This window comes from Macrotis lagotis, chromosome 1 (assembly GCF_037893015.1).
Source record: "Macrotis lagotis isolate mMagLag1 chromosome 1, bilby.v1.9.chrom.fasta, whole genome shotgun sequence".
NCBI classification, from domain to species: Eukaryota; Metazoa; Chordata; class Mammalia; order Peramelemorphia; family Peramelidae; genus Macrotis; species Macrotis lagotis.
Genome location: NC_133658.1, coordinates 876,553,429 through 876,624,474, shown reverse-complemented (window position 1 = coordinate 876,624,474; position 71,046 = coordinate 876,553,429). Strand labels below are relative to the sequence as shown.

At 47.2% G+C, this 71,046-nt stretch overlaps 1 protein-coding gene and 1 long non-coding RNA gene across 3 annotated transcripts; one reads left to right on the top strand and one right to left on the bottom strand.

Annotated features, from left to right (window-relative positions):
• The first annotated feature begins 11,386 nt into the window (after nucleotides 1-11,386).
• LOC141491262 (uncharacterized) lies at nucleotides 11,387-17,048 on the top strand. 2 transcript variants are annotated; one of them, XR_012469546.1, is made up of 4 exons: nucleotides 11,387-11,859; nucleotides 12,462-12,551; nucleotides 16,107-16,163; nucleotides 16,736-17,048. It is a non-coding gene; the product is annotated as an uncharacterized LOC141491262 (long non-coding RNA). The 2 variants fall into 2 exon arrangements; XR_012469544.1 differs by having other exon boundaries at nucleotides 16,104-16,163.
• Nucleotides 17,049-22,050: 5,002 nt separating this feature from the next.
• Nucleotides 22,051-60,418, bottom strand: EPHA2 (EPH receptor A2). The gene is made up of 17 exons (XM_074218344.1): nucleotides 60,330-60,418; nucleotides 52,284-52,351; nucleotides 49,267-49,936; nucleotides 38,787-38,942; nucleotides 37,672-38,004; nucleotides 37,207-37,322; nucleotides 36,101-36,254; nucleotides 35,564-35,663; nucleotides 34,799-34,854; nucleotides 34,415-34,540; nucleotides 33,294-33,479; nucleotides 32,241-32,302; nucleotides 31,903-32,112; nucleotides 30,964-31,113; nucleotides 29,788-29,981; nucleotides 28,740-28,895; nucleotides 22,051-23,208 (listed from the first exon to the last, which is right to left on the bottom strand). The coding sequence occupies exons 1-17, from the start codon at nucleotides 60,412-60,414 to the stop codon at nucleotides 23,103-23,105; spliced, it is 2,928 nt and encodes a 975-aa protein (XP_074074445.1). The 5' UTR covers nucleotides 60,415-60,418; the 3' UTR covers nucleotides 22,051-23,102.
• Between the last annotated feature and the right edge of the window lie 10,628 nt (nucleotides 60,419-71,046).

The window sequence follows — 71,046 nt, the reverse complement described above, 5'->3', positions numbered from 1 at the left end:
AGAAAAACAAAACAAAACGTGGCAAAAACTAATGCAAAGTGAAGTGAGAAGAACAAGGAGATCTTTGGGCACGGTAACAGCAATGGTGTAATAATGATCAACTGTGAAAGACTTGGCTACACTGTTTAATACAATGATCCAAGGAAATTCCAAAGGATTCATGATAATAAAAATATATTATCCACTTCCAGAGAGAGCACCAGTGAACTCCAAGTGCAGATTGAAATATAATTTTCTCACTTTATTTTTCCTGCTTTTTGAAATATGGTTAATATAGAAATATTTTCCATGATTTCTCATGTATAATTGGTATATTGCCTGCTCAAAGATTGGGGAGGGAATGGGAAGGTAGGAGAGATTTTGGAATTCAAAACTTGAAAAGAATGTTAATAAATGATAATAGGAAAAGTTAAAAATAGAATTAAAAAACCAAAAATAAGGTGATATGGGGGAAAGAATGTTGAATTATGTTAGGAAATCTGGTTTGGGCCTAATTTTCCTCTTCTGTGAAATGAGAAGAGCAGCCTGGCTTACTCTGACCTTTTATAGTTCCTTCTAACTCGAATGTCCTATATTCTAATAACCCTCCCAGACTTGACCTTATTTATTCTAAAGACCCAGTTGGGAAATATAATTTTGATGGATTACTGTTATGCTGGAGCAGTATATAGAACTCCTGACCTATGGACTAAAGAGGACCTGAGTTCAAAACTAGCCTCAGATACTTACTATGTCTGTGGTGACCTTGGGTAAGTCACTTCACCCTGTTTGCCTCAGTTTCCTCATCTAAAAAATGAGCAAGAGAAGGAAATGGCAAATCACTCTGATAGTGTGTGTGTGTGTGTGTGTGTGTGTGTTTATTTTGTTTTCCAATTACATGTGAAGATAGTTTTCAACATTCACTTTTTGTAAGATTTTGAGTTCCACATTATTCTACCTCCCTCCCTTCCCTCCCCACTCCCCTTGATAGCAAACAAGCTGATATAGTTTAAACATGCACGATCAATGACATTCTGTGTTCTAAGGGCCCTCCGAGCACTAAAATTCTGTTTTTTAAAGATTAGCTCCGTCCCTGACTTTCTGTGTTCCAAGGTGCCTTCTTGAGTTTGCATTCAGTTAGAGAGACACCTATGGCATCTCCACCCATCCCTATCCCTATTCTCAAGATCCTCCCATTCCACCACCACTACCACTCCCTCCTCTAAACCTTTACTAGACCCCAAACAACATTCCTCCCCACCCCTCTGTTGCCAGCCTCTCACCCCTCTCCCTGCCTCCCATCACCTTGGTCCACCGCAACCTTTGTCCCGGATTTCAAGAGGAAAAGGGAAGGGGGTCTGTTATCATTGATAGAGCCTTGAGTGGTTGGAAGAATCAACAATGAGTCAGAGTGGGTGGTTTCTACCCAATTCAATGACTAATCCAAAGCTTTAAAACCAGGCTTGGAGATCCTAGGTGGGGAAATCCAAAGGTTCGGTCATGTCAGAGACTTTGAACTCCCAGAACTTGTCTAGGGAGCATCTTATCTCTAACTTGAACTTGATCTTAAAGGTCACTTCTGCCTATCTTGAAGTCTGGCTCCCACAAGGGAAAGGTGGAGCAGCACACCTAGAACTTCCATTGATATTCTTTACTTGCCAAAGAAACACAGCCCCTTCGAGGTGCTGACCTGAGCCCTCCCACCTCTGGGAAATTAGTGGGTCTGGGTCTTTGTGTAATGATAATAATATTGTCCTTCATTCTCAGAGAGGATCACGACCTCAGGGAGGTGATGCCATGACTTGGATCTGAGTGAGGGGGATGTCGTGCTAAGCCACCAGCCTTACTTTCTCCTCCAGAGCCATCTGGGTCTGGTGGTCAGATATGAATCAGGATGACTTGGAGATGTCCCTGGATGTGAGGCAATTGGGGTGAAGCAACTTGCCCAAGGTCACAGTTAGTGAATATCAAGTGTCTGAGGTTGGATTTGAACTCCCATCCTCCTAACTCCAAGGCTAGTGTTCTATCCACTTTGCCACCTAGCTGCCCTAGGTCTCTGTGTATTGGTCATAAGAAAACCTGGAATTCTCCAAGTGTGGCTAGCAGTTAGGCTGAAAAAAAAATGGTCAGCCCAGGTTAGGGCACCATTTGCTGTTTGCAAGGGACCTTACAACACAGAAGGTCAGGCTGGGATTTATAGAAACATTGAATCTTGGAGCTAAGAAGGAAACTCAGCAGCCATCTAGTTTAACCCATTCTTAACCAGTATCTCCTCCACAATGGCATCCTCCCCAGGGAGTCTGTTCCACTTTAAGAGAGTTCTTATTAGGTAGTTTTCTGAGAGATGGATAGGTAGGTAGGTAGGTAGGTAGATAAATTAGATAGATAGATAGATAGATAGATAGATAGATAGATAGATAGATAGATAGATAGATAGATAGAAACTTCAATACTTTGATACTTAGATACTTAAATGGATGGATAGATACTTGGATGATAGATGCTTGAATGGATGGATCAATTGATCAACCAACTGAACAACAGATGAATGGATAAATAGATGAATAGACAGATGGACCAACAAACATAAAAATATAAATAGATACAGATATGGATAGAAAGATGGTTAGATAGACTGATGGATGGATGGATGGATGGATGGATGGATGGATGGATGGATGGATAAACAGATACATAGGATGATAGACTATTGAAAGAAAGAAATATAGACCAACAAATAGAAGACTTAGAGGAATGTATGGACAGATTGTCAGTCAAGGGGTGCACAGAACTTGGTGCCTATCTTTATGAGCTATATCACCTTGAGCTATATTTCAGGAATTTCATCTTTATGGATTTCATGTCCCTGATCTTTGAAATGGGGGTGACCATTTATGCATCTATCTATCACTTGCCAATCCCTATGTCACGCATAGGCTTGTGGGAACAAAGCCCTTAACAAACCTTACAATGCTATTGAAATGTATTATCATTTATTTTAAGATAAGTTGTCTTGTGTGTAGTATTATCAGTCTGACTATCCCTACAGAACAAAGGTCTCAATTTCTAGTTGTTAAATCACACAAAGCCACTGTCTTTCCTAGTAGGAATTGCTTCCTAGAGGAAACCACCAGGCTTAGGTGTGCACCATTCTGAGATTGCCTTATTATGCAAGGAAGCAGACTTGGGACAAAATGGAAGGATGGAGACATGGACAGCTGAAGTAGTTAGTCCCAGGGCCTTGACCTGTTCTTTTCCCTGCTATCTCACTTGTGGCCAGAGAGATGTTTTCCAAAAGTGTCTTCATTCCTCTAGATTTGTAGTGATCCTCTCCCTACCAACTTCCTACCTTTTGTGAGAAGGTTCCAGAAGGACCTAGGCTCTGCACTGGATGCCAACTCTCCCTACTCCCAATTCCTTCAACATAAAATGTAATTAATTACTTAGAGTAGTAATGAGCCCGGCTTTAGGAGCTGAGAGACCTGGATCTCTGTTAACTTTACCACTCATTGCTTCTGTGACTTTGAGAAAGCCATTGTACCTCCCTAGGCCTCAGTTTCCCCATTTCTAAAATGAATGAATAGGGTGACCTGTTGTTCAGTTATTTCAATTTTGTCAATCTTCCTGACCTCGTTTAGAGTGGTTTACCATTCCTTCTTACAAGTGAGGAAACTGAGGCAAACAGGGTGAAGTGACTTGCTCAGAATCACACTGCTAGTTAAATATCCAAGGCCAGACTGGAATTCAAGAAAATAAGTCTGCTTGACTCCAAACTTGATGTTCTATTCACTTTACCATCAAGTAACCCTAAATTGAACTAAATGATCTTTAGACTTCCTTCCAACTTTGACATTCTATGTTCAATGGACTCTCCCAGGTCTAACATTCTGTGTTCTAAGGACCTGTCTAAGAGGGTTTTCTAAGGACTCTTTTCAAATAGCCCTTTTAGCTCTGAGATTCTTTGCTCTAAGGCTGTGTTTTAAGACTCCTTCCAACTCTGACATCCTTAAGTCTAAGGACTCTCCCAGATCTGACATTCTCTAAAACCCTTCCCAACTCTGACATCCTATATTCTTTTTTTTTTTTTTAGCAAGGCAATGGGGTTAAGTGGCTTGTCCAAGGCCACACAGCTAGGTCATTATTAAGTGCCTGAGGCCAGGTTTGAACTCAGGTCCTCCTGACTCCAGGGCTGGTGCTCTATCCACTGCTCCACCTAGCTGCCCCCTATATTCTTTTTAAAAATATTTTATTAGTTTTCCAATTATATACAAGTGTTTCTACCTATCATTTTTTGTAATGTTTTGAATTTTACTTTCCCCCTCCCTTCCCCCCACCACAGAAGGCAATCTGATAATCTTTACATTGTTTCCATGATATACATTGATCGAAACTGAATGTGACATCCCATATTCTAAGGGCCCTCCCAGCTCTGACGTCTGAGGAGTCTATGGTTTCCATTTCTAGCCTCAAATTCATGGACATCATGGGACCATTCCCCCCCCCCCATCTTCCTTCATTTCTCTGGGTCTCTACCTCCCTCTATTTCTCCATCTTTGTCTCAGCTTTCACAATCATCATCCATGCCCCATTTATTCGATGGGCCCATTGGCGTCCTGGTCTTTCTCTCTCCCCCTCAGTCTCTTTCTCATGAGAGTGCTCTGTTCCTCCATCCTTCTTCCTTGGCAGGCCTTCCCTCCATGGCTCAGACTCCCTAACCAGGGTACAATCCAGTGGTTTGGATGGTCCCCTAATAATGACCTAAGTTCCCCTCTCCTTCCTCCTCTCCTTGTCCTCTTCTCCTTTCCCCCCACCTCAGACTAGCCTGAATTTCTCTTAGACTTTGACATTCCTATAAATCTGGAGCCACCTCCCCCCCCCCCATTCAAGGCAGACTATTCTTTGCAGGGTCTGGTCTGTTGGGAAGGCTTTGCTCCAACTCCAGGGAGCCTTGGGGAATGGAGAGGACCTACAGGGAACTAATGGACATATTGAGGCCCCTGGGAGCAAGCTGCCAGCCAGGCCTTCTGACTCCCAGTACTGAGGCCAGGAACAAAAAAATTGCTGCCATTTATATCATGTTTCATGTCCATTAACTCATTTATCCCTCATAGCAACCCTGTAGAGAAGGCGGTTTAAAAGTATTCAAGACAGTCCCAGGGTATTAGCTAGCAGGCTGGCCCACAGGAGCTTGGAACTCTGAGGTACCAAGAACTGTAGTTTGTCTGAAAGAAATCCTCATTAAAGAAAAAAAAGGATATGGGGTCCATGATTCCTCTTTTTAAAAATGCAAAGAGGAGAACAAAATCAGAAAGAAGCCCAGTCCAGCAGGACAGCACTGAAAACTACAAGTTGAAGTTAGCATGTTTAAAAGGAAAAGAGATCTGCAATCTCATGAACAATCCTCTTTTAATTATAAGGGGGATTATAAGGGGAAATTCCCAGATTATTTGATGTTTGGAAGGGGCACGAGAACTCAGAAAGTTAGAGCTGGGAGGGACCTTAGAACAGGGGATGTCAGAGCTGGGAGGACCTTTAGAACCCAGGATGTCAGAGCTGGGAGGGACCTTAGAACCCAGGATGTCAGAGCTGGGAGGGTCCTTAGAACCCAGGATGTCAGAGCTAGGAGGGCCCTTAGAATACAGGATGAGTAAACTGAGGTCCAGGCATGGCCACTCAATAACTTGTGTCTGGGCCAGGATCAGAACTCCTGTCTTCTTGACTTCTAGTACGTTTGTTCATTCCTGCCCTCCATGCTCAGACTCAATGATAGCCGGCTCAGGAACCCCTCCTCCCTGACTCCCGTGGGCTTCCTCCTGCCCCTGCCTCCATTTTATTCTGGTGCCCGTGCTCCCTGTCCCTGTTCCAAGCCCCAGCTCTATGTGGACTCCAGAGAAGTCCCAGTAGCCGATCTCAGCAAGGGGGCAGTGGGGGCTGGAGCCTGGGGAATGGACCCCCCCCCCCCGAGATTTAGGAGGGGGACAGGGGCAGGCCATCTGCCTTCTAATTTAGATTCCTGGGTTTATGGCAGGAAGCTGAATGTGGAGGCCAACGCTGTAATTAGCCCAACTACAGAGGCTGTGGGGAAGTAAAGCCTCATGGCTCTTTGGGGGAGGAGAGCTTGCTGGCCAGGGAAGGGGCATGCTATAATCTCTGGGGAATGTAGGGCCCTCGTGCCTGGGCCTCCCCTCCCCCCACCAGGCACTGTCCCTGCTTTCAACCAACACAAGAGCCAGCGGTCCTGCCCACGTCACATCGCCCACTGGGCTGCCCTCTGCCCTTCTATCCCCCACAGTGACGGGAACACAAAGGGTGCCCCCTGATGCCCTTGTGCAAGACTGGGGGGATTCCCAGGGTGGGGGAGGGAACCCCCAGAGGTGATGCCTCCTACACCATTGCCCCACCCTGCCCACTTGGCCCCCCTTCTCCTTCCCACTGAACCCTGAGAAGCCGACAGGGAGACCGGCAGTGATTTTTCTCTCTCCTCCCTTCACTCAGCGAGGCTTACCTAAGCTTCCACCATGGGCCAGGCTCCCAGGTTAACCTGGAACCTCAATGTTCACCTCCATCGGATGAGAGGGTCAAGCTAGGGGGACCTCTAAGGTGTGGCCCAGTCTGGTTACATCCCCTCCCCCTACATTCCTGAGGTGGCTGTCCAGGGAACCTTGGCCAGCAGCCCGTGGCCACAAAGGGCAGGGCCAGCCCACAGGTCAAGGCCAGGTCAGTCAGACTGGGCCCGAAGCATCCCTTGTGCCGCTACCAGCCCAGCCCTGGGGAGTTCTAGATCAGAGTGAGCATATCTAGAGGGGCAAGGACTCTAAGGGCATCTGTCCAACCTGAGCCTTATGGATACAGTCAGAAGATCCAGGTCAAATCCTGGCTGCACCATTTCCTACCCATATAACCTTGGACAGACCCTCTCCCTCCCTGAGCCTTAGTTTCTTCATCTGTTCAACTAACATCTTGGGTCCCTCCCAGGCCCAGCATCTCCTATCCTTCTGAAGCCCCACCTGAGCCAGGAATGTCTTCTATAATCTAGCCCTCAATTAAAAACCTCCAGTACTGAGAACTCTCAGCCTGCTCTGGCAGAACAAACCACATTTAGGGAGGCAGACCATCGAGACAAACCCCAAGACCTCCAGCTCCCTTTGCCGCAGCAGATGAATCACACAGCCAGGTTCTGGGCATTCCAGCCATCCCTTATTCCCCATTAACATGCTCCAGGGCACAGAGAGGGCAGAGACTCCAGACCCATCCAAGTATCCCCCCTCTTACTCCTCCATCCCAAGTTAAAGATTATAGACCATTCCTAGGATTCTTCCTCATCAGAATTTCTGTTCTATTTTATCATCTCTTCCCCTAAGAGATGGGAGATTCCATTCTCCTTCTTCCCATCCCCACTGCTGAGGAAATGGAAGATTCCAGGGCCATCACCCCTTCTCCACTACCATCCCTTGCAGATTCCAGTACTTCTTCCCCATGTCTCTCCAGAGATGGAAGATTCCAGTCTTTTCCTATTTTCCACAGTGTCTTAGTCCCTTCAATTGGCCACCATATCATTAATTCTTGGAATAGGGGATCATGGTTCCTCTCTCTAGGTGACCCCTACCAATCCCAACCCTCCATTGCTCAGGGTATGTGTCCTCACCTGGCATGTCTTGCTCTTTTCCTCCTTATCAGGCTTAGAAGGAAGACTCTGATATTGGGGCTGGGGCGGGGGGAGTCTCAGGGCAATGGCAAGATGTGGAGCTCAGTAAGAAAGGTTTCTAAATCTCAGAGTGGAAGGAATCTTTGGTACCATCTAGTCCACCCTCCCCATTTTATAGATGGTCCTGACCCTTGGGCCATGACCAAGACAGGAGAGGGGAAGGGCTGGTGGAAGCTGACCATGCCATCCCTGACATCCTCTCCTGGCTCCCCACATCTGGGATTGGGGGCTTTAGATGAGTGGTATCAAGAGGCCAATTGGAATTAGAGGAAGTAGGCCCCATCTCTGCCTGCCAATGCCACTGGCCTTCCTCCCCCCAAAAGGCAGGACTTTGGTATGAATTTCACTTTCCCTGGCAGGGTGCCTGGCCCCATTGGGGGAGCCTGGGCAGGAGAGGCGGGGGGCTGCTCAATTACGGATATAACAAAGCTTCTTTTCTCCCATACTCTGGAATGCAGGCACCCTCCTCCTGCCCACTCCTCAATCTACCCCCAACCAATCTGATCCTATCTGCTCCCCTGGGGGTATAAGGACCTATTATTAACCCACTGGGGCCCAGGCTAGGTTCAGCCTGATGCCATAGAGGCCTGGTACCCCTGCAATACTAATCTTGTAAGAGTTAACTGTGCCCTCCCTGCCCCCACCTCACAGTCTTATACCTGCTTCTTGGCAGTTCTTACCCCCCCACACACACATTACTTATCCACACCCCCACACACATAAACACACACCCCTCAAAACCCCTTATTATAGTCACCACCAGCCAGCTCAGCATCCTCCCTGCTGGGGGAGAATCTTGAAGTTCAAGAAAGCTGAGACATCCTTTACTACTGATCAGAAAATGGGTCCAGAGAGGAAAAGTTACTTTCCCAAGACACACAGCATATTAATAGACTCATAGGCTTTGAGAGGGAACTCAGAGACCATCCAATCCGACCCCCCTCATTTTATAGTTAAGAAAACTAAGGCTGGAGACTTTAAATGACTCCCCCAAGGGCACATAGGTAGCGAGCATCAAAGGCAGGATTTGAATCTGCTTCCTTTGACTTTATGCTCTTCCATGCCACCAGTCATAAGTGGACCTGGTTTCAAACCTCTATATGGAGGTATCTAGGTGGCAAAGTAGATAAACTGCTGGCCTTGGAGTCAGGAGGACCTGAATTCAAATTCGACCTCTGGTATTTACTAGCTAGTGTGACTCTGGTCCAGTCATTTAACCCTGATTGTCTTTAAAAAAAAAAAAAGAACTGTATATATATATATATATATATATATATATATATATATATATATATATAGAGAGAGAGAGAGAGAGAGAGAGAGAGAGAGAGAGAGAGAGAGAGAGAGTGTTTTATCCTCTGGAAGAGAGAAACAGAATTTAGATCAGTTTTCCTAGAGGGGTAATAATGACCTATTGAAGCTATTTATCTCCTCATCAAATATTACAAATCCCCTCAAAACAACACCATCCCATATCCAGACTCTCAGATCCTGACCCTGTCCCAGTAAACAATCAGAAAACATTTTTGCCTGTTATGCTCTAAGGGAAGAAACCAAGAAACATTTTAGGCATCGTGGAAGGAATTCTGCCTTGAAAGCCAGACCTCGGCTCTTAGTTCTAGCACTAGAGGGATTTTAAACCAGTTTCCTGTCCTCTCTTGCCTCAGTTTCCCCTCCTGAAGAATCACTTTCCATTCTAAGGCTCTTGCAGCTTTTATCTGATTTTCTGTCTCCTTCTTCCCCCACCTTTTCATTCTCATTTTGATTCTTTAAAGCCAAGCACCCCTCCACCCTAATTCAGGCCTTGAGGGTTTCAACTCATCCCTACTAGGGTCCCTAGCCAGTGGAAGGTCCTATCCCCAATGTCCCAGTCTACACTAAGGCAGTGTCTTGGCTGCAAACCCAGAGGAGGGAGGAAGGGAAGGAAGAGGGGAAAGAGAGAGCGTGTAAAGGGAACAGCTTGTAATTCTGATGTTTAGATAGGGAGCTGAGTATTTGGGCTTGGAGATGCTCTGTGTTGTCATAACTCCCCAGGGAGCAGCCAGGAATCTGAGGGCCCCAGGAGTTGGGCAAAGGAGACACTGGGGAAGGTTATTATCTTCTCATCAGGCGGGGGAAGGGATGGAGAATTCCAGAAGGGACACAGTGGTCAGTCAGCAATGTAGATAGAGGAAATGGAGGCCTGGGAGATGGAAGGAGAAAGGGCAGACACTATGTCCCCAGAGGACCAAGTCCAATGGGGAAAATTGGGCAGAGGACCTCAGGGAGCCCTCCCATAACCCATCTCCCGTTTCATTTGTGGAAGAAGACTCAATGGATAGGTACAGAACTTCCAATCTGATGAGGAAGAGACAGTCCCTTCCCTCAGAGCCCCTGCCCTGAGAAAGTTCTAGAAGAGGCAGACTCTTCCCCCTTGCCCTCAGTAAGGTCTCTGTCCTACAACTGGAGGAGCAAAGGATATGAAAACATCAACAAATCTTTAGTATCCCAATGCTCTCATGGGCAAGTTAGAATAGGTGAGGTCTAGGAAGTGACTGGTCCAAGGAGATGGAGGAAACGGTGCCAGCCGTCTGGAGAGGAATCAGACAGTCTCTGCCACATTATAACATACGGTTAGTCGGTTCCTAGCCAGTCCACTGGGCAGCAGAGAGCAGTAGGGGAAAATCAGGACCAAGAACAAGTGCTTATGGGCCAAATAATGATCAAATAATTCACTGGATTCTTACAACAACCCTAGGAGGTGAGGTCATTATCATCCAGGTTTTACATTTGAGGAAAGTGAGGCAGACCAAGGTTAAGTGACTTTACTCAGGGTCAGAGCTAGGAAGTGTCCAAGGCTGAATTTGAACTCAGGTTCTCTGTCCTCTGTATCACCTAGCTGCTTATGGTCTATTGGACTCATTTCAAATGAGCTTGCTGAAGGCATGGCACAGGGTTCTGATGCTTGTTCTGTTAGTAACTCTGAACAAGTCGACTCTAGACCTCAGCTTTCCTCATCAACAAAATAAGGAGAACTGGATGAGTTCTTCAGAGGTCCCTTCCAGCTCTGACATCCCGTGTGCTAAGTTCCATCCCTGCTCTGACATTCTGTGTTCTAAGGGTCCTCCCAGCTCTGACTTCTTTGTTCTCAAGGCTCTGCCATCTCTGACATTCTACGAGTCCATGGGGTTTCCCTTTCTCTGGGACCTAGACATTATCTGCCCCACCAGTCCTGCCCAGGAAAGGCAAAGGGGAAAAATGAACAGGACCTGGGGTTCCTCACCAGTAAGCTGGGGGGTGGGGTAGGTTGGTTCCAAGGAAACCTCCTGGGCTGCTATTGCCTCCGGTTTACCCCACTTTCTAGAAAGCTCCCCCCATCTGTGCCCCCTCCCCACCCTGCCAATTACAATAGCCCAGCCTGGCATCCTCCCTTGGGGGGAGCTTTTACTCAGGCCCACCTTGCTTAGACAGCAGCTCTCTTCTTGGGAAAAAAGGCAGGTGTCTTGGGGTCCCAGGCTGGCTGCTGGGGCTGCTTATCCCAGAAGACACCGCAGCCAGCTCAGGGACAGAGGGGACCGGGTGGTGGGCAGGGGCCCCTCATTGTGCCTTTCTCCACCCTGACTGGCTGTTTATGACATCACCGCAGGGGGCATGGTGACGTCATGGGGGCTGCCCATTGTGGCTGCCCAGGAGGAGGCAGGAGGCCCAGCTGCCCCTCAGCCCGGAGCCAGGGGCCCTCCTCCCCACCCCCACCCCAATCCTATTAACAGCCCGCCTCGGAGACAAAGGGACCCAAGGGCTGGGGACAAAGGGGAAGGAGGTTTATGTTTTAACAGTGTCTGCCCTGAGTCACTGGCAGAGAGGAGGGGCGGGGGGCCAGAGGGGAGAGGCCGAGGGACAGCTCCAAGGTCCTGCATTCCTGAGCCCCAGTCACTCGGCAGATCCTTTTTATGAGCAAGCCATCAGGGGCTCAGTGACACGCCCATGCCGATGGGGGAGGGGGTGGGGAGCAGGGACAGAGCTTGGGACCTGGCAGGCTGAGCCCCTGCCCTGCCTCCACCTTCGGGTTCCCAGAAGGAAGCCTCTATCGGATGCATTGGAGCTCTGTTAGCAGCTTGCAGAATCAGAGACTGTCAGAACTGGGGGCTCATTAGAACAGAGAGGAGCAGGGCTGGGAAAGGGCTTAAACACAAAAGGTCAGAGCTGGGAGGGCTCTTAGAACCCAGGATGTCAGAGCTGGGAGGGGTCTTAGAACCCAGGATGTCAGAGCTTGGAGGACCCTTAGAACCCAGGATGTCAGAGCTGGGAGGGTCCTTAGAACCCAGGATGTCAGAGCTGGGAGGGTCCTTAGAACCCAGGATGTCAGAGGTGGGAGGGGTCTTAAGTATGTAGACTGCTACTACTTCAGTTTATAATATGGGATATATCACTAGGTACGAGCATATAAACAAGGGTCTGAGAAAAGGACCCTCCAAGGGAGGATGCCAGACTGGGCTATTGTAATTGGTGGGGTGGGGTGGGAGAATGGGGAGAGGGCACAGATGGGGGGAGCTTTCTAGAAAGCCAATGGATTCAGCTTCTTCCTACCCCCACCCCCCAACTTATCCAGCTGCTTTCTTTGTGAGGAACTCCAGGCCCTGTTGGTTTTTCCCTTTGCCTTTCCTGGGCAGGACTGGTGGGGCAGGCCATGCCGAGGTCCCAGAGAAAGGGAAACCCCATGGACTCGCGTAGAATGGCAGAGATGGCAGAGCCTTGTTGGAGAAGACCTTAGAGACCAATCAACCCTTTCATTTCACAGATGAGCAAAGTGAAAGCCAGAGAGACAGAACTCTGTGACAAATCCAGGCAGAGAAGGAAGCAGCACCCCGGGGTTCTCACTTTCCACCAAGTAAGAATGCTCTTTCCATTGCTCAGACCTGTCCTGGGAAAGCTCGGCTCTGCCATCCCACCTCCCTGGCCCACCCCTCGCACCGCACCCTCCTTCCAGTCACTTGATCTCCTGAATCTCCAAAGAGCCTGCTCCCACAAATCTAAACAAATGAGCCGGGCCCATCAACCTCGGGAGACCTCAGCCTCAATTCCCGGGCTGACTGATTCCCTCTGACAGCTTGGCCCCGCGGCTCCTCCCCCAGCGCCCCCCACACTTGCAATCAGCCCTTCCGAGGAGCCAGATCAATTTCCTTGTCTGCCTGCGCTCCAGGGGCCCCCAACCCCCCATATTCCCGACCCACTCCCAGAGCTGGAGATAAGGCTTGGATTTTCGCTGTAGCTGCAGACGGAGGAGCCCAGGCCTCCCTGAAAAGGGATGAGGGTGGGGAAACCTGAGAGCAGAACAACAGCTCCTCTTAGGCTGCTGGAGCCCCGGGGTTCCCAGAAAATTCACCCAGACTTGTGCTGACAGTGATCAGCTCAGATGGCCTGGTGGCAGAGCTCCACCAGGGAGGAGAAGCCCACTGCTAGGGTCTGGGGAGGACAGAGCCAGGAAGAGGCTGCCCGGCCCGGGCTTAGGGTGGAGAGGACTCCCACCTGCGGCTTAAGGTGGACCTCCTCCACTGCCCGTCTAGAACGTTGGAGCTGGAAGGAACTCTGCAACTTAGGCCTGGAGGAATACCAGAGCTGAGGCCGTCAGAGCTGGGAGACCCTTAGAGAGGAGAGTAGGAAGGGAGATGGGAGAAGAGGACCCCGGGTTGGGAAGAACCTTGGGAGGCATGAGGCACAGCTGGAGGGCATCTGGGCCAAGTGGAAGGAAAGAAGGGAGGGAGGCAGTAGAGAAGGAAGAACAGAAAAAGGATGGAAGGAAGCATGAACAACACAACTGCTGTTGCTGCCCCAGCCGCCGCTGCTGCTGCTGCTACTATGACTACCACTGCTACTGCTACTGCTACTGCCACTGCTGCTACTTACTAATGCTACTACTACCACCACTACTACTTCTGCTGCTACTGCTGCTACTGTTGCTATTGCTACTACTACTACTACTACTACTACTGCTGCTGCTGCTGCTGCTATTGCTACTACTACTACTACTACTACTACTACTTCTGCTACTACTACTGTTACTGTTGCTATTGCTACTACTACTACTGCTGCTGTTGCTACTGTTGCTATTGCTACTACTACTACCACTACTACTGCTACTGCTGGTACTACTACACTACTGCTACTACTACTACTACTGCTGCTGCTGCTACTGTTGCTATTGCTACTACTACTACTACTACTACTACTGCTACCGCTACTACTACTACTGCTGCTGCTACTGCTGCTACTGTTGCTATTGCTACTACTACTACTACCACTACTACTGCTACTGCTACTGCTGCTACTACTACACTACTGCTACTACTACTGCTGCTGCTGCTGCTACTGTTGCTATTGCTACTACTACTACCACTACTACTGCTACTGCTACTACTACTACTACTACTACTGCTGCTGCTGCTGCTGCTACTACTACTGCTGCTGCTGCTACTGTTGCTATTGCTACTACTACTACTACCACTACTACTGCTACTGCTGGTACTACTGCTACTGCTACTAGTACTGCTCCTACTGCTACTACTACTACTGCTGCTGCTACTACTACTACTACTACTACTACTACTACTACTACTACTGCTGCTGCTGCTGCCGCTGCTGCTTCTGCTGCTAGTGCTAGGCTGCTGCTGCTCCTGTCCCTGCTGCGACCATTAGTGCTGTTGCTACTGCTATTACTACTACTGCTAGCACTGCTGCTAGTACTACCAGTATTACTATTGCTACCACTTCAGCTTATAATATGGGATATATCGCTAGGTACAAGCACATGAACAAAAGTCACTAAAAGGATTCTCAATAATTTCTGAGACCCAACAGTCTATTCAAAGGTGCCCTCCAGCTCTGCCTCATCTGTCGTAAGGCTATTTCTCATCTACCTCCCTGCTCTCCCATTCTGTGTTCCAAGGGTCCTCTCAGCTCTCATAGCCTAAGCTCTAGAGGCCCCTCTAGTTCTAAGTTGTGGAATTCCTTCCAGTAAAGGTAAAATTGATAAACCTTGGCAACAGCTTGGCTAAGGGCAGGGTAAGAGAGAGTGAGAAGTCTAGGAGAGTGAAGAGAAGAAAAAAGCATAGAATAGAAGAAGAAAAGAGAAAAGGTGAGAGGAGAGAACAGGAGTTGACAGGAGAGGAGAGGAAGATGGGACAGGATAGGACAGGAGAGGAGGGCATCAGGACAGAGACCTTGTGATACGAATAATTAGTGAGCATAACTGGAAGGAAAAAATCTGGCAAAGGAGGCAGAGAAGGATTGATCTGATAATCAGGAGAACAGGAGAGAAAAATGTCTTGAAAACTTGGAAGAGAATATCAAGGAGGAGACGTTGATTAACAGTGTCAAAGGCTGCAAAGAGACCAAGAAGGGTGAGGACTGAGAAAAAGTCAGTGGCAACTAAGATCACTGGTAATTTTGGGGAGAGCAGGTCAAGTTGATCACTGAGGTTGGAAGCCAAGCTGCAGAGAATAAAGAAGAAAATGCACAGGAAGGAAGTGGAAGTGGCCATTATAGACAACCTTCTCAAGGAGCTACACCACAAAAGGGTGGAAATCTATGGAAAGATATTTAATGGGGAATGAATGGATGGAGTGAGTTATTTGAGGATGGAGAGGCTTGGGAATGCATGTTGGTGATAGGGAAGCAGCCAATAGGGAGAGACTGAAGACAAGGGATAGAGAGGAAATGGGGGGGGGAGTGTAATCTGCTGGAGGAAATTGGATGAAATGGGGTCATCTGTTCATGTAATGGGGTTTGCCTTCTGATGTAGAATTTTATTTTTAATTTAATTAAGGCCAAATTCATGAAAGGTTCTCATTACCATTATAGCTTTACAGAATACACAGCTAGAATGTTGTTATTTGACCTTTCTGGAAGGGAACTGAGTACAGTACAAAGTTGTGAAAACAAGAATCCTTAGATCATCAAATATCAAAACTTCTATGATCTCGGGCATCATCTAATTTCAACTGTTCCCATTTGGCAGATGAGGAAACTGAGGCACAGAAAATTGAAAAACCTTTTACAGGTCATATAGTTGATTAGTGCCCTCTTTGAATAAACCACACTACAAGAGCAATCCTTTTACTAGATTTCTCAGTTGGAGAATCCAGGACCTGTGTTCCAATAAGCCCTCTGCCCAGAGATAGGCTTGGGTGCCCTGGTCCCAATTCCAGACTAACGCAGGGTGTGGATATCATATTCATTTAAGGTATCACTTAACTTCTCTTCAGTCCCCACTCCCTCCATTGATTCAGATTCACCAATTAATTAAAAAAAAAAGAATAATAACATAGTGCCTAATGGAATTGTATTTTAATTGCCAGATCAGGTCCAGAACCGCTGGAGGAGGGAGGGAAGAAGGGAGGGAGTATGGTAGGAGAACCAGGTTAATTAGCACCTTGGTCTATAGCAGAAACTTTCATCTGAGCCCATCAAAGACCTATTGTAGCCCTGAAGCAGAGAGAGAGAGGTAAGCAAAGGGTGGGGAGGAGGGGAGGGGGAGGGGGAGGCTCTGCTCCATTTTGCTAATGAAGAAACCAAACTAAGAATTCTGTTCACCCTGGGTCCAGGAACCCATGTCTCCCACAGGGACCTTCCTGCCCTGCTTTATTGCCATAGCAAGGATTCTCATTCTGCCTAGGGAGGGGAGAAACCTCACTGGATGGGTAGGTGGGTGGGTGGGTTGGGAACCTTCTCTGCCCCCAGGACTGTTTCAGTTGCCTTTGATCTAATGTACATGAATCTGTCTCTGTTGCCCTTAATTCTTGGGGTGTCCCCACCTACCCAGTTCAACACACTCATGTCCAGGGTCCAGTGGGAAAAACCTCTAGATTTGGAGACCAAGGTCTGGGTAGAATGCCAGCTCTGCTACATTCTACTTATGTGATCTTGGATAGGCTCCCTCAGTTTCCTTCTGTGTAAAAGGAAGGGAGTAAGGTCCTTTCCTTTTAAATCTGTTCCCCTGGAGTCCAGTTCTAAGATCATAACTGTAGAACTGAAAGGGACCAATCACTAAGCATTTATTAATCACATATATGTTAGGTACAGTTAAGTGTTGAAGATGCAAAGAAAAAGCAAACTCGGATCCTGCCCTCAAGGGACATGCGCTTCAGTGGAAAGATGTAACATGGACATTAACAAATAGTCTACAAAATGCTTATGGAGGGGAAATTGCTAGGAGTCAGTCATTTACTTAAAGCAACTCCTTCATCTTACAACTAAGGGGACTAAGGCAGAGTGACTTACCTAAGGTCACCCACACAATAAATGGAGTAATTTGAATTAATTTGTAGAACATAAGTCTTTTCTTTTGGGGTCTCAGTTTCCCCCTCTGAAAAAGAGAATGTTAGACCAGATCCCTCTGTGCTTTGAGGATGGTGACTTGAAGAGTATGTCAGAAGAGGGGTCCATCCCTGAGTGGCTCCCCCAATTCTCTACCCCAGCAGCCCTGGTTGCTGTTTGTCTCTGGGACCCGTCACATCATCAGAAGTCACTACAGGAACATGCTCCAGTCCTGGCCTCCTGATGCCCTCTTGGCCCAGATTCCTGTGGGAAGCTAAGCTGGTTGTACGAGTGGTCTGGATTAATCCCCAGACCCGGGTGGACCAGCCGGCAGATAGGAGACACAAGCTGTCAACCCGGAAGGTCTTCTAGAGTCCAGCTTAGCCAACAGGACCTGCCCTCCCACTAACGGGAGAGGGCCAGCAGAGCAGGTTTGGAAGCTGTGCCCAGGCTCCCAGCTCCACCCAGCTTTACCTCGTGTACACTTTGTTTGACGCCTAATTGGGCTGCCAGCCAAAGCCTGGTTCTGCCAAGCTTGCCCAGTCACACCCTGCCTCTCCAGTCCTGTTGCCGTGACAGGCAAGCGACTGGGCTACAGAGGAAAGAGTCCCTGGTCTGGGAATCAGATTGTCTCCAGCAGGACCCTCCAGTTACTGGGCTATGTTGTCGTAATCAAGTTACTCTGTGCCTCAGTTTCCCCAGGTAAAATGGGGATAGCCCTGCCTCAGAGTTTTAGTAAAGCACTAGGTAGAGTATGATGGAGATTTGAACTGTCATTGCTTTTAACAACCTAAACCCTGATCCTGTGAAAAGGGAGGAGGGCAAGGGAGGCTGGACTAGGAAGCAGCTTAGTTCCCCTCCAGTTACTAACAATTTATAACTCATAAGACCCTGGATCTAGAATTGAAAAGGGTCCTCCCCTAGGATTCTGAGTCCAATTTCTTCATTTTACACATGAGGAAACTTTTTGCTTTTTTTGTCCACTTTATGGTCATAAAATCTAATCCTAAGTAAAGGACCCCGTCCACTCCCTTCCCTCTTTTTACTCAGAAAGTTTAGCTTGTCATAGCCTACTCAACATCCCATTAAATATATCTCTTGGTCTCAGGATCACAGGCCCAGGACCTCACTCAACAAAGCAAAGTGGATGATTCCAGCTTCCTTGGGTAATGTCTCCAAACTGGGCCACACCAGGTCTCAGGAGCCCCATCCCAGGACAGTTGAGTCATTGCTGTTCCCTCACTCCTAGGAAGAGGCCAACAATGCACTTTGGGCGAGATAAGATGCAAAAAGAAGAATATGACCTTGACAAGAGCCCTAGGTCCAATCCTGATCCCTTCCCTGGGACTCAGTTTATTCATCTGTCAAATGAGAGGATTGAAATAGATGGTCTGGGGACAGGTAGGTGACAGAGGACAGTAGGGGATAGAGCACCGGCCCTGGAGTCAGGAGGACCTGAGTTCAAATCCAACCTTAGACACTTAATAATCACCTACCTATGTGACCTTAGGCAAGTCACTTAACCCTGTTGCCTTGCAAAAAAAACTTCAAAAAATGGTCTCTAAGACCCCTTCCATCTCTGACTGTGATGGTTTGACCTTCATTTTCAAAGAAGTCCATGATATCAAGAAGGTGATGCCATGATAGGCAAGTGAATTGGATTTGAGTGAGGGGTGTTGTACTAGGTCACCAGCCTCACTTTTTCCTCCTCTGGCCTTCAGTGGCCAGATATGAATCAGGATGACTAGAGATGGGCCTGGACATGAGGCAAGCAGGGTTAAATGACTTGCCCAAGATCACACAGCTAGTAAGAGCCATGTATCTAAGATTGAATTTGAACTCCTATCCTCCTGACTCCGAGTGCTCTAATCTAACTACTCACTCACTACCTGGGTGATATTGAGCCGATCATTCAGCTTCTCTGGCTTCTGGATGGTGGAGCTGGGATCTACATTCTTGACGTTCAGTCTTCAGTCCAACGATGAGGATGAGAAGGGATGCCATTCCTCACTCAGCTGCCTCTCTCTACAACACACCAGACTAGTGTTTGGTCATTCTGCCTCAGTTTATAGACCTCCAGGAAAAGAGAATCCCCGACTCCCAAGCTATAGTTCCTTTTCTTAGATTCCCCCGGGTTGGAACCTCTGTAGCTTCTACCCAGTTCTCCTGGTTCTGTCCTGGTTCTAGATAAAGACTAGCAGGTGGAATCCCTCTCCCCACAGGACAACTCTTCAGATACTTGATCCTCCCCTAGACCCCACTCTGGACCCTCTGCCAGTCCCCCTTAGTCTTCTCAACATCCCTGGCTGCTTGAAGAAGTCCTTATATGGCTGCAGAGAAGATGCCTGTTTCCTGTTCTGACTTATGATGGCATCATCCTTCTCCTCCCTGGTTCCTAGAACCAGGAACTGTGGTTATAGCATAGAGATGGTGGATTACCTTGGGATTCAAAGTCTATGTACCTGCAATACAGTACAGTGACTTTCAAAATGCTATTAGTCAGTCAGTCAATAACCATTTGTGGCAGACCCCTCCCAGGGGAACACAAAGAACCGTCAAAGGTCCCCTAGCTTTCAAGGTGTTCCCAGGTGAATGAGGGAGACATATAACTAAGCAGACGGCTAAACTATCTGGGGGAAAAAAAACATCTATAGTCAGGCTAAAAGGCAGCTAGAGCGGTAGATAGAGGAACATCAGCCCTGGAATCAGGAGGACCTGAGTTCCTTCTCTGAGGACTGGTTGTGTGACTCTGGGCAAATCACTTAACCCTTGCCTTCTAAAAAAAAAAAACAAAAAATCCCCCCAAACAAACCAAAAAATAGGCTAAATTGTAAATAATCCAGAGAAAGAAGCACTAGACCAACAATGAGGATGGGGAAGATTTCCTGAAAAGGGGGATTTTAGCTGGGATCTGAAGGAAGCCGAGGATGCTTGGACCTCAGAGGCCATCCAATCCCCCTTCTTTGGGGTAACAATGTCAGAATTTGAACTCAGGTCCTCTGACTCCACTTTTGTTTCCACTGTCCTATCACTACTGCTTCTTATTCTAAAACACTTTCCTTACAACACCCTAGAGAAGAAGGTAGTATTAGGGATTCACTTTTTTCTATTTTCTTTTTTAATTGTTTTCCCCTTCAATTACATATAAAGACAATTTTTAACATTCATTTAAAAATTTTTTTATTCCAAATTTTCTTCCTCCTTTCCTCCCTTCCCTCCCTCTCTTCCTGGAGATGGTAAGTAATTTGACATAGTAAGCATTTACTTCTTACAGGGAAGGAAACTGAGGCTTAGAGAAGGGTGAGGTGTCCAATGCTCCATAAGAGGCCCCTGTGTGGGTGGTGATGGGAACCCTGGAGATGGGATCAAACATAGCCTGTTAAGAAACAACTCCAGGCAGAAAGGAAAAGATCCCCATGAAAAATCCCACATGGGATGGGGCGGGAGGAGGCGTCCTGCCCGCCTGGGGCTCTCTCTTTACCTGTGTTAGCAGCAATGAGATCATAGCAACACCCATTTCTAGAGCCCATTCCAGTGTTTACAAAGCACCGTGCTCACAACCATCTAGCAAGGGGGTGGGTAAACAAGAATTATTGCCCCATTTTACACCTAGGGTAAACTGAGCTCCAACAGCAGATGGAACACAAAACAAGTAATGCTTTGGGAAAAAAAAGAAAATGGGAATTGGAAATGAAGAACAAGGACTCCTATGACCATAGGATCATAGAGTTAGAGTTGGCAAAGTCCTGGGAAGCTCTCTATAGTTCATCCCTATCTCTCATCTTACAAATGAAGAAACCAGCACTCAAAGAGTGTCCCACAAGTAATTAATGATGAAGCTGACACTTGAACCTAGAATTCCTAAATCTAAATTTGTCCTTAACCAAGTTGAATTAATTTCCTTGAATTTAGGAGGTTGGGTTGGAGAATTTTCATGCTATCAAAATTTCTTGAACTGAAAGGAAATGGAAGCTGGGAACTTGTCTGGTCCTCCTTGGCTTAGTTGGGAACACAAATGCTGCAAAGGGCAGGTCTCCTAGCTCATATCAACACCTCTGGTCTATAGAAATAACCCTTTTTTTTTAGGCAATTAGGTTAAGTGACTTGCCCAGGGTCACACAGCTAAAGGTGGAATTGAACTGGAAACTTCTAGACTTCAGCACTGATGCTCTAATCAAAAACTTCTTCATTAGAATCCCTGCCTTGAGTCTCTCCTTCTTACAATTTACTCTTCACTCACTAAATTAGTAAGCCTAAAACACTGGGATACTTCTGTCACTTTTTTCCTAAGGAAATTCCAGTGGTTCTCTTCCATTGGAGAGGATAAAATGCAAATAAAATGCAAACTCCTATATCTGACTTTCAAAACCTCTGACAATCTGGTTCCCATCTACATTTCCAGGCAGACAACTCTCCTCCATGCACTGTATGATCCAGGTAAACTGGCTCACTTGATGTTTTCTTGCATACGTGATTTCCCACCTCCATGCCTTTGCCCAGGCTGTCTCTACAATTGGAATATACCCCCTTCTCCTTGCCACTTCTTAAAAACACTATGTTTCCTCTTACAGGCCTATTTTGATCTTCCAAATTGCCTCACCAGGAAACTATCTGGTATATAAATAATTGTATTGAACTTCTCTGTCTCTTATTCCCTTCCCCTCCCTCCAAATAAAATGTTAGCCTCTTGAGGACAGACTTTGTTTTTATCTTTGTATTTCTAGCACCAGAAAACGTAGGTGCTTGATAAACTCCTATCAAATGAATGAATAACTGAATCTAGCACCCCCCCCATTGTATAGATAGAGAAGCTGAGACCCAGAGGGGTACAACTGGCTTATTTAGGTAACAAGGGGCAGATCAGGGATTTAAATCCAGACCATCTGACTCCAAATTCATTAGTTCTCCTGAATCTGTGGCTTCCCTTGTCATACTTAGGAGACCCATTTCCAAAATACTGATTCCCAGAGAACAAAGGCACACCACAGGCATATTTGGAAACCAATTACAATTTTATTTTGATGTAGAAATAATTAATTTCTAATAAATATAAAAAATAATAAATTAATATCACAAAAAAAATAACCCACAAAACACCAAACTTTGCTAGATTAACACTGACAGACTAGTGACCATCATGGAGGGAAGTGAGGCAGGAGGCCGGAATAAATGGAGAGGAAGGAAAAGGAAGACCATCCCTCGGAAGTTCATAGCATATGACAGTGCAGGCTGGCCAGTTGGTTTCCTCCCAGACTCAGGAATGTCAGATACAGGACCCCTCCCAATCCCCCACTGTCTCACCCCCAGCAGGGTCCCAGACAAACACACTCTACAAAGTACAAAATATATAAAATAAAAACACAATCCAGTGAAACCTTCCAGGCCCCAGTCAAACACTACATTGGACTGGAGGATGAGGGGGATGTGGGAAGGGATGGTCCAAATTTCAGAAAATGGTGGAAAAAGAGGAAGTGGGGTGCCCAGCTCCTAGGTTGTCTTGCCCATCCGTCTGTGGTCTGGTCTCCTTGGTGGTGTTGGGTTTTTCATTTTTGAGTTCAGTTCACTCTTATATTCACTCTTATAAAGAGTGAATAGGGATGGGGTACCCTTTTCCCATGGGTATGGTCTAATCCCAGATCACCCCTCCCCACTGCCCTGTGGGAAACAAAGCCCACAGAGCAATTTTAGAAATGCCACAAGAGTCAAGGGATTTACTTTTTCCCTTGGAAGGCACAGTTAAGTGCTTGATGCCCATCAGGGGAATGGTCCTTTCTCAGAGAAGTTGAAGCAGGCTGAAGAAAAGTCTCCAGTAGGCTATCAGGCCAGTAGTAATCTGGCCACCTCCAAGCCCTATACACAGATGCATCCCAGGACAGCATCAATAAGGGACTTCAAAGATCTAGTGAAGAGAGCACCTTGGAGCAAGATAAGAATGATGCTGAGGCCAGGAGGATGGTGATGGCCTCTCCTTCCTTAGCAGCCAGTTTTCCTCCAGGAGGGAGGAGGCCATGGTTTGTTTGAATTCTAAAGTTTCTTCAAGTATTTCCTATTTGTTCTACCTGCTGTGGAGGAGGATGGACCTATCCTCCCTGGACCCATCCTCTCTTCCCACAGCAGGTGGTTCTGCTCAGATGGGGATCCCCACGGCGTTCACTTGCTCCTTAAGACTCAGGAGGCTGTAGGCAATGCGCTTCTGGTGGCCAGGCAGGCGTACCCCGATCCTTTTGATGTCGCTGTTCGGGAGGGAGGGAGAGAGGGAGAGTTAGGGACTGGAGGGAGGGAAGGAGGGCAGGAAGGTTTGGAAGAGAAGGAGAGGCAGGAATTGGAAGGCAGGATGAGGATTTGGGGAGCTGTGGGAGGGAGGTAGAGGTTGGAAGCAAAGGGAGGGAGAGAGGTGGAAGAAGGGACCTGTGGGAGGGAGAGATGGAGTGTTATGGCACCACAGAGAACCACAAACCATTAGAACCCACAATGTCAGAACTGGAAGAGATCTTAGAAGAGAGATTCAAAGCTGGAAAGAATCTTAAAATAAAAAATATTTCAAGGTGAAAGGGAACTTAGAACATAGGATGTCAGAGCCAGGAGGGACCTTAGATCATAGTAGAATAGCAGACCTCAGGATGAGGGGAGGAGGACCTCAAAAGAGAGAATGTCAAAACTCAGAGTAACCTTACAACTTAGAATGTTAAATATGGAAGGAACCTGAGAAGTGGAAAGATAAATCTTGAAGAGATTTTAGAACTTATTGGAACTGGGAAGGGACCTTAGAATTTAGAATGCCATAGAAGTAAGGAATCTTAGAACACAGAAAGCTAAATCTTAAAAATTAGAATGTTGGAACTGGGTGGAACCCTTAGAACTTCAGTTGTTGGAGCTCATACAACATTAGAATTTAGAATGTCATTACTGTAAAGAACCTTAGAACATAGTAAGTCAGAGCTTGAAGAGATCTTAAACATAAAATGTCAACATTGGAAGGTCCTTATTTCTATTTAAAAAAATAGAAGTTTGAAACTAGAAGGGTTCAGGGAACACAGAATAGGAGATTAAAGGGGCCTTAGAATAGAAAATGTCAGAAATAGAAGGGAACTTTGAATAGTAAGTATATTTATTATTCTGTGGGTTGGAAAACTGAGCCTTGGAGAAGGGAGATGTTTGGGATCCTTCATGGACTGCAAACACTGATTTTTGATGGCTCTTTCTACTGTATATCAAACCTGGAGAAACTTGAGGGTGGCAGGGGTGGAAGGAAAATTATCTCAATGTCTCCTTGTGTGACTGGAATGTCTAGTAGCCTAAAGTAGGGGATGCCTATGATCGGGAACCCAAGGGAGTTGCCTAAGCCCCTCTATACATAGATGTCACCACTCAAGGTGTGGTTTTCCAGAATGAGTCTTACGTGTCCCCAACTTGCCCTCACCCTATCCAGTGATCTCAGAGCACTTAACAGGAACGACCAACCTTCCCAGTTTCTCCCCGGGGCATTTCCTTCTACCCACTATACAGGGAAATAGAGGGCATAGAGAAAAGATCTCCCCAATTTGATCACAAAAGATACCCCAGGCTCCCAGAGATACTCATGTCTCAGTCTGGAGAACCTTTCAGTCAAGGTATCCATAAATGATCAGCTATAACTCCTCCTCTTTCCAAAAGGGTCTTGGCCTTCTTCCAGTTCTCCCTTTCCTTATTCTTGCTTCCCCCTCCTCCCCATGTACAAACCTGCCCATGCTCCCCCAAAGCCCCAGAGAGGATTTTTTTATTATGGCCTTTGTTACTCTCCCCGCCGCCATCTTCACCCACCAGACCCAAACAGATGAAAACACCCAAGTTTTTATGGGTCCAGTCTCTGGATCGTTAAAAGAGCTAATTATATGGCATTTGCTTCTATTTGCATCTCTTAAGACCTGATTTTCCCACAGGCTTTGGGAGCTTCCAGAGAGGTGTGCTGAGCAGGGAAAGACAGTTCCAGACCTCTAACAGAAAGGTCTAGGGATAAGGATGACCTGGCTCACAGGAGACTTATCCCCGGACAACCAATTTCCTCCTAGAAGCCCCAGAAAACAGGTTGCTCTTTTCTCAGATGCAACTATGGCTTTTAGAAAGAAATATATACAGTGTTCTTCACAGAACTTAGATCTGGAAGAGTCCCAAGAGATGAGGAAACTGGGATAAAGTGACTTTCCCAAGGTCACACATCAGAGGTGGGATTTGAACTCAGGTCCTCTGTCTCCAGAGTCAAGATACCATGTTGACTAATTTCAGGGAGGGAAACCTGCTTTGTCCAAATAGAGTAAATCTCCTGGTGACTAGAACAGTGATTTCTGCATTATAGTAGGAGCTTAATAAATATTTATCTAATCAAATTGATCATCCTGTTGATGAAATTATAGGATCATAATCTTAGATCTGGAAGTGAATGAAAGAACATCTAATTCAACACCCAAAGTGATGGGTCGGATAAAATCTATGTGGCTTTGGTCATATAATTCCTCCTTTCCAAAAGGCCTCCTCTTCAGCACAGTGAGGGAACTGGATACCATGGACTTTAGACTTTCTCCATGTTCGGCTATTCTACCCATCTCTGACATCCTGTTCTCTAAGGACCCTCCTAGCTTTGACATCCTAAGTTCCAAGACCCCTCCCAGCTCTGATATTCTGTGTTCTAAGGACCCTCCCAGCTCTGACATTCTGGGTTCTAAGCTCTCTCAGCTCTGGCATGTTGTGTTCTAAGAGCCCTCCTAATTCTGGCATTCTGTGTCTTAAGTCATATTTTAGCTTTGCTTTCTATGAGAAGACTGTGTGGAGGAGACTAGCAATTAGATCCAGATGCTCCTTCCTATGTGCACTCCCTCCCCCATCACCTTCACTATCCTTAGCACCTCAATGCCATTCCCATATTTGAAAGCTACACCTGACTCTTGTCCCCATCTTTTTCCAGAGAGAAAGGTGTGGTTAGGCCTACGACTCAATGCAGCTTCAATTCTAGGAGTCCATCCATCCCTAAGCCCTGTCTGGTACTTCCCAATCTAAACCTACTCCTGCCTCAGTTTCCCTCTCCAGAATCTAGAGAAGTTTCTGCCTTGCCTTGGCTTGTTAATAAAGTAGTCTGTGATCAAAAATAAGGAATCAGAAGAGAATGAGTCATGAGGCTCAGGGCTTGTTCAGGACCCAGGACAAACAGTAGAGGGAAGAGAACTTAGAATAATTTCTTGTATTTTTATCTAATACTTTAAAATGATCCCAAACTCAACAAACCAAGAGATGACAGCTCATGGGAAATCAATTAGCAGGGGATCCCAGAGCTATTTTCAGGATTCTTCCTGGAGGGTACATTTCCTGTAAACCTTTTTCTGCTGACCCCTTAGGACAGGAATTGTTTCTATTTTTCCCCAGGGGTGGGGAGGTGGGGGGTAAAATAGGGTAGTTTCTCTCCCTCTCATAAACAGGATTTGAAGCAGACAAAAAAGAAGGAAGGTATATAGAGATGAGGTTTCAGAGTAACCTTCGAACAGAAAATGTCAGAGCTGGGAAGGGCCTTGGGGAAAAAGAATAGTAGAGCTGGGAAGGTCTTAGAAAAGAGAATATCAGAGCTGGGAAAGCCTCTAGAAGAGAATGTCAGAGCTGGGAAGGGCCTTAAAGAAAATAACAGGGCTGGGGGTCTTAGATGCCATCTAGTCTAAATCTCTTATGACAAGAACTGAGACACAGAGAGAGTAGAGATGCCCTCTGCAGAAGCAACAAATAATATAATTCCCAGTTCTACCTCTTCTAAAGCTCTCTCTCTTCTCTTTGATCTAATTAATTTTCTGCAATCTCCCAAGCTCCCCATCTCTCCCTGCAAACCCCTGCCCTTACCCCAAGCTGTTTCCCACCACAGGCAATCCCTTGGGGAGGGAGAGATGAGACCGGCATAGGGTCCACTTCTAGCTGCCTGGCCAATAGGATGTCTTAAGTGGCTTTCCTGGGTCTCCCCAGGGAAAACTCTGGACCAGCTCAGATCTAGGATCCAAGGCTCTAACTCTCTCCTCTGACCTTCTTAACTGGTTCCCAAATCCCTCATGAGGCCTGTTTTCCAGGCAAGGGGCCGATTCTCATGAAGAACTCTAACCTTTCAGAAATTGGGCTGTTTAAATAGTCATTTATTTTTAGAGGCACAAAAGGCCTCTCCGGGTGATTTCCCCCTCTTCTGGGGGGAATTCTCCCTTTACCGGGGCCCACCCTTCAAAGGAAGCTGGCCCCCGGGGGGGAAGGAGTCTATGCATGGTCGTCTTGCCAAGGGCCTGGCCATGCCATGCCGGGAAAGGTCCCCAGTCCCAAACCAGAGAGAAGGATGCAACTCTTCCAAGAGGTTCTGTCAAAGATCCAAACCCTGAAGCTGTCAGGAACCTGGCCAGGGGTTGGGAAGCTTACAGGGAGAGGGAACAGAGAATTTAATTTAGAAATGGGAATAGGCAGAAAGTAAAAGAGAGATACACAGATTCAGAAAGTCAGTGATATGGATAGGTGAAACAGAGAGAAATAGAGTCAGAGACAAAGACAGAGAGGTAGAGACAGAGAGACAGAAAGACTGGGAAAGAGATGGAGACAGGGAGGAGCAGAGAGAGAGCGAGAGGGAGAGCTAGAGAGAGAGAGAGGAGAGAGGCAGAGATACACAGACAGACATACAGAGAGAGAGGGAGAAAAAGAGAGGAAAGGTGGAGAGAAAAAGAGAGGAGAAAGAGGGAGGAGGGAAAGAAGGAGGGAGAAAGTGAGAGGGAGGAGTAGAGAGAGAGCGAGAGGGAGAGCGAGAGAGAGAGAGAGAGAATCTTCATTGTCTAAGTATAGGTTGTCATTTTAGCTCAGAATTAAAGGGACACAATGTAAGATTTACAGTTCAAAGATTTTAAGAATCATCTAGTCCAACCTGTTCCCCTTTTATAGATGAGGAAATCAAGGTCCGGAGAGGACAAGTCGTTAGCCTAAGGGCACACAGGTAATAAACATCAGGGGTAGGATTTGAACCCAGGGTCTTAGGATTCCACTCTAACACGATGATAGACAGTGTGCCCAACAGATGTGGCCTTCCTCCTCCTCTCTGATACCTCTGAGAGGGCAGGGACAGGGACAGAAATGGGGGAGAAGGGAGGCTTTGTGCAAGAAGGCAGGGAGGGGCCCAGGGATGGGGAGCAGGCATTAAGCCCAGCCTCAAACAACTCAGAAACCAGATGAAGCCGGTTTCCCCAGTCACTGCCTCTGCCCATGGCCCTGCTCCAAGGCTCCTTTCCCTGAACCACTTCCCCTGTGGGCTTGGGCAGCCTCCGAGACGGAGACAGGAGAAGCCGAGTGGATGGAAAGAAGCTGGACCTGGAGCAAGGGCATCTGGATCTCAGCTCCATGATGAATTAGCCCCGTGACTTTGGGCAAATTGCTTCCCCTCTTGGCCCCCACAGTTTTCTCCTCTGTAAATTAATAAAGTTCTAATGTTTCTTTATGATGAACATCCTATATTCTAAGAATCCTCCTGGGTTCTAAGGGCCCCTCCAGTTCTGACATTCTGGATTCTAAGGGCCCCCACAACTCTGACATTTTGTGTTCTGAGGGCCCTCCCAGCTCTGACATTATATGATTCTGGAGGCTTCTGTGGTAGGGCCAGGTAATTGGGACCTCAAATCTCACTGCTCCCCACTGGGTCTCCCATCATTCTGGACCTCCAGCAGTGAAAGCCTGGGCCGAGATCCCAGCAGGCAAGATAGGCTGAGGAATGGGCTGTGGGGAGGGCACTCACTCGTTGGTCATCTGCACCACCTTCTCGATGGCATTGTAGCCCGATGACATGAAGTGCTCTGTGTACTGGTGCATCTTGATGGACTCGAGCCACTCGGACACCGTGCGGAAGGGAATGCCCTCAGAGCCACTTGTGCTGGGCAGACGGATGGACACCCTGGAACAAAACAAAAACTCTGTCTGAGAGCCATGGTGAGAGCTGGGTCCTAGGGTGGGGGTGAGGGTAGAGGAGTCCAATGGCTATGGAAGAGGTAGCATCTGTATTTGCTAAAATGGGAAGATCCTTGGTCTAGGAAACAACTCCTCTGGTCATTGCTGTGCTAGTCCCTTTGTGGTCACTATTACCCTCTGGGTATTGTGTCTTCCCATAGAATGTAAGCCCTGAGAGGACAGCAACTGTCTCTGTCTCTCCAGCAAATGTTTATTGATTGATTGGCTGGGATTCAGAAGACATTTCTAATCCAAGTTTCAATATTAACCTGCTGAATGGGTAAGTTCATTCTTCTTTCTGGGCCTCAGAGGTCTCATATGAGAAGAGAGGGACACAGCTTAAGTGGTCTGTAAGGTACCCTGGCAATCTATGGTCCTGTGTTTTCAGCCCACTCCCTCCTCTCCCCTCCCAGACTCATTCCTATGGCTGGCATTGGTCTGTTCAGTCAGCTTGGTCTCCAGGGGGAATCCTCCTACCCTGTGAAGGAAGCCTGCTTCAGCTACCAGAGCCAACAGGGATGCCTGCCTTGGGTTCTGTCATGCCAGAGGCTCCCTGCCATTGCCCCCCCCCCCGGGAGCTTCTACCCTCCTTGGCCTAAGCCACTCTTGGCACAGCCTTTGAGAATGCTCTGATACTACTTCTTCCTACCTCCCTAGAAGCTAAGGAGGAAGAAAGTGCCCCAGAATAAGGGCTGGCTCCTGCCACCTGCTAAGCATGGGCACAAGCCACTCCTGGAAGCTTCCGTGCCCTCCCAGGCAGTTGGCCAGCTATGCCTGGAGTGGGTTTCTGGAGGGGGCCATGAGCCATGGGATTCCTCAGGATCTCCCTAGAGGCTTACCTGGGGTCAAAGTCTGCCAGGGTCTTGAGAGACTCAGGGGCCCGGATGAGTTTGTCCAGGATGCTGACAATGTCAGGGAACTTGGGTCTTCTTGCCCGCTCCTGCAGCCAACACTGCATCATGAGCTGGTAGATGGCCGAGGGGCAATCCATCGGAGCTGGCAGCCGGAATCCCTCATTGATGGCTTTCATCACCTACACGTGGGGTGGGGAAGGAAGGGAAGAGAGAGTGAGGGGTTTTAGGGCTTTGTGGGAAATGAGCAAGACCAAATGGGGGGATCCAATCTTAGGGCCTGGGTGCAAATTCTGACTCTGGCAAGCACTACCTGTATGATGTTGGGCAAGTCATTTAATCAATCTGGACCTCAGCTTCCTTGACTAAAAATGAGAGGGTCGGTTCCTTCTAGTAGTATAGTGTAGGTATGGGTATGAGCTTAAGCCGGCACAAAGACTTTTGGGACACTTTGTATATGGATTTATATTAAGCACCCATTGCATGAAGATCTGTCCTCGGCCTCTGGCTCCATTCCTCAGCACAGGGGAAATGAGGGTTAAAAAAGTGATCCAGTTTCTCTCTTTAAGGAGCAGCTGTGACCTATGTTTCCCCCCCCCCCCAAAGTAATTATTAAGTGCCTATTGTATGCAAAACTCCATTCATTATCTTTAGGGATACAAAAGGGATGAGCAGATATGAAGAGGTCTTGTGGATTTAATTTGCCTAGACTTGAAAAAGATAAAATGAGATAAAATAGATGAAATACGACCAAAAAAGAAGGCTGGAGGCAGATAATGAGGGGCCTTGACTAACACCTGAGGAGTTTTTATCTCAGAGGTAACAGGGAGCTGCTGAAGATTGCCTTTGACCTCTTGCTGAGGTTGGGAGGCTGAGACATGCAGATGTCTCTAAGAAGGGATCCAGGTACGGTGGAAAGAATCTTTGCCTATCACCCTAGAAGATGGGTTTAAATCTGACTCTATTATTTCCTGCCTCTGACACTTTGGACAAAAACCCTTTCGTTTGATAGGCCTCAGTTTCCTCATATGGAAAATGAAGAGACTGAACTATATAAGCCATAACATCTCTCAGATCTACATAAATTCTATCACTTGCCCACAGACCCTTGGTAGTTGAGTCAGAATGCATGCCAGCCACTAGTCCAGGTGTCCAGAAACCTACCTCATGATTGGACAGCTCCCAATAGGGCCGCTCTCCATAGCTCATCACCTCCCACATGACGATGCCATAGCTCCACACATCACTGGCAGAGGTGAACTTGCGGTAGGAGATGGCCTCGGGTGCTGTCCATCGGATGGGGATCTTCCCACCCTGCAGAGCACAAACACAAGGACTGTTAGTAGCCAGGTTCAGGAACTCAGGTGGCCAAGTGCTCCAGCCTCAAGCTATTAGAGGTCTTCCTCAAGGAGGAAGGGACTCGATTCCCTTTTTGATTTATTTCTCAATATTTGCTTGGCCCAATTCTACCTCACCTGAATATGAATGAAGAAGATTAAGCTGTGTCACACTAAATACGTCTCCTTTCTTCTAGGTTTCAGATTTTGAAATAAATGGCTTGGGTGTGGTACCTCGAAGGTTCCTATTCCAGCTTTGACATTCTGTTCTAAGGCCTTTCTCAGTGACAGTTCATGTTCTCTTCTAAGGTCTCTTTGAGCTCTGATATTCTGTGTTCTAAGGACTCTGCCAATTCTGACATTTTGTGTTCTAGGAGCCCTCCTAGCCTTGTGTTCTCAGGTCCCTCCCACCTCTGACATCCCAACATATAAGTTCCCTTTTACCTCTAATGTCTTATGACTGTACAGTCAGGAGGCAGGAGATAGGGGTCCTGGTTCTTGACATTTTATATAATCAGAACATTATTTAACACTTCCCCCATGCCTCAGTTTCTCCATGTGGTACACTTCCCTCCCAGGGATGATGTAAGCATTAATAGATGTGGACGTTCTTTGAAAACCCACACTTTGTAAAAACCAGTTGCCCTATGGTCTGGCCGGCAGTTTCCTCAGCTTTCTGTAACAAGGTAGGTCCATTAGTCTACCAGGTTCTACCCAGACCCAGTTCCTTCCCACCCAGTGCCCCGGCACTCCCAAGCTCACTCACACTGGTTGTATAGGTGGCCTCGGGATCATCCTCCAGGACTCGGGAGAGCCCAAAGTCGGACACCTTGCACACCAACTGGCTGTTGACGAGGATATTGCGAGCGGCCAGGTCCCGGTGGACGTAGTTCATGCTCGCTAGGTATTTCATGCCTGAGGCGATCCCCCGGAGCATGCCCACCAGTTGGATCACACAGAACTCACCATCCTTCTCCTAGAGTTCCCAGAGGCAGAGGGTCAGTAAGTGAGAAGGCAAGCAGACCACCCTAAGCCCTGTCTGACCATGCTGTGCCTGGGATGTCCAGTCCTCCCTTCACCTCAGTATGGACCCCAAGGACTCACCCGAAGGAATTTGTCCAGGGCGCCATTCTCCATGTACTCTGTTATGATCATCATGGGCTTATCTGTGGGTAAAGAAGGAGAATTATTGTGGGGGGGGGGGGGGAACTCATCTAGGTAGCAAAGAAGACAGAACTGTTGGACCTTGAGTCAAATCCAGCTTTAGATACATATTAACTGTGTGACTCTGGGCAAGTCATTAACCCCTACATGCCTCAGTTTCCTCATCTGTAAAATAAATGGGTTTGGATTTTTGGCTTCTAAATTCACTCAGACAGTATTTTATATTATTTATTCACTGTTCATTAGTTTCTTTTGCTTTATCTTTCTAATTTATTTTTAATTATATAAATATTTTATTTGTTTTCCAATCACATGTGTTTCTACAATCTTTTTTGCAGTTTTGAATTTTACAACTTCCCCTCCCCCCACAGAAAGCAATATGATATAGTCTTTTCATTTTCTTCTATTTGGTCAATATACTTCAACATCAGATTTGTGATTGCACATTCATATGTGTGTCCTCCATATGTGTTCTGCTAGATTCTACACTCATGAGGGCTCCAAGTGTCTTATATTTATTTACCTTTGTATTTTCTCCAAGAAATGTTACTGAATGAAAAACAGTTTGGAGTACAGGGGAAAAAAATCTACTGCCTTTCGAGTTGGAGGAGCTGGATATGAATTCCTTCCTGTTTATTTAATCTCTGTGCAATCTTTTGTTTTTAATTTTCTATTTTTTAGGTTTTTGCAAGGCAATGGGGTTAAGTGGCTTGCCCAAGGCCACACAGCCAGATAATTAGTAAGTGTCTGAGGCCGGATTTGAACCCTGGACTCCAGGGGAGGTGCTCTATCTACTGCACCACCTAGCCGCCCCTCCCTGTGCAATCTAAGTAAGCCTCTTGCCCTCCCAGGATCTCCATTTGTGCTGATTTTGTCTAAGGAGATCCCTAAGGTCTCTCTCAGCTCTCAGTCCTCCACACTCTTGTAAGTGAATCCAGGCTCCTTCTTCAGCATCCCTACCCCCTACCCGCAATGATGGAAGGAGCTACTTACATTTGGAGACCACTCCCTCCAGGTGGATAATGTTGTGATGGTTAAACTGGCCCATGATGCTGGCCTCACTCAGGAAGTCCACTCGCTGCTTCTCTGTGTAACCCGCCTTGAGGGTCTTAATGGCCACAGGTACCTCCTTCTTTCCTGAAGCCTTTAGCGACCCCTTAAAAACTTCTCCAAACTCACCTGTCAGGAACAAAGGGAGGAGAGAAGGTTGACCAACTGCAGCCCTATCCTGGGTTCTGTCCAGGACAGAGACTGCAGGGTGGCAACTGGGACTCTGGTTCCACCATGTTCTGGTTCACCCACCATGTTCTACCTCTCACCACCATAATTCAGCCAGATGGAGAAGGGGTCCAAACCCTGGACCTGGTGTCAGGAAAGCTGAATTCATATTCCATTTCATGTATTTACTAGCTGTGAAACTTTGGACAAGTCACTTAACAGCTTTCTGCCTCAGTTTCCTCATCTATAAATTGAGGATAAAAATATATCTACCTTATAGGGTTATAGCTGCTGTTGTTGTTATTATTCTTATTATTATCCCTGGGAGAATGGATGGCAGAGTAGAAAAAGTCCTGAGTTCAAGTCCTATCTCTGTCATTTACTGATTGGGTGACTTCTATAAACCTCAGTTTACTTATCTATAAAATTGAAAGAATAACCTAGATGATTTCCTAGGTCCCTCTTAACTCAAAATGCTATTATTAAGATAAAAACATGTTACAGAGGAAAGAACATTGCATCTGTAGTCAGAGGAACTAGGTTCAATCCCCAGCTTCATTATTGGTGAGCTGTGTGACCTTGAGCAAGTCATATGACATCTCTGATCATATAGCAAATCAAAAGAATGACTTAGATGACCTCTAAGGCTCTTTCCACTTCTAGATTTATGATCCTCTGAATTTATGAAAATCCTTTCTCATCTCATCTCATTTTCTGTTCTAAAGACCTCTCTTACTTTGACATTCTGTGTTCTAAGGGTCTTCCCAGCTCAGACATCCTGTGTTCTAAGGACCCTCCCAGCTCTGACATTCTATGCTTCCACCATTGAGGTTCTCTGATTCTAGGCTGAGAGAGAGAAAATGTGAAATAGGGCAGAAGGGAGGAGCATCTCTCACCTGCACCAATCACTTTTTGCCGAGTGACACAGGATGGATGGATCTCCGTGGTGAATTTCAGCACGGCCTGGTTGGGGTCCTCGTAGGTGTGGGGATCCACATAGGTTTTCAGGGGTTTCAGTTGTTCTGAGAAAGTAAGAAGAGGTGAGGGGGCCATTATGCTTGGGCACTTGAGCAAGGCTAGGAGAAGATAGAAAAGACACAAGTTTCTCTGACTTGATTCAGTGTTTCTTCCACACTGAGGGTCATTCTTATTGGCTAGAATGGCGGTGGAGGTGGAGGTGGAGATGGGGATGGGGATGGAGGAGGGGAAAGTTGGGCAGAAGAGACCAGAGTTGGAATCAGAGCAGGCTTTGGAAAGAAGAGTAGAACTAGAGGCCTTACCTGATTTGGAGAAGTAAACGTCCTCAGGTGACTGTCGGGCTCTTAGGCTCCTCCTCCTGAAATTGCAGTATTGATCAAGGATGAGCAGGGCATGGCCTGGCCTAGGGGGCCTGGCTCCATGTCCCACACTTCTCTTGGGAGGAGCAGAAGGATGGGGAAATTCTCCAGAGGAACTGTCACGTGCCCATTTGGATACTCATCACCTTCACTCCTTAAGACCCTCTCTTCCCCATGAAGTGGCCATAATTACAAGTAGGAACAGCTTTTGGCATGGTCTACCTCACTCCAGGCCAGAGGCTAGTTTGGGGAGGCCCTTAAGGTCACCTTACTCTGGACACCTCAGGCTTACTGAGGAGGGAAGGAAGTGTCCAAGGTTGGCCAGAGGAGCAAGGGGAGGTGAGAAGGGGGTCTGATTTCCTCCCTTAGAAGATCAGAGTAGAGGGACCGGAGAAGTCATTAGTTATTAATTTTTTCATTTTACAGATGGAGAGGGTTAAGAGACTTCCCCAAGAATCACACAGCCTGGATTGGGATTTGAATCTAGGTCTTACTGAGCTTAGAGCTCAGTGTTCCATCCATTATATCCCATTGCCTCCTTCCTGAACTGTGTGGTCCTGCAAAAAACAATTTATACCTCTAAATCTTCATTTCCAAATAGATATGATAACCTTGACTACCCCTGCCCTCCTGCCCATGCTAGAAAGCTCTTTACAAACTAGTATTATTGGAAAGCCAGTGTTATTCATTTATAATTGTTATTATTACCTTCGGTGGATGAAAAGTCCGGCTAAGGCCAAGGCCAGGAGCAGGAGTAAACCACCCAATATCCCACCAATGACTGCCATGTTGCCTGAACTTTCGGTAGCTATAGAACAAGGAGGGAAGAAAACAATCCAGAGTGAGGAGGGAAGGAAGGGGGTTCTTAGGAATCTTACTGGTCTTCCTCATCAACCCTGGGCACGTTGATAGATACCATAGCCCTAAAGGTTAGCCATGCCCCTCCTCCAAGGAAGCCTCATGCTTCAGGAAGAGCTCAAAGCACCACTCAAGTGGGCTCTCCCCTTCTCATTTCCATTTTCTTCAGAAGTTTCTAAGTTCCTAAAATCCATTGAGACCCCAGAATCAGTCAATGTTAGGTTGCCAGGGTCTCAGTTTAGTCAATTTAAGCAGACATTATCATCTTTTAAGTGCTGTGAGATCCTTTTTAAGCGTCAAGGTCCTAACCATCCACTTTGAAGGCAGCCTCTATCCTGATATCCAGAAACCTCCTCCCACAAACACCATTCAGGGCTCCCAACTCACAGAGGGTCTGGAACTCATGGACTCTGCTGCCTGCACCCTGGCCCTCTTGTGTTAGGGCCTGGACCTGGACCAGGTAGGTGGTACCTGGCATGAGGTCATCCAGGGTTATGGAGAAGTCCTCAGTGCGGCGAACATTGTAGCTGTTGGTGTCTTTCTACAGGGGGAAAGAAAAGGGTGGCAAGTATTAGCTATGCCAGCAGAAGGCACAGATCTGATCTGTTGGCAGCCAGATATCCCCCAACAGAAGTCATTCAGTGCAAAGAATATGGAGAAATGCCATGTACCCCACTTAAAAAAAACCATCTTCCCCTATAGCAGAAGCCCAGATGCTTAGTTTCACTGCCTCCTTTGTCTTTAGACAGAGGGTGAGGGACCTGGATCAGGAGATGAGCCCTGGTCACATCTGCTGCTGGGGAGGCTGATAAGTAGGAGTTTAGTTACATAGATGACCTCTTAGAGTCGGATTCCCAGAAAGGCAGAGTGGGGGGAGGAGGAGTAGAGTGATTGAACTCAGTCTGGGTTCAAATCTCTGTTGACTATTTACCACTTATGATAGGGGCCTTCTCTCTCTGGACGTCAGATTTGTCCTCCAAAGAGTTAGACAACTGGACTAGATAATGGTAAAGGTTATTCCAGCCCTGACATTCTATGTGCTAAGAGACCTTCTAGCTAGGACCTTCCATGTTCTACTACCCCTCCCAGTTCTGACATTTTGTGTTTTAACCCTTCCAACGCTAACATTCTTGTGTTCTAAGAGATCTTCCAATTAGGACATTCTGCATTCTATCGTCCCTTCCAGCTCTGACATTCTATGTTCTAAGAGACCTTCCAGTTAGGACATTTTTCGTTCTATTGTCCCTCTCAGCTTTGACATTCTGTTCTAAGGGACTTTCCAGCTAGGACATTCTTTTTTCTATTGTCCCTCCCAGCCCTGACATTCTATATTCTGAGACCTAACCAGGACATTTCATGTTCTACTGCCCCTCCCAGCCCTGACATTCTGTGTTCTGTGGCACTCCAAACATTCATGCCATGAGGCTCAGAGGGCTCTGCCCTCCCCTTCCTCTAGGAAAACCAAGAGGAAGATAGCCCAGAGCTCTAATTACCTTCTTGTGGTAGGTGACCTCGTATTTCCAGACCCGGCTCTGCTGCCTCAGAGGTATCGTCCAAGACACACTCAGGGAGGTGGTGCTGCGACTGTCTAGCTTCACCTTGGGGGGTTCTGTGGGACACACAAGGGATAGAGTCCTGAGCCTGAGTCTTGAGGTGATGGCGGTGGGGAAGGCAGAACAAGCCCAAATAGTAAATCTAGATAATGATGCCTCCAATTTCAGGCTTCTCTATCAGACTTCTCCTCCCCCCACTATAACTCAGTATCCTCTTCTCTACATCACCCTCTCCCTGCCTCATGATTCAGGTCTCTCCATAGCTATGCCCACCTTCTACTTGGCCCCCTTGCCCTCCTGCCCATGCTAGAAGCCAATTTGCTCCAAGATAAGTTGCACCCCTATGTATAAGTTGTACTCTTTGCCAGTCCCTGTATAAGGGCTGCCCAGTACTGGGGATCTTACCAGTCTGGTTGATGCTGACGCTGGCTGTGCGGAAGCTGCGGCTGGTCACGAGACCTGAGACACCATTGCGGGCCTCCACAGCGAAGGTATAGTTAATGTGGGGTTCCAGGTCACTGACAATCAGACTGTTGCCAGACAGCCCGTAGGGGGGTTGGGAGTAGCGCACCGTGGACTCACAGGGCTGGCACTCTCCAGTCTCCGGCCAGCACTGCTCACATGTGACAGTGTAGGTGATATCTTCCCGACCTCCCGTGTCCTGGGGGGGCTTCCATCGAAGTTCCACCTTGGCCCCCAAGCCAATGACAGTGAGGTGGTAAGGGGCCGATGGAGGACCTGAGCACAAAGGAAGGACAATCTTTGATTGAGTTCCAGACCAGAAGGTTGAAGATGGTGGGTCCCAGAGAAACAGACCCAGAGGGTTGCTGCCGAGCCAGGATGAATCTTGGGTTCTAGCACTGGCACAATCTCCCTCTCTTTCATGGGACCATCTGTGCCCAGTGTCCACCCAGCTCACATGGAAAAGTCACTAGATTTGGAGTCAAGAGAGCTAGATTAGGATCCTGATTCTACTACTACCTATGTGACCTTGGGTAAGAACATAGGAGGTTAGAGTTGGAAGGACCCTTAGAACACAGGCTGCCAGAGCTGGCAGGGCCATAAGAGCAGAGAATATCAGAGCTGGCAGGGCCCTTAGATACAGGATGTGAGAGCTAGGAGGGCCCTTAAAACAGGGAAGGTGAGAGTTGAAAGGGACCTAGAACTTACAATATCAGTACTTGGGAATGTCAGAGCGGGGAGGGTTATTATAATATAAAACAGAAGAAATGTAAGGGCCCTTAGAATAGAGACTAACAGCTTTGTGAGGGACTGAAAGCCATAGGATGCCAAAGCTGGGAGGGTCAGTAGAAGACAGAATGTCAGAACTGGGAGGACCCTTAGAATAGAGAATATCAGAACTGGAAGAGCCCTTAGAATACAAAATATCAGAATTGGAAGGGGCCTTAGAACATAGAGTGTCAGAACTGGGAGGGCCCTTAGAAGTCATTAGAACATCCTCCCCAGTCCATGGTTCAGACTCCTCTACCTCCCTCTCCCCAAAGGTGCTGGTAACTTACGGGTACAGGGCATGGATGAAGGGTCCTCTGGAGCCCGGAAAAAGCCCTCTTCACACTCACAGATGGTGGCAGCCTCAGGAGAAGGCACGGTGTTCAAGGGGCACGGGCTACAGGAGCTGTCTGAGGCATCTGACTTGAAGGAGCCAGGAAGGCAGGCTGAAGGAGAAAGCCAACGGCCAGGTTAGAGCTCAGAGACCTCTCTGGGGCTCTCAGGCCCTCCCAACCTCACAGAACAGTTGCTAAGTCTCAAAGATGTTTCCTTCATTCTTTCTGGTCCACCAGTATTCTTTGTCCTAAGGCAGTGTACTGAGGTAGACTAAGTGCTAAACCTGGAGAAGTCCAGGAACTGAGGAAAATCTGGGTTCAAATCCTCCCTTAGACACTATACTTGCCTAGTGAGATCCTGGGTAAGTCACTTCTCCTCCTATTTCCTCAATTGTAAAATGGGGATAATAATAACACCTCCTCAGAATCGATGCAGGGATAAAAATGAAGCAAGATTTGTTTAAAATTTCTTAACAGAGGGACTGGCATATGGTAGGCACTACATAAATGCATGATCCCTCCCTCCCTATCTTGTACCAGGATGGTTAGAACTACCTCCTAACTGGTTTTCCAGACTCCAGTTTCTCCACCCTTGATATCTCCCATAAGATGCTAGAATAATCCACATACACCATATTCTTTGCTGGCATCTGAACAGGGACTCAGGAGTCTTCACGGATGACAAGACCAAACCCCTTGGCCTGTCATTCAAGCCCCTTCTCAGACAGGCCCAAATCCATCCACTGAGCATCATCTCACAGAGCTTCCTAGACTGGTCTTTTTACCATTCCCCTTCCCCCTAACCCCAACCCAGAACCCAGAATATTAGCATTGCTGGGCTGGAACAGAGAGGTTGAAGTGTTTTATTCAAGGTGACAGAGATGACAGTTGGGAGAGTCAATGCTCAGACATCCTACTCCAGGTCATTCCACAAAGACCCGGAGAGCTGGAATGAAGCCACTGGCTGACTGTCAAGACCTGGCTAAATCTCGGCCTCCCAATGACACCAAGGGTCCTCTTCCTTCACTCTCTGACCCCATGGGAGCCTTCCTTCCCAAGACACCTTAGAAGGAACACTGACTTTGGAGTCAGAGCCCCTGGGCTAAATAGGTGGGTGACTTAACCCCTGTGGGCCTCAGTTTCCTTCTCTGTAAATGAATTACAGTAGATGATCTCTAATGATCCTTCTAGCCTTGAGTCACAGGGTTGGCCTGCCAGTCTGGAGGCCATCCAGCTGTTTCCCTGGAAAGGAAATGGGACCAATCACATTTCCCTCCTGAGGAATCCACTTCCCAGGGACCTGGGTTAGCCTTTCTAACCAGGGCAAGGAAGTGACTCTTCCTTCCCTCTTCATGGAGGTCCCTTCCTGGAATTCGGAGCAGTCTGCTTTTCTGCACCTGTTTTTTTTTTTTGTCTCTAATATTATCCCACCTACAGCACCGCCTACTACCCCATACAACCCCTTGCCAAACACAGAATCCTTTAGTCTCAAAGGCAAACAGCTGCCTAAACACACCACCCAAATGAACTTCTGCCCTGGTGGGGTTGGGGGGAGGGATACTTCTTCCAGCAAGCCTTTTTCACTCCATAGGACTCAGTTTAGTCATCTACAAGATGGGGGAGAGGAGTTGGCACGAGATGAGGTCTTAGTCTTCCAGCTCTCAGTTCTATAATCTCATAATTCTTCTGAAAAGGCCACTTTCCCCACAGGCATTTCTCCAAACTTGCTCCCTAGTACCACCCTCTGAGCTCCATTTTTCTCTTAAAACCATGGGGCATGGGGCAGCTAGGTGGCATAGTGGATAAGAGGACGGGTCCTGGAGTCAGGAGGACCTGAGTTTAAATCCACCCTCAGATACTTATAATTATGTAGCTGTGTGACAAGTCACTTAAGCCCATTGTCTTAAACAAATTTAAAAAAAAATTTAAAACCATGGGGCAGTCTGGGAAATATACTCCCTTCCGCCACTTGTGTATCTCCAGTGTACCTCAAATAACCACAGCAACAGACTGTTGACCAAAGTCAAACTGCTGGTTCGTGGCAGAGCTGAGACCAGCTCCTTCCCAACCTCTCTCCCTCCCCCTGCACCATCCTCCTCCCCTCTTTCTTCTCATTTTTTCCCCTTTCATCCTTCCTCTTCTCCCTCTCTGTCTCCATTTCTCAGTCTCTGCCTCTCCCTCTCTTTTTCTTTCTCTCCCTCTACATCTCTCCTTCCTTCCCTTTCCCTTTATATATAGCATCCCAGTCTTTCTCATTTGCAGATTTACAGATTCCTTCCCAGAACCACGTTTCTAAATGCATAAAATAAAATCCATAGGATTACAAAGGAAACCAATTATGCCAGAGTATACTTGTTAAAATATAGGGGGGGGGGAGCCCAAGTTCACAAAGCCCAGGGTAAGGAGCCCTGATCTCAGATAAGAGGAAGATGAAGATAACAGATAACCATCCTATACAATATGGTTTAGTTATACCTATAACGCACAATATTACACCCACTGGAAAGGTGCAATAAGGAGGATACTCCTTGCCCCAAGGAGAGAGATGAGGAAGGAGGATTCAGAAGGAGGTTTCAGGGAAGGTTGAGGTGAAGGGTTCGAGGAGTACAATGGAGCCAGTGCTTTTGACTCAGGGGCTCAAGGCTACAGGCTGGTTCCTGAAGGGATAAGTGGCTTCTTCTTCTTCTCCAAGGGAATGGTTATCAGGCTGACACCCTCCCAGAGATGGGGCTCAAGCCACATTTCCTTTCTTACTACCTGTTTGTCTCTTATTGCCCAAGGACAGTCTCATGTCTGCTCACCCACTCTACTCCCCTGTCCGAAGCCTTGGGAGACCCCAAAGGAAGGCCAGGGTGTGAGGGAACCCAAAGTGTCCTAGGGCTAAGGAATCTACATGCAACTTTCTGAGATGATGCCCTGCTTCTTCAGGTCAGGGACAAGGCCAGGAAGAGGCTGGCAGCCCTTTGGGGCATTCAAAGGCAGAGTGCTATCCAGGCCCCAGCTGTTTCTCCATCCCAACTGCTTTCTCATGGACTGGTCATCTGGCCCTCCCACCCCCATCTCCTCAGAGGGCAGGATTATCAGTGATTGGAGTTGAGAATGACTCATCCCTGCAAGTAATGCCATGTGCCTAATGCCCCCCCAAAGGGAAGGAAGGATAGTTGGAAAGAAGAAAGGGAGTAAAGAAGGAAGGGAAGGAAGAGAGAGGAAGGGAGGAAGGAAGGAAGGAAGGGAGGGAGGGAGGGAGAGAGGGAGGAAGGAAGGAAAGAAGAAAAGGAAGAAGACAAAAATAAAACAAGATTGAGAGAGAGAGAGAAAGCTCAACTTTGGGTGCAAGAGAAATCAAATCTCAAACTGACTAATGACTTGAATTAGGCAATGAGACCCGAGGAGGTCTGATAAACACAGATTTAAGATCAGATAAATTCCCCTTTTTCTTCCAAGCACTCAGGAACTAGAGACATGTCCCAATTCCTGGTGTCCAGTAGAGGAGAGGGCAGAACAGGAGGGTGATGAACCTGAGAAAGCAGCCTTAGGACAGCTGAGCTTTTCATGGGCTCAGCGTTCCCAACTTCTGGCTCTCTGGTTGGCAAAGAGGGGAAGCCAATATCCCACAGCAGGCTGGATGGCTTCCTGCTGAAAATATTTGCACAGTTTGAAAAAATACCAGAGTCCAGCTCCAATTCCCTCCCTCCCCAGCCCTGCTCCCCTCCTTCTAGCCCTGCTCCCTTTCTCCCTCTGCCCTGATCCATGCCTTTTGCAAAAAAGGAGAGGAGGTTTCGAGAACAAAGAGTTCCCAATTCCCTAGCCCCAAAGACCCGAAGGGTGACCTAGCCACTGCCCTACAGTAGGGAACGAAAGAATTGGGAGAGATTTCCTCTGAGGATGTGCTACTAAATATCGAGAAGGGAAGGTAAACAGGGCTTGTGTTCCCTTGCCAACAATGCCCAGGCTCTGGTCCCTTGTAAAACTCTCCTATTCCGTCCCTCACTACTTGCCAACCCTCCCTTAGAGGTGAGAACTTGAGGATGGCTAGGAAGAGGGATTAAGGAGTAGGGGGTGGGGAAGCTCCAAACCTTGGGACAGTGGGTGCCTATCTCCATGTTGCCATCGTTCTCCAGGCCCTTGAGACTAGGTTGCACCTTTTTTATCCCCCCCCCCAATAATACTCCTAAAGGACTGACGTGCAGAGATTCTTAGAACCCCGTGGGATTAGTCAGCCAGTGAACTGATACCTCCCTCCGCAAGCCCCCCTTTTCCAGCCAAGCCTCCATATCTCTGTGGTTGTATCTGATTCTCTGTGACCCCACTTGGGATTTTCTCAGCAGAGACTCTAGAATGTTTGCCATTTCTTTCTCCAACACATTTTTAAAGATGAGGAAATTGAGACAGAGTTAAGTGACTTGTCCAGAGTCACATAGCTAGAAAGTACCTGAGACCAGATTTGAACTCAGGAAGATGTCTTTCTGACTCCAGGCCTTACCTAGCTGCCCTCCACATCTCGCACATTTATGATTTTGCTAAACTGGGCAAAACCTCTCTGTTCCTATGGAACCAGCAGCATGGGACCTCATCTTTCCCACATATTTATTTGTTGTTCAGTCATGTCTAACTCCTTGTGATCCCATGGACCAATTATCCTGCAATTGCTATTGTGCATGAATACCAAGAGATGTCTGGCTGAAAATGGCTGTTCTTGGAGAGAGGAACAACTACTCTGACATATACTACATGGAGACCTCCATCTTTCAAGGTCCCGGCGAGCTCTCGAAAATTAGAGGCCATAAAGTACATTGCTCTTGATAGTCATCTTTGAGGGGAATTTTCAAACTGGGAGCTGACCAGTCATGAAATTATCCATGACACCCAGCCAGCACCTGCCCCTCACCCTTCTGTCTTGGTGTCTTATATCCCTTACTAGACTATAAGCCCTATAAGATCAAGGGCTATGCTAAGCATTTTACATTATCTCATTTGATCCTCACCACAATCCTGAGTTAGGGGTTATGATTATCTTCTTACAAATGAGAAAACTGAGGCAGTACTTGATAGTTGAACGAATGAATGAATAAATGAATAGGACATTAGGGCATAGTGACAGGAACTCTGGATTTTCAAGCAGGCCCAGGTTCGAATGCTGACTCTGCTTCCAAACATTTATGAGTTTAGACAAATCACTTTCTCGGGGCCTTTATTTCCCCTTCTGTAAAATGAGAGGGTTAGACTAAATGATTTCTAAGGTGCTTTCCAGGTCTAACATCTTATGGCCCTAGAATGAGTGAATTGAACCAAACCTTCAAGGCTCCCAATGGAAAGGTCTGACTTTGAACGGTCTACAAGGGCTGGACTCTCAGTCCTTTCCCAGGATGTTGGGTGATGGTCCTTCACCCCCCTGAGCAGAAAGGCGTAGGTCTAGCACATTGACAAAGATGGCAGCCCTGGGCTAGGCTGGGGAGGAAAATTAGGGCACGACTGCACCTGGCCTTGCACCCTGGTTTTTCCAGTTTGTCAGATGCCCGCCCCCAAGGTGGCACCACTGGGTGACTCAGGGGCAGACACCCTCCTGACTGATGCAAGGCTCAGGGACCCCTCCCATCCTGAGGCCACTTCCCAGTCCAGTGGTGGGCTGTTGAGGTCACAGGGTCAAAGGTTGGAGTAGCAGTTCACCTCTCAATGCCCCCCCCCAGCCCAGGGGAAGCACTAGACCATTAGGACTGTCCTTGCCTTGCCAAGCCTGGCTCCCAGCCGAGGAAGAGGGACGCCAGGGACTGGACTTTGTCCTGCCCATGGATGGCAACAAGCTAGTGACCTTAGAGTCACTGACCTGACAAATCAGGGACAGGCCAGTAACTGGAGTCATGCAATGCTAAAGAATTCCCCCCTGCCTCTATTTTCCCCTTGCTCTAGGCTCTCACTCCATTGGAATTGTTTTGGGGGTGTCACCTACTATAGAACTGGAGTTTATATTTGTGGCTTCTGTAGTAAGAGGGCCTAGGAAGAGCCCTTTACACACACCCCAGGAATTTTCTCTCTCTAGTGCATTCTTTGACCGACCAAAGTGAGATAAGGAAACTGCCCTACATCTGGGCCTCCACCTCCACCTCCGCCTCCACCTCCATTTTGCTTTCCCTGGCTGGTTTTATCTCCTGTTTGCTTTCTCTCCTCGCCTTCCTTCCGCTGGGCTCTGAGGACTCATTATCTCTAGGTCATAAAGGGAGGGGTGAGACAGGAACCCAAGCCCAGACATGGCCACCAATGGCCCTATTTGCCAACAGCACATGCTCCTTGGCCTTCTACAATGGTCTAACATGATAGAGAAGTCCCAAGTCAGCACCCTGGAAGGGTAGGCGGGAGCCCTGGGACCATTCTTTAGTCAGTCCTTTATTAAACTATATGAAAGACTCTGAGAGAGATAAAAGGGGGACAAATGCTCCCCAAAGTTACTTCAAGGAACTTAAATTTCACAAAATAAAATTGCTGGCAAGGACCATATTTAGGGGCTTAAGGGCTTTCAGTGACCTTGAGAAGGTCTGGTTATGTCTGGTGAACAAGTAACTTTGGGAAAGCAGTTGCCAACTCTACCAAGTCAAGATAGTTCTTAATGATTTGCCTACACAAGGGCATGAGCCAAGAATGCTTATTTTGAGGACAGATGGGAGGGGGAGGCAATTGGGTTCAAGTGATTTGCCCAGGGTCACAAAGCTAGTAAATGTCCAAGGATGGACTTGAACTTGGGTCCTCCTGACTCCAGGGTCAGGGCTCTATTCCCTGTACCACCTGACAGCCCCTACCCAAGAACTCGGAATGTTAAATTAACTTGCTCAAGATCAAGAGGTTCAAAGTAACTGCTGGGGTAGCAACCGAGGTGTCCTGACTCCCAGAGGGTTTAAGATTTGGATATAGCCTGAGAAATGGTAAAAAAACAATGACTATAGGCCCTCAACTTTGAAATGAAAATTTTAGGTGAAAGGATTTCCAAGGCCCCTAGGACCCTCCCAGCTCTGACGTCCTGGGTTCTAAGGACCCTCCTAGTTCTGACATTCTATGTTCTAAGGCGCTCCCCAGTCTGACATTCTGTGTTCTAAGAACCCTCCCAGGCCTGACATTCTGAGACCATGTAAAAACAAAAATATCTGTTTCCCAGTCAAGACTAATAAGGGCAGCCCTGGTTTAACTGAAATTTTCATGAGTATCCTTCTAAGGCAGACATAAAGATGGGGCTCCAACGTCCTCCCATGCAGAGGTACCCCTGTAACTCTGGGACCCTTGAGGAGTCTTGGCCCCCACTCCCATAAGACCTGGGTCCAACAGCTGCCAGGCTCTGCCCTCTGAGGATGGTGCTGCCTGCCACCTGTTCACCTGGCCCAGGATGCTCCCACCTCCCAGAGTGGCGCCATTATGGCCCCTAGTCGGCCAGCCTTTGCTGATGCCAGCACAGGAAGCAAAGACAGACAGAGCAGCCCCCAGGGGAGAAATAAAGAGACCAGGTAGAGTTTCTCCAGTATCTCCCTTCTCTTCAGTTCCCCCAACCATCAAACAAAGCCATGGGATAGAAGACTGGGGGTAGGGGTGGTTGGGGGTGGGGGGGAGTAGGTTGTCATTCCTAACATAGCTGGGAGCTCTCTGGGGAAGCCGCCTGCCCACTGTGCCATGGAGCACCTGGGGAGGGGCACAGCCAGCACCAAGCTCTCTGGTCAGCCCTCCCAATTAACCCTTTCTTGGCAGGCCCAGGTTTCTAAGAAATCCTAGGCAAACTTTTCACCGCATTCATCCCGAAGCAGGAGAAGCTTTTCCTACCAGTGTGGATAAAAGAATTACTGAAATGAGGTCAGGTTCTCACCAACCCCCCCTTTCCACTGAGTCAAGGACTTAGACATGAAAGGGCATTAGAGACCATCTAGGCAATCTTTACAAATAAGGAAACTGAGGCACCAAAAAAGGAATGTGCTTTGTCCAAGGACACAGAGATAAGATCCAAGGTTCTCTCCACTCTACTGCACTAAGCTTTTTGGTCTCCATCAATCCAATCAATCTGGATCATAGATTCAGATAGGGAAGGGATCTTAGAAACCACCTGGTCTGTACTCCCACATTAAACAGATGAGAAAACTGAAACCAGATTAGCCCATGGCTTGGGAGTAAGCACCTTCCTCATAGTAGGGGAAGGGATCACGAGTGGGGAGGGGGAGGCAAAGAGGGGAAGGGACTTGGCAGCAAAGTAGAACTATAGCCGAACAGGAAAGGAAAGAGGGCTGGACCCCATTCACAGCTTCCTCTGCTACTTCCTCAAGGAGGGAGGGAGGTTTCCCTGGCCATAGCCAGGCAGCCCATCAGCCCATCAGCTAAAGGTTCCCAGCCTCATTTCCTTCAGCCAGTCTTTTACCCCTCCCCCATATATCCTGCCCCCTCCAATCTCCCCCTTTCACCCATTCCTTACTTTCCAGGATCTGCCCTCCATGGGCCTGGTAAGAAGAACCAGAGGTTCTTCTGGAAGGGAGGAAGTTTGGGGGGGGGGGGGGTTAGGGCAGTGGAAAGAACACTGGGGTGGGAGCCAGGAAACACCTGGTTCCCAGTCTTAGCTCTGCCCCTTTATTACCTGTAAGATCTAGAGCAAATCACTTCCCCTGTGGCCCGGGAGCCTCATTCTGTCAAATGAAGGGTGCTGGAGATGAACTCCAAGGCCACTTATGGCAAGAGGGAAGGGACAGCCCTGGGGTGGGGGAAAGGGGAGAGGAGGCATGACCTGGGTGGGGAGGGCCCACCAAGGCAATCACTGGGCTGTAAGAGGATGATGGCAAACCAGCAGCCAGCATTGGCCAAGGGCACCCAAGGCTCAATCAAAGTCCTTTTCAATTCCCCTCAGCACCTCCCGCCTACACAGAGAGAGAGAGAGAGAGAGAGAGAGAGAGAGAGAGAGAGAGAGAGAGAGAGAGAGCAGGGAAAGCACAATCATTATTTGGAAACCCTGCCAGCATCCTTGACCTGCTAGGTCCCTTTCTTCAGAGGATGGGGGGGCAGAGAAGAGAGAGACAGAGGGACAGAGAGAGATATAGAGAGACAGAGAGATAAGAGACAGAGAGACAGAGAGAGGAGAACCTTCCCTGTTTGAGTCTCGTGACCCCACTACCAGCCCTTCCCGAGGACCCCAGTGCTTATCTCAGCGCCTGAAACACCAGTCTGTGGAAAGTTTTCACCCCCCACCTCCAACCCCTCACATTCCTCTCCGAGGATGTCATTGTGGGGAGCGGCCAGCCTGCCTGGCCCCACTTCCCACCACCCCTTCCCTCCCTCCCATCCTCGGGAACCATTGTCTCAGGCTAGAGGGTGTCCATGGGCTGGCCTCTTGGGTAGGGAGTGTGTGTGTGTGTGTGTGTGTGTGTGTGTGTGTGTGTGTGTGGACAGACTAACTCCTAAAGAGATGCCAGCCAACTAAGAGCCACAGGGAGGGGTGTCAGAGGCAGGACTAAATCAATGAATGGAGCTGGGGTCAGTGACCACAGGATTAGAGCTGGGAGGGTCCTGAGAACACAGAATGTCAGAGCTGTAAGGGAGCTTAGAAAACAGAATGTCAGAGCTGGGAGGGTCCTTAGAACAGAGAACGTCACAGCTAGGAGACAGCTTAGAACCCAGAATGTCAGAGCTGGGAGGAAGCTCAGAACACAAAATGGAAGAATTGGTGAGGGACCCTAAACCTACAGAACATTAGAACTTGGAATATTAGAATAGGGAGAGACCTAGAGATGGCAGAATCATAAAATTTAGAAGTGGCAGAACCTTGAGGCTTGGGGGATAGAGCACTAATCCTGGAGCCAGGATAGATCTACCACTAGCTATGTAACCCTGGGCAAGTCATTTAACCTGTGTTTACTTTCCTCACTGGGGAAAGAAATAGCAAGCCACTCTTGTATCTGCCAAGAAAATCCCAAAGGGTCTGGTCTACAGGGTCATAAAGACTCAGATGTGACTCAAACAAGGGCCTTTAGGCTCATCCAACACCTTCATTTTACCAGCAAGGAAAGAGAAACTATTGGACATACCTGCAGTCATATAACTAGCATTTATTAAGTGCCCACTGTTTGTCAAATACAAAAAAATGTGGGGAGTATTGAGGACCCAACAAGCCTGTCTCTGGCTATCCTTCAATTTTCTGCTGTTTTGCTTGGAAAGACCCAGGGGAGTAATGGAAAACACCATGCATGAGGTAGTCAAGAGGACCTTTGGTCTTGGCTCTAATACATATTGACCACTTGGGTCTCAGTTTTTTCATCTGCAAAATAGGAAGACTCTCTTCCCCACTTTCATGACAGGGGTGGAGACTCAATTACATAAGGCATTTTTAAATAGTGAAGGACTGCCAATACTAAGGCAAAGGACTCATCATTATCCAGAGTATTTGGGAAAGGGGGCAAAGGTGGGGATAGGGGTTGCCACTCACCACGACAAGATTCTTCTTCCTTCTCATAGCCTGCCTCACACATGCACTGCCCAATAGGCACCAGCCACTCCCCGTCGACGTTACAGTGCATCATGGGCTCCTCACCACCCGGTGACACAGATGCATGGTCCACACAGGTTCCAGCCACCTTGGCAAGGTTGGCTGAATCAGAGCTGGCAATGGTCTCTGGGAAGTGGGCCAGGTTCTGGTGCATCTCAGGGCATTTCTTATAATAGATGCGTACAGAGAGGAGTGCCACGCAGGCCCCAATGTCCTGGAAGGCCAGGTAGAAACCTTTCTGCGTCAAGGGCCCCACCGAGCGCTCCTCCACATTGAGCTTCACGTTGCGAGTCTCGAAGTCACTGCTGACCGTGATTTCATCGGGGGCGATGGTGTCGATCTTCTTGAACTGGCGCTTCTGGAAGTTGGTGCCGTAATCCACATCGGACTCAGCATAGTAGAGGTTGAAGGTTTCCTTGCAGGAGCTGGCCCCACCAGGGAAGCTATTACAGTCTCGCACAGTAAACTTGAGCTCAATGAAGACCTTCTCTGCTTCACTGCGGTATATCCAGTTGGTGCGCAGCCAGTTATCCTGGTCCCCTGATACTACATTACACACAGAATATATGTAGATGGGCTGGTCTTCCATAATACTCTGCATCAAGTCCCACTGTGAGGAAGTCAAAAAGAGAGGATGTCAACATTGGACTGGCCTGTAGAACATTGGATGGGAGTGTTCTATCAGAGATGGAGGACACTTAGAGTAGGGGACATCAAAGCTGGGAGGGCTCCTAGAACACAGAATGTCAGAGCCGGGAGGGCCCTTAGAACACAGAATGTCAGAACGGGGAGGATCTTTAGAACACTGAATGTCAGAGCCAGGAGGGCCCCCTAGAACACAGAATGTCAAAACTGCCATTATTACTCCCATTTTACAGCTAAGGAAACTGAAGTCAAGCAATTTGCCCATGGTCAAACAGCTTACAAATAGCCGAAGCTGGATTTTAACTTAGCTCTTCCCCAGTTTAGGACCAGCTCTCTAATATTATTAGATCATACTATCTCTTAAAGTTAAAAAAGCACATGAAGAGTAGAAAGAAACCCAGACTGGAATCCTCGACCTGGCTCTGCTACCAACTGGTTGTGTAACCTTAGGGCTGCTGTCTATGCTCTCTGGGTCTCAGGTTCCTCCTCTGTACAGTGAGGGTTTAGGTGAGATGGCTTTCATGGTGACCACTAGTTCCAGTCTGGTGATCCTCCAATATAGGAAGCCCATGTGCCCATGATGAATCCATGTTTGGGGAGAAGGTGGTAGGACCCATGGGGAGGTGGGTAAATGGGGACACAAAATGAATCATATGTCATTGAGGATGAGGGGAACAGGAAAAGAAGCAATTGACTTGCCCAAGTCCCAGGTTGTTTCATTTATCCTTTTACTCCTACCACTGCTCTGGCCTCACCATCCCTTAGGTTGGGCAAGCTTGATGCTATCTAGCATCTAGAAAATATAGAGATTTTCATTCTATTGACAGCTCTGACATTGAGTTAGTAACTTGCAGGGGAATTCCATCACTAACCTCCTCTAGGACTCAGTTTCCCCAACAGTATAATGACAGAATTGAATTAGATGAGCCCAGAGATCCTTTCTGACTCTATCATTAATATCATAACTGGAAGAGATCATAAATCTCAGAATTCAGAATTCCTCTGGGAGATCCTTTGGTTGAAGGATCTGGATTTTACGAGTATTTAAAAAAAAAAACCCCTCAGTGCTTTACAAGTGAAGAAACTACAGACAACAAAGAAGAAGGGACTTGGCCCCTCCAACTCACTCATACAGTGAACTAATGATCAATAGGAGACTAAGCCCTGGTATCCCAATTCCCAAACTAGGATTGAATGAACAGAGGAAAAAATGGATGGGAAAAGACTTATTTATATAACATGTAGGCACTTTTCAAATATTATCAAATCACTTAATCTTCACAACAAATCTTGGGGGGAGTGTTATCCCCATTTTACAGTTGAGGAAACTGAGGCAGAAGGCAGTTAAGTGACTTGCCTGGGATCACATAGCTATTTAAGTGTCTGAGGGAGGATTTGAATTAAGGTCTTCTGGCTCTGGGTCTGGAGTTCTACTCACTTCACTACCTTGCTGCCTCCTTTGAAATTAGAAGGGACAGGGGGCAGCTAGGTGGCGCAGTGGACAGAGTACCGGCCTTGGAGTCAGGACTACCTGAGTTCAAATCCTCCCTCAGACACTTGATAATTACCTAGCCGTGTGGCCTTGGGCAAGCCACTTAACCCCATTGCCTTGAAAAAAATCTAAAAAGAAAAATTAGAAGGGACATCTATCACTGGCTGGTGAGGGAATGGGGAGGGGATGTTGAGGAATCAGTCATGATCTGAAGGGATGGATCACCTTTTTGTTGCCCAAAGATACAGGGAGAGCAAAAGAGATAAAGATAGAGAAGGAACACCCAGCAGGAAGGACCAAGGTCTCCCCTGCCCAACACACATGTGTGTCTGGAGGAGAGATCAGAGAGATTAGGGCTGCAAAGGTTTGTCTACCCCACTCCCAAGGAGCTCCTTTGGCTGAAAGGGAAATCTTTTAATTTCTTCCTTCCCTGGGAAAGGAGGATCAGAGACTTCAAGATCCAGTCCCAGGCTTTAGCGTATCAGGAAGATAATCTCTACCTCCAAAGGCAGCCCAGGGGAAATCACAGATTTAGATCTAGAAGAAACTTTTGAGGTCATCTAGTCCAACAATCCTCATTTTACTTATAGGGAGAAACTGAAGCTCAGTGATGGGTAATGACTAACTCAAGGTCATACAGGTTAGAATTAGGCAGAATTAAGATTTGAAACCAGGACCCCTAACTCCAAATCCAAAGCTCTTCCAGCTACACCCAGCTCAAGCTTCTCTTTCCCCTTCATGGGTTAGGCCTAAGGGTATACCCCCCAATCCTCACCCCTTGACCCCCACCTTCCCTTCTCTTCCAGGCCAGAAAACTTACACCTTTGTTGTAGGGGTGTGTCAGCCAACCTAATTCTCCTTTAGCAGCAGCAAAATCCAATAGTACCTCTGAAAGAGAAGGCAGAGACGATGGCAGGGTGAGCTCCAGGCTCTGAGGGTGCCCACTGAATCCTCCCCACCCCCATCCCTGAACCCTGTTGTGCCTCAGGGATTCCCAACCCTCTGGATTCACATCCCTGGAAGGGTCTTCCCTCACAAAGTGGTCATAGGATCAGATTTAGAGCTGGCAGGGGTAGGGGTATAAGAGCTCATCTATGGGACTTTTACTGTATCACGAATTCCTATAAGTAAAATAATCAATATTACAAAAGAAACCACTAAAATAGAAATAAAGATATAATTTTTCCCCCAGCCAAGTTGGAAATCCTCTGCAATTTGACTAAGGACCCCAGATTAAGAGCTGGTCTAGAAAGAACCAAGCTAGATTCTGAGCCAGATTCAGAGGCTCTTTAGAACAACCCTCTCATTTTACAGATGAGGAAACTGAGGTCAAGTGAGCTCAAATGTTTATCCCAAGGTCAGAGTCACTAAGCTTTAGAAGAGTCAAATTTCAAACTCAGGTTCTTTTGATCTGAAATTTAGTGCTCTTTTCCCTCTCTCACACGGTTGGGTTGTGGGTGGGGAAGAGCTTCCTGGATAGGAAAAGAGATGAGGCTCTAGGACCACAAAGCCCTCCCCTTCCCCCAGCAGGCCGGAGTTTCTAAGCCAACCTGAAGTCAAATCCAGGCCCAGCCAATGTAGGGAGAGTGGCCCAGCAGGGGAGCAGCAGCTGGATGGGGTGGGGGTGGGGGGCTGGGGCATGTTAAGTGATACCACAGACCTCCTCAGCAGGAGTCCCCAAACTGGGCCCCTCAGCCTAGTCACAAACACATGGACCGATGTCCGAGAAGGATGCCCAGGTTCAGACCCCATTGTTTGATGCATCCACCTGAAGCATCCAATACCCCAAGCCTCAGCGCCCATACACACCCAGGACATGGATGCATTCTCCAAGTTTGGAATACATGTGTGTAACGTCAAACCATGAGCACAGGAACCCCTAGGAGTAGGGGCAGACGGTGGGGGGTACCCAGGAGGAGAAAACTCTTAACAGGTGGGAACAATTCCAAGGCTCGGTAGGACTGTGGCTGGGGGTGGGGGTACGAGAAGGAGAGTCTTGGAAACCGATCCTCTCACCGCAGAGAAACCACAAAGCCCACAGAGCAGGAGAGATCAAGCCAAAAGTCCGGATGCTCTCCCCCCCCACCCCCCCAGAGACCCCCCCCTCCAATCCCCCAAATAGATACAGCTGGCTAGGGCCCCTTGGGCAGAGGCTTTAAACAGCCGTCTCCCAACTCCTGCCTCTACCCTGGCTCCTGTTGCCCCTTACCACCAATATCTGGGGGATTGAAAGGGACCAGGCCTCGGAAAGCAATTAGAGAGGGAAGAAAGTCCCCCTGCATGCCATTCCTCTGCTCACAAACCTTCAGGGAGGCTCCCTACACCTCTGCCTGGCATTCAAGGGCCTCCACAGTTCATCTCCAAGCCCTCTTTATCCCCTAACCTTCCCTTTTAATCACTTCAGGCTCAAGAGAATTGGACTTCTCACCCTGCCCCATGCACAAAACACCCTGCATCTCCTGCCTCCAACTTGTGGAATTCCCCACAAAGCCCGCCACCTCCTCGGGAAGCCTCTCCTGACCCTCAGGTTGGCAAGGCCCTTCTGAAGAAGTCATCTAGCTCCCTCTTCCCTCTCCCAGCTGATTTACCCTTCTACTAGACTATGTGAACCACAGAGAGCAACACCGAGGGACCTCAGTACGGTAACATTTGATATTCCCTCCCGCACCCCACCCACATCTCCCCAGGGAGCTAGGTGGCTCAGTGGATGGATGGGGTGCTGAACTCAAGAATGTCTGAATTCAATCCAGTCTCAGACATTTACCAGCTGGGTGACCCTGGGTAAGTCATTTAACCATTTTTTGCCTTAATCCATTGGAGATGGAAATGGCAAAGCCCTCCAGTATCCTTGCCAGGAAAACCCCAAGAGCAGCAATAGTGTGATATGGTCCATGAGGTCACAAAGACTCAGATACAAATGAACAAGAAAAATAATTTGGGGGGGAGGCGGCTAGGTGGCATAGTGGATAGAACACTGGCCCTGGAGTCAGGAGGACCTGAGTTCAAATTTGGCCTCAGACACCTAATAATTACCCACCTGTGTGACCTTGGGCAAGTCACTTAACCCCATTGCCTTGCCAAAAAAACAAACAAAAATAATCATAATAATTTTTTTTTCCCCAGAGAGGCAGCCTAGGAGAAAGGAAGACCTTAAGACAGGAAAACCTGGGTTCCAGACTCATTTGAGATACATACTGGTGGTGAAACCATGAGTGAGTCCCTTTACTTCTCAATGGAAGGAAGGAAGGAAGGAAGGAAGGAAGGAAGGAAGGAAGGAAGGAAGGAAGGGAGGGAGAGAGGAAGGGAGGGAGGGAGAGAGGAAGGAAGGAAGGGAGAGAGGAAGGAAGGGAAGGAAAGAGAGAAGGAAGGGAAAGAAAGAAGGTAGGAGGGAAGAAAGAAGAAAGGAACAGAAAAATGAAAGAAGGGCTTTTACTATGTACAAGTGAACAGTTGTTTGAATAATAAAAAAAAAGTTCCCAAACTTAAAACCCCAATTCTCCTAGTGCCTGGAAGGTAAGCAAACTGTAAACATAGTAGGTGTTTAATGCATATTTATTGAATAGAATTAGCTCGAGCTATCTTTGGGTGACCTAGGCTGCCCAGGGAAGTGACTAAACCCTAGGGCTATGATGATACCAAGATGGGTGGGGATAGGGGGGAGGATTAGAGGAAGGGAGAGTCTAAAAGCTAGGAATGGGGGGGTGGGGAGAGGTTACACTCTGCTCCGGAAGGAAGCAACAACTAAGAGGGTGCAGTGGCCTCAAGGGTCATCTCAGAGGCCAAGCCCTGGTCAAGCCTGACCATCTCTCCTCATCAAACCCCATAGCTATCTTGGCTCTCTGCCCAAATGAGATGCCACACCCACATTGCCCCACATTGCCAGTACCCAGGTCACCCCTACACAGACACACTCTCTCTCTCTCTCTCTCTCTCTCACCTACCACCCAGTAAAGCCCCAAGAAATTACAGCCCCAGGGGCCCCATCAGATGACAAGGAGTTTGGGTGGGAGGGAAGGGGAGAGCAAGAAAGGGGAGGAGGTGATTACCATCCCTAAAGGAAGCAAAGCTTTGGGATTAAATAGGAAGGTTTCAAGGGAGGCCCTGCAAACGGCCAAGTTGGCCCCATTCAGTAAGCCAGGGGAGGGCCATGATCAAGGGTTTCATTTCCCTCAGGGCTTAGGGAGCAGAGAAGGCCCAGGTGCAGAGGGGGTAGGACCCTCCCAACCCGCCGGCTGTAGGGGCCCAGGATGGGAGATGAAAATCCTAAAAACTGACATTTCTAGAAGTTAGGGTTTACTAGGTGCGCTCCAGACTTATCTCATTTCATCTTCAGTATCTCCATGAGATTCAGGTGCTATTATTCCTCCGGTTTCACAGATGAAGAAACAGAGGCAGAGAGAGATGGGGGCTAGGATTGGGAAGGACTCAGAAAGCACAAGACACAATTCCTAACTTTGAAAGATGAGGGAAATGAGGTTTAATCTGACTGGATAACTGATCAAAATCATCCACCAAATAAGTATGAGAGATAGTAATTGGAGCCAAGACTTGCAATTTCAAAAACCCTCCTTTAGCAATGGAAAGCCCTCCTAGCATGGGCAAGAGGGGGAATCAGTCATTAAGCATTTGTTATTAACTAGCATTGGCATCACACTTTAGGGTTTGCAAAGCATTTTTACCTGTTATCTCACCAACAATCCTGAGAAATGGATGCTACAAGTGAGAAAACTGAGGCTGAGAGAGATTTGGGGTTTTTTCCCAGGGTCACAGGCACCAGAAAGTTCCTGATGTGAGATTGTTGTTGGGGTTTTTTTTTAGGTTTTTTTTTTTTTTGCAAGGCAATTGGGGTTAAGTGGCTTGCCCAAGGCCACACATCTAGGTAATTATTAAGTGTCTGAGACCGGATTTGAACCCAGGTACTCCTGATTCCAGGGCCAGTGATCTATCCACTGCACCACCTAGCCGCCCCCCCCATATGAGATTTGAACTCAGGTTTTGCTGCCATGAAGTCCAGAGCTCTAGCCATAGGCCACACAAGGCTAAATTATAGTGATAGAAAGAAAAGTTGAGACAATAGCCTCCTGGATCAACACTGTTATTAGTAAATCACCGTATGACCCGGGGCCAGTCACTCTCTCATTGTTCCTCAGTTTCCTTTTTTTTTTTGCAAAATGGCTCTATGTCTTCTAATGCTGTCATCTCAGTTGGGGTAGGAATGAAAGCCCTAGTTATCAGAGTCCCAGAGTCCTGAGGAGGAGAAGGGGCAGGGGGAGGGTATCCTGGCTCTTCTTGGCACAGTGGCCAGCCAGAGGAAGGATACCGGTTGCTTAGATCTGAAAGAGGAAATCCGACGTGGCTCAGGCCCCAGGTCCGAGGCTGCAATGTCCGGCCTACCAGCAGAGGGAGAGAGATAGGGGAGGTGGGGAAGTGTATGGGGGGAGGGAAGGGGGGGGCCTGCCAGGGGAGGATGATGAGAGGATTTGTTCAGACATGTTAAAGCGTGGAAAATCACCACCCCCTCCCTCGGAAATAGAATGTTCTGGCATGAGAGGAAGGAATTCAGCATTTCTATGCCCCCCCCAGAGATGAGATTTGGGGGGGAAGAAAGGGATCTCCCCCCTGCAACCCCTGATTCCCCACCCCCATCTTCTAGCTAGAAGTTAGGTGTTTCAATTCCTTCTTATGGGTAGGGGAAGTTTCAAAAGCAGCCAGGGACCCAAGGGATAAAGTTAATGAGTTGGTGCAAGGGAAAGAGCCCTGGCTCTACAAGTCAGATCGATAGGTTCAAAGTTCTCATCCAAGAACTTGATCCAAGAACGACCTTGGACCAGTCATTTCTCTGGACCTGTTTTCTTTATAGTAAAATGGGGGAGGGGAGGGCCAGATTCAGGCTGGATGACTTCTGAGGTCCTTTCCAACATTAAATCTTATCAATTGGAGAAAGGAGGAGCCAAGTTCCCTCAAAGGGAACTCTCCAGCCTTGAGAATCAGCTTTCTTGAATAACTCCCCAATCCCAGAAGCCAGAGCTCTCAGGGTTCCAATTTAAATGGTATCTCCTCAAAAAATCAGGGGAAGGGGGAAGGGTACTTCCGTTTGTTGGAAATTCCCTGGAAAGGCTTTTAAGGCCTGCCTCAGCCTCTCCCTCTTAGAGCTTAGAGCTAGGCTTGGCTACCTGTTTTTCACAGGCTCATCACTAGACATCCACGCCAAGGAAAGGGGTTTCATTGAACGAGGACTCCCAGGAACTGGCCTCACAAACAGGATCATCATTATAGAGCTGGAACCTTCCAAGTCATCCCTTCTTTTTTCACAGGGGAGAAAAAATGCCTAGGATTGGAGTTCATCTTCTCAGTGCTTTCTCTTTTTAAAACTTTGCTTTCTGGATGACTTTTCCCTTTTATCCCATACTTTTGGAAAGCTAATGAGATAAAGGTCATGCATTCTAGTCTCTAGAGTGACTTCCCTCTCTTAGGTCTCTGTAATGAGTCACCTCTTTCTGAGATTACCTTCTGGTTCTTACATTCTGTTGTAAGGGCACTTGAATTCCAGAGAGAAGACAAATAAGAGAGAATCTCTCAATCAGGAAACACCACTCATTAAACAGTTACTATAACAGAAACCAAGAAAAGGGGAAATCAAGACACCAGTGTAGCTGTGGTTTTAATGGCATCCATCAGGGGAGAGGATGCTGAAGTCCTGGGGCCATAGAGACTGGGTGCTGTAATCTGGAAACCTACATCTGCCGGTGATTGTGCCCCAGGGGCTCTCCAGGCAGAACCCTTCCCTGTCCCCAGCCCACTACTGTGGCTTAGATGAGAAGAATCCCATCCCTCTCCGTGCCCACCCTTCAGCCTCCCCTTGAAGAGTTGAAATCTGGAGAGTGGTTGAGTCATCAGTTCATCCTGAAATACCTTTCTCTCCCAGCCCCCCACCAAGTTGGGTCAGCAGGAAAGGGGAGGGGGGAGACCAGGGAGATTTTCCAGCTGTCTTTCCTCTCCAACCACAGACTATGGGGAAGGGCATACTTGAGCCAACTTAGTCACAGGGAGGGGAGGCATGGGGGGAGCGGTCTCATCCTTTGCCCACCCACTTGTGGGGGGGCCCCCAATTCATTCCCACATACCCTCTCCCAAAGAACTCCTGGGTCCAAGGAATTCCAGGGATTGGAAGAAGAGAGATCGCCCCATAAAGGCCAATGTCTCCTCACCAGTTCTAGAACTGTTTCCTTTCTAGATCTTTTCCTCCCAAAGAGGGATTTTAAAACCTCAGCAGTGTCGACTAATGAAAATCAGTCTACCAGTCAACAAAGTTAAATTGACAGCCAGTTATTATATTTTAAGACACCAAGCTCACCTAGATGGCAATGAAAGCTGAAGGGAGATGGGGTTCTCCTCTTTCACCTTCAGTGAATCTGGGAGCCCCACCTTTTCTCAGCCCTAGGACCAGCTCCCTCCCTGCTTATCTATTTTTTCCCCCATTTTATCTGTGGTTCTACCACTTAATATAGTATCTGATTATACACTAAGCATTTAATAATTGCTGATTCTCTGGAACCACTGTCTTTCTCCCTCAATTATCAGGGGAAAAAATCCTCTTGCAACTTCTCAGTCATTCACTGTGGATGGAAACAGAGCCGGAGTGGAAAGGGGTGCAGCCCCCAGATTGGGAGACAGGACAAAAGGGAAAGTCACATTGACTTTTACTTGGAGGGGCAGGTCCCTCTCTCAGCTGGGGGGGGGGGTAGATCCTGTGGGACTTGCTCCTCCAGGGAGTAAAGCATGGGTCCTCCGACTCCCACAACCTCAGGATAGCAATCCTTTGTCCCTCGATAAAAGCTGTGTTTGAATCTGGGTTTGATGCGCTCTCCTCTCCAGTGACTTAGAACATACTTGCATCTTCTCCATTGTACAGATGGGGAAAGCCAGTAGGAGATAACCCACATATGCAAGGGACTGGGGGGGGGGGGCTCCCGGCTTCCATGCCTCGCTCTCCCTGCAGTCTCAGCCCTTGCCCTGGGAAACGGGAAGGACGGGGTAGGGGCTGGGTAGCCATGCCCCGGTGTCCGGGGCTCCCCCCAAAGGTGTGAGAGGCGCAGGTAGACCGCACCCCCACCGACTGCATTTCAGCACTCTGAGTCACCCCCTTTCCCAGATCCTGAGGCAGAGAGACTTCCTGTCCGGCCGCTCACTTCCACACCCCACCCTCCAAAGTTCCAAGGTGCCGGGGTCCTACACTTTGTTGGGGGGCGGTGGGGAGGGAAGGGGTGGGGAAAGGGGGAAGTGCAGAGCCCCCTCCAGCAAACACTCTATGGCTGTCAAACACGCCCTCTCCCTCACCCCTCCCCAAAGGAAAGACCCCCCCCCCCCCCAGAACACTACTCCACGCCCCCTCAAATCAGAGGGACCGGGTTAAAGTACCCTGAGAACCCGATCAAACTGTTTCCTTGCCCGTACCTCCAAGTGGTCCCCCGAACCCGCTCGTAGGGGAAGCCGCCTGCGCCCCTGCCTCAGTCTCCCCTGCCCGCATCCCAACCTCGTGGCCTTCAGCCCGGCGGCCGCCTCGCCCTCTCCCCCTTCCCGCCGTCTGCCCCCCAGTCCACCCCGCTGCCCCTCGCCCCAGCTTGCCCCTCCTCGGACCCCGGCCTCTCGGCAACGTCCCTTCCCCACCCTAGACCTTGGCATCCCGGGCGAGGGGAAGGGGGAGAGGGGAGTAAGGGGATGGGGGGAGCTGCTTCCCTCCCGGGGCTCTTCCCGGCTCAACCGGCCCTCCCTCGGAAAGCCGGGAGCCGGGGCCGGAGACCCAGCGGCGCCAAGCCGTAGCGCCCGGAGCGGCCCCGGTCCCTCCCGGGGCCCCCGCCCGGCTCACCTTCCTTGCCCCGCGCCGCGGCCAGCGTGTAGCCCAGGAAGAAGGAGAGCGCGACCAGCGGCGCCCGGGGGCCCCGCAGCTCCATGGTGCCCTGCCTCGTCGTCCCGCAAACTGCTCCGACTGCTGCCTCTGCCGGCCCTGCCCCTGCCCCTGCCCCTGCCCCTGCCCCGGCCCCGGCCCCTGCCCCTGCCCGGCCCCGGCTCCCGCTCCGGCCGCTGCCGCCTCCGACTGCTCCCTCCTGCCCACAAGTCCTTAATGGAAGTTTGGTGAGAACTGGGCTCCTGTTCATTCATGCCTCCGCCTGATGTCACCCAGGCCACTCCCTCAGGAATGTCTGGAAAGGGGCAGGACTTCGGGAGGCCGGGGGAGGGGGGCGGAGAGCCCAAAGCCGGCCGGAGACAAGGGGAAGCCCGGAGGGTCCCTGGCCCGGAGCATCCCCGGGGGGCGCCGGCTCTGGGAGAACGCTTGTCCCCCGCCACCTTCCCCAGGACGCGGGATTGGGTTCGGGGCCTTCTGGTGGCATCACTTGAGGTCAACATTTCCTGCAGAGCCCACCTACCCCCCCCCCCGAGATCACAAAGCTTCCCTCACTCCTGTAGAAATCTTTTCTATCCATTACTATCTCCTCCCTTAGAACTCCTTTAATATCTTCTTTGGGGGGGCCAGGCAGTGGGGCTAAGTGACTTGCCCAAGGTCACACAGCTAGTAAGCATCAAGTGTCTGAGGATGGATTTGAACTCAGGTCCTCCTGATTCCAGGGCTGGGGCTCTGCCCCCATCTTCTTTCATATCCATTTTTTAGGTTTTTGCAAGGCAATGGCTAAGTGTCTTGCCCAAGGCCACCTAGCTTGGTAATTGTTAAGTGTCTGAGGTCAAATTTGAACTCAGGTCCTTCTGACTCTAGGGCCATGCTCTATCCACTGTGCCACCTAGCCGCCCCCATGTCCTTTTTGATGTCCCCCCAGGACTTAGCACTGTCCCTAACAAATAGATAGTGCTTAATAAACGTTTATTGACTTGATTTGAACTTTGGCTTTTCATGAGACAACAGCTTTCCGACAGGAAGTGACTTTGGAGGTCATAGTCCAACTCCCTCATTTTTCAGAGGTGGAAAATGAAGCCAAGAGAGGTTAATCGATTTATCAAAGGTCACACAGAAGCGCTTGGGAGGCAGGGCACCACTCCATGGGAAGTTGGTGGTTGGGAAGTGAGTGGGAGTCCAGAGATTTCTTGTCTTCAACTGTATCTCTGCCAATAACTGGCCATATAACCTGTCAAATCAGCATCTCACCAGACCTCAGAGTGTGTATGCCCCACACCCCTCTCCAATAATCCCTAAGGTTTCCTCCAGCTCTAGGATGCCCTCTCTTAATTTCCTCATCTGTAAAAAAAAAAAAAAAGTTACACTACATTTTCTGATCCCTTTATCTTATGGTCTAATATTTACAATTTTGAGTTCATAGAATTAAGGGCTTCAAAATGTTCTAAAATCTCTTAAACCCAAATGACTCAATTATATAGTCCTCAAACATTTGCTGAGTTCTTTCCTCTTCCTAACAATTTTATAAATAAGAACACTGACAATCAAAGGTTAAGTGACCTGCTCATAATGACATTGCTACCAAAAGGTGGGGGGGGGGGGTCTAGACTAGAGCTTAGATCTCTTGATTCTAGATAGACCTGGAATTGGGAAGACCTGAGTTCAAATCCAACATTAGACACCAGTTAGATGACCCTAGGTGAGTCATTTAATCCTGTTTACCTCAGTTTTCTCATCTGTAAAATGAGCTGGAGAAAGATCATCAAGTCCCATGAATTCAATGATCACCTTCATTCAGATTCTCAGATCTATTTATCCAGGGGAAGGAAATGATAAACCACTCCATGAAGAGTTGGAAGACTAAATCCAAAACAAAAATTCCTTATTTTAAATCCAATAGTCTACCTATGATACCTTTAGCATGTTGTTTTGACCTTCTTCGATAGCAACCAACCAACCAACCAACTCTTACATTTGTGTTCTAAGCATCCTTCCAACTCATAAAGTCTTAGACTCAGAGATCTAGACTTGAGTAAGACCACTGAGAAAACAAGAGATTCATTGACTTAACCAAAATTTGATTTAAGACTCTCCCAACTCCAAATCCTCTGATCAAGGAGTTGGTTCCACAAAAAGTAGGAGGCTTTCCCTTTCTCCTGACCTTCCTCTCCCCTGACTAGCCCCTCTAAGTGGCCTCTCCCCAAAGGTGTATCAGACATGATCTCATCCCCTTATCCAACTGAACCTGCTGGTGTTAAGGGAGAGAAACCTGGAACTGTCCTTTCACCCACTTCTCCCTCTCTCCTGGCCACCCAAGATTCCTCTTGCCCAATTCCCATCTGGCCTCAGCCAGGAATTCTCAGCCAACACCAGCTTTCATCGACCCTCAGCCTTGCAAGACCGTTTTCCTCTTCCCAGGGGTGAAGGAGCCTGGTCTAAAGGCAGAGCTGGGAAGAACTGGCCTTGTCTACTTAAAAGAGAGGGTGTGGGGAGGAGGGGGAGGGTATTGAAGGGAATGTGGTAGGCTCTGCCCTCCTTTGGACTTCTTGGGGCCTCAGTTTCTCCATCTGGAAATTGAATAGTGAGGTTTCCCCTGGAGGTGGAAGAAGCCTTAATGAGCATTGTGTAGGCTGTGGGATAAAAGCTTTTGCTCAAGATAATTGGAAGGGATCCTGGGTTCCCCAATAGGGCCTTCTGGGTGTGTGGGAGTTGGGCAGAATAGGGAGTAAGGATGGGCCTGTGGGTAGATGGAGAGGGGGGAGGGGGGCAGGGAAGGAAGGGAGAATTGTTACTAATGTTCTATTAGTGGGTGTATATAGGATCATAGGATTTAAAGCTATAGAGGGCTAAAGATATATCCTAAACCAACTCCCTCATTTTTCAGGAGAAATTGAGGTATTGAGATGGGAAATAATTTTTAAAAAAAGCAGGAATTAAAACTCAGGTCTTCTGACTTCAAAACCAGTATGGTTTGTTTGGGGTTTTTTCTCCCATATAAGGCTCTGTATGCTGTTCATGGTGTGGGAGGATTCTGTATATATTATATGTTACCTGGAAGCCTCTGCATGTATGTGGGCTCTGTGGGCATTCATTGTATGTTTTGTGGAGGACTCTGTGTATGTGTGAGGGATTCACTGTGAGTGTGGAAATGTGTTGGGGTGGGTAAAAAAGCTAGTTTTCTCTATGGATTCTGCATGTGAGACTTTGATATGTGCCTAGCCTATTAGATAGGCTTTGCACATACTTGCTTTACTCAAACCTTTGGGTACATTTGGGTTTCATATATGGTGAGTGAAAGGGTTATAAGATGAGAAAATTTAAAGCTACAAGGACCTACAAGGGTGCCTAGTCCAAACCCCTCATTTGTACAGATGAAGAAAACTGAGGTGCCAAGTGGGACTTACCTTGCCAAGGTCATATGGACAGTAAGCAAAAGAACTTGGTCCCGTAGCTCTAGGTTTTACAATTGTGTTCCCTATTTATCATTCTGTTTCATAATTTTGGATTCAGTTAAGTGTAGTGTTATGGGGGAAGGGTTGGATATATTTTATATATTACATACTTAGTAACTAGCAAACTTGGGCAAGTTATGCCTCTCTCTGGGTCTCAGTTTCCTTACCCATAAAATGATGAGGCTTGGCTAGATGATCTTATAACTAGATTCTAACTCTAAATATTACCACACTATGAGCCTTTCACTTCTAATATACAGGAACTCCCAGAAGCCTCAGTGCCGTTTTAAGCTATTAAAGCTTAATGTTAGAAAATGCTAGTAAAGCTTAAAATGGTACTAAGGCTTCTGGGATTCTGAATAAAACACTGATAAACAGAGGCTTAAATATGACACATTTACATATAAAGCCATACATATGGTTTGTCCTAGATGAACTCAAATATTCCTTTCTAACTCTGACATTCCATGTTCTAAGGCCCCCTCTCAGCTCTGACATTCTATATTTTATTAGTCTACCTTCTAAGATCTTTCCCAGCTTTGACTTTCTTTGATCCAAGATCCCTTCCTAGCTCTGGCATTTTATGTTATAAGGATTCTTGCTACCCTGATATTCTTTGTTCCAAGATCCCCTTCTAGCCCCAATGTTCAATTTTCTAATATCCTGTATTCTAGGGTTTCTCCCAGCTGTGACATTCTATATTCAGATGATCAATATTCCAAGGTCCTTCCCAACTTTCTCTGTTCTAAGGCTCCTTCTCAGCTCTAATCTTCCAAGTTCTAAAGTCCCTTCCAGTTGTGACATTCTGTGTTCTAATAACCCACATTCCAAGGTCTTTCCTAGCTTTGATATTCTGAGTCTAAGGCCCTTCCTTATAAACTCTACCATTCCATGTTTTAAAATCCCTTCCAATTCTGATATTTTCTATGTTCTATATATTCTAATAATCTGTGTTCTAAGGTCTTTTAAACTCTGACATTCTATGTTATAAGATCCCACTCTGCATTGACATTCCTTGTTCCAAGGTCTAGCATTCTAACATTCTATATTGTTCCTTCCCTTCTAATATCATGTTCCATGGTTTATTTCCGTCTATGACATTCTAGGCTCTAACATCTCTCCCTACTCTACGTCCCATAAACTCTGTGTGTCTGTGAGTAGGGCTAGCTGACTAACGTACTCTAAGCCGGACAGCGGTGTTTTTGGGGCAAAGGGTAATACTAGCTTCCCTGGCCTCTCCCCACAAAGTTGAGCACACCCAGATGCACTAGCCTCTGCCTAGCCCAGTTCCCTTTCTCAGCCAGTGCTCAGGGCAACTTGCTTGGAAGAAGGAACATTCTGTCGATTGCTCTTTATAAACCACCACCAAAAGGTGGTATTTATAGAGACATAATAAGCTCTAATGAAGGCAGAATTACCCTATAAAGGTCTGGAAAGGGCCCTCGGGTCCTGAATACCATGGAAGTCTTGGAAACTGAGGGAGACAGGTAGAAGGCCCCAGTTTCATGTTTATTTATTCTTCTTAGCAGCCAAGGGGATGGTAACAGTAGTTCTAGAAAGGCGAAATTATGATGTCATTGGATAATCCTCACCTTCACCAGCCTCTTCCCTAGAGCCACCGAAAGTATGGAGGGGAGAAGAGAGAAAGGGAGGGTAAGGCAAAAATTCTGCCTCACATTTTTTAATAAATTTTTATTGATATCATTTGTTTGAATATCACTTATTCTCCCACTGGATCCTTCTCTGATCTTCTCCTAGAGAGTCATTCTTTATAATAAATATTTAAAAGGAGGAATGAGTAAACAAATTCAGGAAAAATAATCAACATGTTTAAAAAAATAGACTGGCGTTATATACCATGTTCTCTAGTTGTGGTCCCCTTTCTCTAAGGAAGGATGAAAGGAGGTATGACTCACATTTCTGTACCTACTAAGTCCAAAAGCATTTGTTTATTAATCACCTTGGTTGGTTGGTTCTTGAAGAGAACCAAAATGACATCGCTCCGTTAGAGTCAAGTTACCGTGCATGCAACTGTGGCTGACCACCGATACTAGTCAGATAGTCCATGTGAACATTTGGGGGTGGATTCTCTAAATCTGCAATTCTTGAGCTTCTTCCAAGAAATAAATATTTATTAATCATCTACTCTGTGTCAAAGAGGTAACTAGGTGTTGCAGTAGAGGAGGCATTGGATCTAGAATCAGGAAGACCTGAGTTCACATACAGCCTCAGACACTTACTAGCTGTGATATCCTAGGCAAGTCATTTAACCTCTGCCTAAAATCCAGTGGAGAAGGACATGACAGATAACTCTAGTATCTTTTTTAAAATTAAATATTTTATTTATTTTTCCATCTACAGTTTTCACAATCATTTTTTTTGGCAAGGTTTTGAGTTTTGCAGTTTTTTTCTCTCCCTTCCTTCCCTCCCCTTCCCCTAACAGAAATGAATTCAATAGAGGCCACACATGTATACTCAAGATAGATCCATGCTGTTGTGGGAGAAGAATCAAATCAAAATGGAGAAAAAGCAACAGGGAGGAAAAAAACCTAATACATAAGACACCTTTTGAAACTTGAAGATATTAAGTTTTGGTTTGCATTTAAACTCCACAGCTCCTTCTCTGGATATGAATGGTATGTTCCATCACAGGTCTTTTAGAATTATTTTTGATTATGGTACTGCTGAAATGATCAAATCTATCATGGTTGATCATTGCCCCCATGTTACTGTTAGTATGTATGTTCTGATTCTGCTCACTTCACTCAACATCACTTCTTGCAAATTTTTCCAGGCTTTTCTGAAGTCTCGTCCCTCATGATTTCTTATAGAACAATAGTGTTCTCTCACATACATATATCATTTGTTCAGTCATTCCCCTGTTGATGGGGCTTCCCCTCAATTTCCAATTCTTTGCCACCATGAAAAGAGCTGCTATAAATATTTTTGTACATGTGGGGTTTTTTAATCCTTTTTGTAATCTCTTTGGGATACAGACCTAGTACCACTCTAGCATCTTTGCCAAGAAAACCTCAAGGACAATATTGGCATGCTATGTCCCTTAGGGTCAGAAAGTATGGTACAAATGTGCAACTTTTACCAGATTGTTTGCCGCCATGGGGAAGGGGAAGGAAAATGCAGAGCTCATAAACTTGCAAATGAATGAACATTGAAAACTACCTTTACACATAATTGGAAAAATAAAATAAAATAAAATAAAATAATGTGGTGCAGGACTGAACAACTATAACTTTGTGTCAGACACCTTACTAAAGGCAAAAGACAGTCCCTGCCCTTAAGGAGCTGACAGTCTAATGAGGGAGACAGCAAACAAACCAATATGTGCAAACAAGCTTTACATAGGAGATAAGCAGGAAATAAACAATAAGAAGGAAGCCTCCAGTCTCAAGGGGATTAGGAAAGGTTTGGTAGAAGACAGAATTTTTAGTTGGTACTTGCAGTAAGCCAGAAGATAGATATGAGGAGGGAAAGCCTTCCAGGCATGGACAGCCAGAGAAAATGTTTAGGCAATGGCAAGGAGGCCAGGATCACTGGATCAAAGAATAAATGGAGGGAGAGGAGGTAGAAGGAGAAAGAAGACTGGAAAGTTGAGGGGGAAGGGTTTAGGTCAAAAAAGAACACCAGAGGATTTGGTATTTGATCTTGGAGGTGATGGAGAGCCTCTGAAGGGTATTGAGTTGGAGAGGGTGGGAAATTTCCGAAATGCTTTTAAATACTCCATGTTATCCGACCCTCATAACAAACAACCCTGAGAATTAGGGATTGCAAACAACAAACTGGCTATTCAAATGAACTCATCTCTAGGCATTACTTTTTTCCCCCCTCACCTTTAAAATAGGGAATAATCATTGAGGTTAACAACGAAGGGAAGGCACAGGCCTTGGGATCAGACCAGTGGGAGCCAAATCTTGACTCTGCCATTCATAACTTATGAAACTGTGGGCTTATCACTTTACTCTTTGGGACCTCTGATAGAATGTAAAAACTGTCTCCTCTTTGTCCTTGTATCTCCAGGGCTAAGCACAGAGACTGTGGGTCAAGGATTTGAAGGGGGAAGGGACCTTAGAAGTCATCTAAGACCAACTACATTTAGATTAGGCACTTAGGGAATCTTTGTTGATTGGCTGCTTAAGTGATGACTATGAAAACTATCATGGTAGAGAGACCTAAAGGCCTAAATTCAGGTACTGCCTTTTTTATATAGTAGTTGTGTGACTACGGCCAAATCACCTCATGTCTTATTCCTTAAGATGAGAATTATAGACAAGTTGAATAACTTCATTGGTGGAGGGAGGCCCCCAAATCAAAAGAATCACTGATTGGGGGTGGGAGGTTAGATCAGTGCATTGGACAGGATGAATTCTTGGAAATGACGTGGTGGAGTCATGAAAAGCTCCTGAGTCAGGACCGAAGTTTGAATCCTTGCTCAAACATGTACCAGCTGTGTGAGCCCAGGCTAGTCACTTCACTCCTCTGGGCCTCAGTTTCATCATCTATATAATGGGGCAGTTAAACTGAATTACCTCTAATTCTTTCTCCAATCTGCCAATGTCCAGGGGCCCCAAGCAGAGCTGGGGAAAGAAATCCATCCTTCTTTTTCCCAAACTTTTCTTTCTTGGTGCTACTCCTAAATAAAATTGCCCCATGGATTCTCCAGCCAGGATTCCTCTCCTTTCCTTTCTCTCTCCAAACCTCATACCAAAATCTTAGCTTACCCCCAAGTATCTTGTTTTTCATTTATTTCAGTTGTGCTTGACTTTTTGTGATCCCATTTGTGGGTTGTTGTTTTTTTGGCAGAGATACTGGCATGGTTGGCTGTTTCCTTCTCCAGTTCATTTTATAGATGAGGAAACTGAGACAGATAGGGTCAAATGACTTGCCTAGGGTCACACAGCTAGTAAATATCTGAGGCTGGATTTCAACTCAGGATTTGAGTCTTTCTGAGTCTAGGCCTATTTTTCTATATACTATGGTACCTAGCTACTCTCCACCCCTAAGTTTAGTATTCCCATTAAAAAATTACTTCAATGCAGCCTCTTCCTCCCTATCAGTGGTGCAGGGTACAACTCTAATACACCTTTATAGAGAGTTTCACTCATTGCTCAGTACAAAAAGTAAATAAAATCATGTGCAGAAAGAGGCCATACAAAGCAATATGTGTGTTTGTGTGTGTGTGTGTGTATGTGTGTGTGTGTGTGTGTATAGTGTAGAACTTGAAGTCCCAAAGACCTGCATTCAAATTCTGACTTTGACATCAACTACAATGGTTAAGTGGAGCAGTGGATAGATAGAGTACTAAGCCTGGAGTCAGGAAGACTCATAGCTGTGTGATCCTAGGTAAGTCATTTCATATTTGCCTCAGTTTCCTCATCTGTAAAATGAGCTGGAGAAGAAAATAGCGAACCACTTCAGTACAATTGCCAACAAAACTTCAAATAGTCTCACAAAGAGTCAGATTTGGCTGAAATGACTGAACAACAGCAGCATGTCCTTGGTCAAGTCCTTTAATGTTTTTGGAGCTCAGCTTCCTCATCTGTAAAAGGGGGAGTTCTAATTGATGACCTCTAAGGTCCCTTTCAGCTCTGAGTCCAAGATCCCATAATCAAAGAATTTTGGAGTTGGGATTAAAGAAGTTATGTAATTCAGCTACATATCACCCCCCCCACACACACACACACACACACACTGTAGACAAATGATCATTCAGCATAAATACTTACTCATTATTGGTGGGGCCTTCATTACCTCCTTGGGTAACCCATTCCATCTATGAATAGCCCTGATTGGTAGGAAACTCTTCCTTCAATTAAATTCAACAAGCTTTTATTTTCTTAATTTTTTTTAATTTTCTTAATTTTTCAGAAAAATATTTATTAAATGGCTCCTGTATTCTGGGCAAAGTGCCCCAAGCTAAAACAAACCATCCTTGCCCTTGAGGAGTTTACGTTACTACAAAATTATATTACATTCATCACACAAAGGAATAATTAGAAATTATATGACAAATATATACAAAGCCATTGGGAAGCACTAACAGGACAAATGTATATAAACCTCTTCTAGGAGCTAGTACTGGAGCCCAATTTTGGTGGAAGCTAGTAATTTCAAGGAGCAGAAGCACTTATTTTGTGCTAGACAGTTTGTTCAGCATTTTAAAATAATGCCTCATTTGATCCTCACTACAGCCTTGGGAGATAGGTGCTATGATCATGCCCATTTTACAGTTGAAGAAACTGAGGTTGATGGAGGTTAAGTAACTTGCCCAAGGTCACTCATGTGCTAAGTGTTTAAAATCAGATTTGAATTCAGGGCTATTCCAACTCCAAGTCCAGGAGCTACCTGTAGGCAACTTTAGAAGGGAGAGCCTTCATTTCAGGTCTGTCTAGAGGATTCCTTCTCCGGCTCATTTTATAGATGAGAAAACTGAAACAAATAGGCTCAAATGACTTTCCCAGGGTCACACAGCTAGTAAATCTCTCCTCCAGTAACTCTACCCATTGGTCTTATTCTGCTGACTAGAGTCACCCAGAACATGTCTTCTTTCCCTTGGAAGCCATTTCAGCGATTGTAGACAAGGATCATGCCAACTTTATGTCTACTTCCCCAGGCCCAACCTCCAGTCAGTCAGCAAATCATCATCAAATGTTTATTAGGCACTTGCAGGTGTCAGGAAATCTGCTAATCCCTGGAGATACCAAAAAAGACAAAAGAAAAATGGGCCCTGTCCTCAAGGAGCTTACACTCTAATGAGGAGGCCACATCAAATAACTACATACAAGATATGAAAGCAATAAATGGGAAGTCTTCTGGGAAGGAAAGTAATTGGTGGGGAAGTGAGTGGGGAAGCAGAAAAGCCTCCTGGGATCTGAAGGAAGCCAGGGGTGGGGTGGGAGAAGGAGAAACTCCACTATAAGGGTGAGTCTTCTAAGTGTTGGGAACAACCAGTGAAAAGCATGGAGTCAAGTATTCAGAAGAATAGAAATGAAATGTCTATCAGGGGACATCAGAATCTTAACATCACACCAGGTCATATTCTAGGCTGGTTCTGCTTAACTGTTCTAGTCCCAACCTCATCACCTCCAAATTAGTTACTGGACCATAGTCAAATCATTTCCTTTCTCTGGGCCTCAGTTTCTTCCTCTGTGAAATGGGACTAAGGACACTTGCCCCATCTACTTCACAGGCTGTAGTGGCAAAAGTTTCCT

Bases quoted from the DNA above. Each gene is read 5' to 3' on its own strand.
- EPHA2 (XM_074218344.1), bottom strand. From the start codon at position 60,414: ATGGAGCTGCGGGGCCCCCGGGCGCCGCTGGTCGCGCTCTCCTTCTTC. The intron at 38,005-38,786 runs GTAAGTTACCAG...CTTTGTGCTCAG, and splicing joins TTCATCCATGCCCTGTACCC to GTCCTCCATCGGCCCCTTAC. The intron at 29,982-30,963 runs GTAGGTTTCTGG...CCCCACGTGTAG, and splicing joins GGGAGCTGTCCAATCATGAG to GTGATGAAAGCCATCAATGA.